The sequence below is a fragment of the Strongylocentrotus purpuratus genome, unplaced genomic scaffold (genome assembly GCF_000002235.5).
Source record: "Strongylocentrotus purpuratus isolate Spur 01 unplaced genomic scaffold, Spur_5.0 spur5_contig_815, whole genome shotgun sequence".
In the NCBI taxonomy this organism is placed as follows: Eukaryota; Metazoa; Echinodermata; class Echinoidea; order Camarodonta; family Strongylocentrotidae; genus Strongylocentrotus; species Strongylocentrotus purpuratus.
Window position 1 is genome coordinate 371,416 of NW_022145519.1, and position 72,089 is coordinate 443,504.

A 72,089-nucleotide genomic window follows, 5' to 3' on the forward strand; every position below is an offset into this window, starting at 1 on the left:
TGTAATTTTTAATTAAACTGAGATGATGCACCATACTCAATCTTTCTACATCATGATTTGATGAATACATGTACAGTATTTAAATAATGGGCAGCAGAGGCTAGATTTTGATTTTTTTTTTACTTGTGACTTTTATTTGGCTCCCCATATGAATTCTCATTTAATTATTTTTTTTTGACATGAAATTATTGAATACATTTAAGAATTTACTTCAGTTCCTGTTCATTTTATAATGTTATATCACTGTTTTTCCTGACAAAGTGAAGATACTGTATATTTGTTTATTCAATTTTTTTAAGGAAATAAATGAAAATAAAATAAATGAATTAACCGATTGGCTTCTATTCTGGTCTATCTTGTCCTTTGTAGACTTACAGTACCAGGTGTGTTGTGTGATGAATTAAATTTCATCTTTAAAGCCAGGCATTATAATTTGTAATCGTAAACATTCAGGACAGTGTGAGTTTGGGAGATATGTACTGTCTGTCTATACAATGTCATTTTGTTTGCAGAATTTCTTTTCTTACATGTACATCAAGACTCTTACCAATCACCAGAATAATTCTGATTTCAGAGATCTTCTGGTTCAGATTCTGAGCCAGAGGACTCTGATAAATTAAGAGCCTTCATAAGTTCTTTGTCTTGTGTTCAGAATTTCTTTTCTTACATGTACATCAAGACTCTTACCAATCACCAGAATAATTCTGATTTCAGAGATCTTCTGGTTCAGATTCTGAGCCAGAGGACTCTGATAAATTAAGAGCCTTCATAAGTTCTTTGTCTTGTGTTCAGAATTTCTTTTCTTACATGTACATCAAGACTCTTACCAATCACCAGAATAATTCTGATTTCAGAGATCTTCTGGTTCAGATTCTGAGCCAGAGGACTGATAAATTAAGAGCCTTCATAAGTTCTTTGTCTTGTGTTCAGAATTTCTTTTCTTACATGTACATCAAGACTCTTACCAATCACCAGAATAATTCTGATTTCAGAGATCTTCTGGTTCAGATTCTGAGCCAGAGGACTCTGATAAATTAAGAGCCTTCATAAGTTCTTTGTCTTGTGTTCAGAATTTCTTTTCTTACATGTACATCAAGACTCTTACCAATCACCAGAATAATTCTGATTTCAGAGATCTTCTGGTTCAGATTCTGAGCCAGAGGACTCTGATAAATTAAGAGCCTTCATGAGTTCTTTGTCTTGTGTTCAGAATTTCTTTTCTTACATGTACATCAAGACTCTTACCAATCACCAGAATAATTCTGATTTCAGAGATCTTCTGGTTCAGATTCTGAGCCAGAGGACTCTGATAAATTAAGAGCCTTCATGAGTTCTTTGTCTTGTGTTCAGAATTTCTTTTCTTACATGTACATCAAGACTCTTACCAATCACCAGAATAATTCTGATTTCAGAGATCTTCTGGTTCAGATTCTGAGCCAGAGGACTGATAAATTAAGAGCCTTCATGAGTTCTTTGTCTTGTGTTCAGAATTTCTTTTCTTACATGTACATCAAGACTCTTACCAATCACCAGAATAATTCTGATTTCAGAGATCTTCTGGTTCAGATTCTGAGCCAGAGGACTGATAAATTAAGAGCCTTCATAAGTTCTTTGTCTTGTGTTCAGAATTTCTTTTCTTACATGTACATCAAGACTCTTACCAATCACCAGAATAATTCTGATTTCAGAGATCTTCTGGTTCAGATTCTGAGCCAGAGGACTGATAAATTAAGAGCCTTCATAAGTTCTTTGTCTTGTGTTCAGAATTTCTTTTCTTACATGTACATCAAGACTCTTACCAATCACCAGAATAATTCTGATTTCAGAGATCTTCTGGTTCAGATTCTGAGCCAGAGGACTCTGATAAATTAAGAGCCTTCATAAGTTCTTTGTCTTGTGTTCAGAATTTCTTTTCTTACATGTACATCAAGACTCTTACCAATCACCAGAATAATTCTGATTTCAGAGATCTTCTGGTTCAGATTCTGAGCCAGAGGACTCTGATAAATTAAGAGCCTTCATAAGTTCTTTGTCTTGTGTTCAGAATTTCTTTTCTTACATGTACATCAAGACTCTTACCAATCACCAGAATAATTCTGATTTCAGAGATCTTCTGGTTCAGATTCTGAGCCAGAGGACTCTGATAAATTAAGAGCCTTCATAAGTTCTTTGTCTTGTGTTCAGAATTTCTTTTCTTACATGTACATCAAGACTCTTACCAATCACCAGAATAATTCTGATTTCAGAGATCTTCTGGTTCAGATTCTGAGCCAGAGGACTCTGATAAATTAAGAGCCTTTATAAGTTCTTTGTCTTGTGTGGAGCTTTTATCAGAGATGCCATCTCCCATTGCATCTTGGAGGCTGTTCACACCGCAATGAGATAGCGCGGTCTATCGTAGCACCCCCTTTTTTCTAGCCCGCGCTAGACCGCGCTATCTCTCGTGGACCACCCCCAAGAGGTGCTCCAGTGGCACGCCCTTTTGGCTCGCCGTGGCTCGCTGTTGGGCGGACCGAAACGACGTTGTACCTGCCACATCGCAGAGATAGCGCGGTCTAGCGCGCGCTATCTCTGTCGGTGTGAACAGCCTCATGGCCTTCAGTGATGGTATCATCGTCAGCGTATTAAGTTGGAACTTCATTTACTTGGATTGACTCACAGCCCAATACAGATGCACCATCATCAGTGTCGCCATCACCAGTTTGCACCTGTAGTGTATGAATAAAACAATATAGATAGATAATGTAAATTCAGAGCTTTCATAATCTCACTGAAAAATATTCAAAATAATAAGAAATGCTTTCTACAACAATTGCTCTCAGTTGTTTCCCAAAACAATTTCAAAAAGTGAAGAGCAAGCTATTGCAGGTGTAATGGGGTTAAATGGAAAAGAAATGTTTGGAGTGTATGAATGTTAATAATAACTATGAATGACTGTGCATTTGAACACAATAATACGTTGAGGCTGGTGTAGATTGTCATTTCAGAGTAAGAATATGTTTTACCTGAGCGTCTGCCATGACGGTGACTTGTTCACATGATGTCCTGCATTTAGGAAGCCTTCGCCGTGTTTTGACGTCTTTCCACCTCTTCACCGCCTGGCTGATGTTTTCCTTGGCTTGGGTTGAAGAAGACTGACGACAAGATAAAACGACCGAGAAACCATTATGAAATTGGTTTTCTATGATGCTTGTTATTTGGGGAAAATTTTATAAGTTATGCAGACTTACCAACAAATTTGTGATCCACTGTAACGTTAGATCTGGTGGTACCTCGCGGCCTCGAGATCGATTGCGATCGGAAGTTAGTTTTGAATATTCGCGGAGCGCGAGCCTGCATATATCATGCGAGCTAGCTGCGGGGGTCCGCCGGGGAGCGATTTTTTTTTCCGTACCACTAACGCGTCAGATTAGCTAATTTTATTCCGCGGAGCGACTTGATTTGAGACCGTCATCACTATAGTTAGACAGTACGCATGCGCGTGGACTTAGCTCGCCCCGATTTATGCGATCATAGAAATTTCTGTGTACGTACATGCGATGAGTGCATGTTGCGGTTGGGAGTTATGTGCATGCTAACTGCATTGTAAGAGTAGTCTGCACGCACAGACTCTAATTTAGCTAGATAATCCAATGTCGTGTCCTGAGTTCCAGTCTTGCACACCTTCCACTGACTGTGTAGGGCGTATAGTCACGTAGTGTGTGTAGTTTTATCATTCAGACCCTTATGATCAACAAGTTATGCAAAAAAGAAACTGATAAAAAAAATTATAAAAATTTCCGACAATTTTATGATTAAGGAATTGAAGAAGGGAAAGGAGTTAGGTCGTTTACATGTCAAGGGATGTCTTAAATTATCGTTACTCTAAATGAGAGTGTACAAATTTCCCTCCAGATTGGTGCAAATTTTTTCGGAAAACATTTCATGGTCCTTATGAATAATTGTTGAAATACACGGGGTCGTCACCTCACAATTTTCTATACATTTGTCATAATGACAAATGGGGCCTATCTCATATTTTAGCTGTGAAAATGTAAGCTGTGCTTTTAAATGATAAATAATGTTTATTGTGGTATATTTTGATACAAAAATATATTGAATCGCGATATATGACTGATGGTGAAGCAACAACATCACCAACTCACTCATTTGAATATTCATGAGCACTGATCAAGAAATGTTTACTGAAATTTCAAAAATTTGTCCCAACTTCCTTATTTCATTTCATTTTTATAATTTTTTTTTTAAATTTAAAATTCAAACTTACAAATATTGAATAAACTTAATAGAGTCTGAATCATAAACCTACACAAATTTGGAATTAACATTAATAACAGCTTTCAGTTCACAGGCCTATGAATATCATTTCGATTAAAAAAAAAATTCTCTCCTTTTCCCCCTGATGGGATGTAACCCAAAGAAAGAATTGCACTCACCACCTCCCCCTCTCTCTCATTCACACTCTCCTCAATCTTTCCTTTCTCCCACTTATTCATTTGATATCTTTTGGAATCATCCAACCATCATTATATTAAGTTGTTACAGTCACTACCATATCACTACTGTCATCAGTTCTCACAAACGCCAACTGTATTTCTTCAGTTCTCAGCACAATCATCATTCTCTAATAATACCACAGCTATTATTAATCCCACCCCTTCAATGCTCATCTTTACCACAAATCAAATAAATTCAATTCAAATTATACGAAGAGAAACGTATTAAATAACACTGAAATATTGATGTTCTTTTTTTTTTTTAATCTCATAACAACACTTTGTATCAGAAGTCTCAGAAGTCTTCTCAGATCATTTTGTTTTTCAGTTGTACTTGAATTTAGAAAATTCAGAACCTAATCTGCCGCTACACCGGCAGCTGCTGAGCAGCGCCAGATGGACGTCGCTCTATCCCCTTGTTGAACACCAAGCAGGGTAGCAGCAACTCCCATTTTTTAACGTCTTTTGGTATGACGCGGCCGGGGATCGCACCCACAACCTCCCGATTATGAGGCGGACGCTCTATACACTGAGCCAACACATGCAGGAGTTCAAAAAGGATCATACTTTAAAATGTTCAATTAGCAACAATGAAAATACAGTTCATAAATGACATGTTATTAGAGCAGGCCTTCTCAACTAGTTTATTAGAAGTGCCAAAACAAAAATGTATTGAGGTTGAAGTGCCAACCTGTATGTTTGGTGACTGTGATGCGAGGGAGCGTAGCCGATACCGGGTGGGGTACAGGGGGTGAAACCCCTGGAAGCTAGTGGATTTCAGGGCTTTTTAAAGGCCAAAATGTGGCATTTTTAACACCTTTCTATTCAATAAAATATAAATCATAATTTCATATTGAAGTGAAATAATTAGTACAATTCCTGGGTAAATGGAAGTAAATTTTTATGTAGTTAATGTGGTACAATAAAGACGGAAAATGTCAAAATCAAGTGAAAATCAAACAAACAAAATGGCTTGGTTACATTTTGGACTCTACTTCGACTTTTTGATTTTGCTGATTTTTTTTAATTTTAAAATATAGTTTTTTGATTTTTCTTTCTTTAATTTTAAATTTAAATTTTCATTAAATTTTTTTATTAATTTTTTGGAACAGCCGCGCGCCACTCCAACTGACCGCATGCGCCACAAGTGGCGCGCGCGCCGCCAGTTGAGAAGGCCTGTATTAGAGCATGCAAAACAGTCTGGCAAACATGCCACTAAAGCCAGCAATACAATGATTGAACCACAGTGAAAACTCAATATAAAGAGTTCTGAATTATCAAAACACTGGAGCTTTTTTTCCAGTCCACAGGAAATAAATTTATTTTGTTTGTATTGACTACCATACCAAAATAATAATTAGTACATACAAAACAGTCTGGCAAACATGCGACTGAAGCCAGCAATACGATGATTGAACCACATTGGAAACTCAATATAAAAGTTCTGAATTATCAAAACACCTGAGCTTTGTTTCCAGTCCACAGGAAATAAATTTTATTAATAATAATTAGTACATACAAAACAGTCTGGCAAACATGCGACTAAAGCCAGCAAAACGATGATGGGACTATTTCAAGCAAATAAGGACCATTGGTGCGGGCAGATGCTTGTGATGATCTTGTTGAGCCTCGTAAATCAAAGTGGTTCTGAGCAGCTGCCTGTGCACGGAGACTTGCAACCGCAGGATTGGGATCAGTTTGGGTTGTGGGAATAGGTTCCACCTCATCTATCACTGGTTCTTCCATTGAAATGTCATCTCCAGAGGGCTGGGTCATTAATCCATCAAAGAATCCTGATGGAACACTACAATTTCCTTTTTGGAAAATTATAGGAGAGGGACGCGGGACCATAAAAAAGTACCATATCAAAGAAAAGATTAAAATCAAGTATCTCATAATTGCATCGTGGCTAATATTTTGTAATAAAATGAACTTTAAATGGCCAGGCTGTGTACCGGTACTCATATAAAAAACATGATTTAATGGTAGGTCTATCCAATACAATAGTTTTTATTGTATTATGCTCCAATTCCAGTTAAACAAGCACGGGTAATAAAGTATTTTGTTACAGGGCCAATTTCTAAGTCCCTATCTCAAGGGTGTTTACATGTCCCTAAGTGTACGGTAAACCCTGGAGCTCGCTGTCCGCATCCAGGTTCCAACAGGTATGAGTTACATGTACTTACCCAATTGTTATGGAAATTAGGATTATGACTTTTTGGGGAGGGAGCGGCAGAATGTTTTTTTGTGAAGGGACACTTTTATTAGGGACAGTGGGTGGGTGCATTTTTTAACTTTTTTTATTATTTATTCTGTTTTGATTTTCAGAATTCATGGGGGAAAAAAGAAGAAAAAAAAAGAAAAGAAAAGAAAAGAAAAAGAATTTTAGAAGTTTTGTCTTCAGGAGGAGCTTCTTTTAATTGTAAGAATCCTAAACAAAAAATTAGTTTAAAATAATTCTGTTGGGGGGGGGGGTATTTACTATATTATCACGAGTGCCGCTCTCTGAATAATTCAGTATGGATTAGGCCAGTATAACTAATGTCTTATTGAGTAGCTCAACTATTTTATCTAATTCTTTTTTCTTAACCCTATTCTGACTGGGGGGGGGGGGGTCAATTTGACCCCCCCCCCCCCCCCCCCCCCCCCCCCCCCCTCAGTCAAAATCTCATCTCAAAAAGCCCAGTCAGAATAGGGTTAAAGTCATGTCATTTACCTGTTGCGATCTTGTAGAGAAGCAGTCTCGTCTGCGGGTCATTAACCGGAATGAAATTTGTTGATGAAACATTGAAATGTTTTATGACTGCTGCCTGATGTTTGCAGGGGCCCCCTGTTTTGCCAGCAGGACAAGAGCAATGCCCTATTTCCATATCGACATCATATTCAGTGTCCTTGGTGGTCTGGCTGGTCACTGTGAACTGGGTGGCTGACAGCTATAATCAAAACATATTTGTGTCAATCGTAAAACAATTTTCAGATCTACTAATACTACAGCTGACATTGACTTAAAAAAAATTTAAATATTTTTTTTCTCCATTGATACATACATATGTACCAGCTTTTGACTCGCAATGCTTGATTTCTCAAAGAATGATTAAGCATTTAAATATTCAACTGACTTGTCAAATGTAGATACTTTGTCATTCTTTTCTAATTATTATTTCTCTTTTCCACTGATCTGGATTTCTCTCTGCTTTGTGAACTGATATAGAATATCCAGGATCTGAAGGGTGCAGAGTGTTTGATGTAGAATTAAGGCAGATCGAGCTCTATACATATTAATTTCGGTAGCATGCTTTGCTTTACTATACTTCATTTTATTGTATTTGGTTCCTATAATTGTAGGGAATTCCTGCTTTTATTATGGAGGTCTCACACTATCATAACCTGTTTGATGTCCTGATGCCTAACAGATTTGTCTTGGGGCATATATCTGTACCCTCTTTGTACCCTCAGTGCGGCCTATACGGCGGTGCGGCCTTTACGCCGGCAAATAAGTAACGGCCTGTCCCTTTGTTTACTTTTTGGCGATGTCCCTTTGTTTACTTTTTGGCGATGCAATGGTACGGACTTAGATCTAGATCTATCGGCAGATTTTATTAGAAAAATAAGTTTTTTCGTCTTCATGTCAACTATGCAACATAAAATTGTCGGTAAGTTGTGTGGAGTTATTCTAGAATTGTCCTGTACCGTTGTCTATAGTCATGCTACCGTTCCTATAGTCCCATACGTGCAAATGGACGTGATGTTTTGACCGCTGAATTTTGTTGTTGTTGCGTATACGCCGCACCCCAACTTTTTGATTTTTTCTCACCCGAAAATACTGCGGCCTTTACGCCGGAAAATACGGTATGCGCGCTGCATTGCGATATGCTCGCTCCGTGCTTTGGTGGTCTTCATTCAAGTCGCATAATTCAACAAAACTGACGAATCTGACGCGTTAGTGGTACGAAAAAAAAAAATCGCCACCGGGGAAGTTCCGTCAAACATTACTAAAGTTATCAAATGGAAACCACATTTGTTATGGAAGTATCCCTCCAGAGGGATAATAAAGTCAGAAAAAATCTTGGACCCAGGAGGGATTCGAACCCGTAACATCTACCTCTATCCGGGAAGCGACTACACCACGTTGCCATCTCTGGTTCTGCGGAGAAGACACGATGAATTAGGAACAAATACCCCAGGGCTCTTAGTTCTGACTCATTAATATTCAGTCCCCAGTAGGACAATTAAAGATTAGGAATGTTAAAGCTGGGTTATAGTTTTGGTAGCAAAAAGAGAATTGGCATGAAACTGATCAAATATAGTCTGACATTTTCCGGAATGCCTAAATCTATTTGAGACTTCTAGTTTTAAACAATGAACGTTAGACTTAACTTAAGAGTTAAGGATTTCAAAGAAAATGATTTTCAAGTGCAAAATAGACACCCATTAATAAGCCAGGCATAAGCATATTATCATAGAGGTCCAAGTTAAACGTTAGATCTACTAGATTCCTCTAGTCTAGATCTAACGTTAGATCTATGACTATACCCACTTGACTGAGTTCGGTTACGAGGTCGATCTATCGATAGGTTGACCTGGTAGTCATACTCATACTCAGTCATAGTCGTACTCGTACTCAGTTGTACGTATGTGATATCAAGATATAGATCTAGGGTATTATTACCTAGGAATTTTTCAGAAACACAATGCATAACTTACCTGTATAGACTAATTCTGTGAGCCCATCATGTGTCACACTCAACTTGAAGTTGGCTGCTTTCTTTCGGAGCCCCCTCTTCTTGTTGTCACTCATCCCTTCCGGATAACTCCTATTCGCAAGAAACCTTTCGATGTTACTGCAATCATCAACAAATTGCTCATCTGCCATTTTTTATGACTATCGCTCATACGTACGACTACGAGGTTGACCTACGACTACGATGACAATGAATGCTGAAGGTCGATGCTGTCGAAATTCACGTTGACGTTATCGAGTTCGCGCCCAGATCAGCATGCTGTGTCGCAATATATCGTGCCGAGTATGCACGTGCGTGCATGCGTATGATATACATGTACTCTATGCGCATATACTAGTCAGTAGGTTATTTATTTATTTATTTTTCGTACCACGCGCGGGTAATTCTGTACGAGGTTATAAACCTTATTATTAAGTAATATTTCAAAAAAAATAATATTGGTTTTCATTCCAACAATAAATACAAAAGTATCAAGATAAAGCTAAAATTTATTTTTACCATGTTTATTCGACACAAGTAATAAAAATATACGCGATTATATAAGCAGAAACGTTCAGCCAATGTCGGATAAGAACGGCGGCTTTCGAACGTATCTGCGAACGAGTCGATCCAGTAGATTCGTTCCGCGGAACAAATGGCCTACCACACCGGCTTTAACTCAGCCGAGTTCAAATCTCTGTTGCCGATTTGCGCATCTCAGAATCTAAAGTACGTTGTCTCTAGACATTGCACGCACGTGTATAGGCCCCGGTTTCCGTGATCTTCAAATATCAAATCGGCAACGGATAGTTTGGTTACAGCGAGCTAGCTTCAGTTTTGTTATCAGTGTGTATATATTTTGTGCAGTGCATCGTCTTCTCGCGTGCACATCAGGATCGCAATGGGGTAGGGACGGGCGGGCTTGGCCGCCGCGCTGTGCATGTGGGGGGAGAACTGCGATGTAACGTTAGATAGATAGGTCTAGGTAAGTACAGACGACGTCGCGTTCGTGATCGTAAGGGATTTCGTCGACTGCGGCCGTGTATGTGCGGCACTAATTATATCTTGGACGAAATTAAGGAAATTTTTGATTAGCATTGATTTAGATCTACTTTCTGTGATTTTTGCAAGGTTTATTATAGGAATTATAGCCGGTAAGAAACGAGTGAATAGGCGGCAAGTTTTACCGGTTACCGGCTTTAAACGACAGCCCTGCCTCGTCGTACACTACGTCACTGCGTGACGTCATACAAACCTACAACCTCCTCGTTATTCATTTTTGTTTCTATTTTCTATTTGTTCATCGATCCATACTTTATATTTCATCATCCATAGTAGGGAGGCCAATGCCCGGGCGTAAGGCTTCTACGCCTACGATTTGTGCGCTCGTCGTCCAAGTCAGAAAATTACCAGAAGAAAAAAAAAGGGGGAAAAAAAAGAAAACAAATATCTATGGAATAAAATGTATAACAAATACACAATTACACACTCCACAACATACCTATAATCACGGATCTGTAACAGTCTTTCACCCTTTGTTGACGATCTTGCAGATTTTGACGTATTTTGATCCAATAATTGCGCTAGCAGACGAAAATAACGGACGCACAAGAGAAACTAGAAGGGTCCTAGAGGGCGATGAGGTTAGCTCACTAAAATCCTTCTCAATGACTGAAGGTAGAGCCTAAAAATATGGAACCAATTTAATATCAAAGAACTTTTGATAGAGATTAACATATCAGTTGTGCACAAATGTCACTTTTAACAACTAGAAAATATAACGAAAAACGATCATATCTTTTTAATTGCAGATTTTTACAAACTGCACATACGAAGGTAGATAGAGTACGATGTTTTTGTCAATCTTGCGTTGGTTTGAGCCCCATAGCTAGAGCCATCTCAAATTGGGGTGGAAAACTGTGAACAGAGACATGATTGTTCGAGCCCCAAATTGAAGTCTTGCGACATCATTATATGAATATGTATGAGCTCCGGTCTCATCGCGCGCAAAACAAATTTGACGTAGTCTCACACATAGTACCTTATTCTCAGCACTAGGTCAGTGTCGTGCAGTAATGTATGAGAAGTGTAAAAATTTTAAAAAAAGACATTTCAGTAAAAAAAAAAAAAGTCTACGTGAGCAGTCTATACTCCAGTTGAGAAGTGTAATGAATGCCATGATTTGAACGTGTGTGTTTAATAGTGTATGATATCATCATATGGTTAGTGAGAGAGAGAGAGAGAGAGGGAGAGAAATATCTCCGTCAGTACACGTCTATCAATGCGTGCAGTCCTATTGACTATGTTTGATTCCGTATTGTGTTCGCTGCAACTGTTGGATTTATCGATCGTATTGTGTTCGCTGCAACTGTTGGATTTTGCAGTGTCAGATTGATCTTTACTCATGAGGAAATAATTGGAATACATATCAAAACTAAGGTAGGCCTATTTATTTATTTCAATAATTTTCTTAATTTACAATGAGTGGTTTTCGAGCTTTCTCTTTTGACCCTCCATGCCGTGACATGGCTAGCATGGCTCGATTGCGGCTTGCATGCAATTACCGTACCTGGACGGCCTGCAGTACTGTGTCGGTGTGTGCGACTAATTCAAGGCTAGCCGGTGATGATGAATGTACTTTCGCGCGAAGTTTTGAACTTGTTGTCCGGGCAATGACCATGATGACACGCCCATTCCCTCGGGCCTGTCTAATTCTCGACGTAATTTTTGGGACCATGAAATTGATTGTTTCAAGGCTCTTACGTACGACATGGCGTAGAAGGAAGCTCATAGGAACTAGCTGGATATCTCCTATTTTATGGAACTTCTGGAGTCAGCAGATGGGTGAGTTTTCTTAGTGAAAGAAAATGCTTTCTTTTAATGTTTGTTTTATTATAAACAAATCAGTAATTAAAAAGTTAGATTTGGGCATTGGCCTCCCTATCCATAGTTATCGATCCATATTTGACGATCTACATTTATTGATCCATATTTCATATTTATCGATTATCGATTTTATTGATCCATAATTATTGATTTCATATTAATCGATTAATCGATAATATCATAAATCATATTTTGGGACTATACGTACATACATACTACTCACGTTCCTCACTTATCCGGTTCAGGATATCACGGCGTAGATGTAGAAGTGTTGTCCAGGCATCTAAATACATGCACATACCATTGGAGGTATTGTAACTTCTACCCTGGTGCATGTTTAAGGACCTGCCGTATGTCCACGAACTGTTTACCTCTTACGACACCGGTTTCTCCGTACAAGGATGTGTTTTCGTATTTGTTTGATAGATTTTAATGACGGTGTGGGCAGTCATCATCGAGAATATCAACTTCAATACTGCAGTTAGCCCCAGCATGGCCATCGTAGCTGTGTAGCCGGTCATCAATCTCATCTAGAGAATCCAAAAAAAGAAAACATGTCGTCTTCTCCCATGAAAAGCGAAGATCCACCGTATACAATATTTTCTCCAAATCTATTAAATGTTCTTAAATGTAAATAGAAGAGGGATATAGCAGTATTACAAGAACCTGCATACCTCTTGCAACCTCTTGCAACCGAAAGTACAGTTCGGTATATCTCCTTTGGAGCCATTACAAGATAAAAGAAACGTATTTATTAGAAGAAATACAGATGATACATGAATACACAATAATAATGAGATGAATTTATTCAATTCAATTGTTCAATTCATTAATTGTTTTATTTTTCCAAATCATTGACAAATTGACATCATATACAATGACAAATACAATTCATGTACTGTAACATAATAGATAAGGAAAAAAAGGAACCAAAAAAAAGCAGAAGCTTGTGGTTGATAAGTTCCCTCAGTACATAATCATAATAAAAATGTGTACATAAATGAAAAGTAAGAAAATGTTCAAAAATTACACTCACACTACATACAAAACTGACAAATCACCAACGATAAACTACCACACACATCCATGCATACAACACTATAAACATCACTGACAAAGAAAGCGGACAAAATATACAGTTCCTCAGGTAGACAAAGGAACATCCCTTCACTGCTATTATGTAAAAAAGTGAATACGCATGTGACACCTGTTCTACACATTTTTACATAATAGCAGTGAAGGGATGTTCTATTGTCTACATGAGGAACTGTATATTTTGTCCGCTTTCTTTGTCAGTCATGTTCATAGTGCAATCAATCACACAAGGAGGGGTGGGGCCTTGGAACGAATCTAATCTAAATAATATAAATTGTAGTAACTTAATGATTATAAATGGATAACAAGCTTGACTTATATTTGTTTTTGAATGAGCTTGAATAACTGCATGATGTGACATTAATATTCAGGGAATTCCATATATGCGAGGGCCCTCATGATGAATCAACCTCAACATGCGATCATTTCCCACTATTGAATGGTGAAGAGCAAGTCTGATAATGACTATACTCTCACTTTGAACCACAATTTATAAAAAGGCATGTAAATAATGTCATATGTATAAGAAAATATATGGTTATGACTACGGGAAGTGGTTAGGACATCTATGCTCACAATTCTCCCAAGTCTTGTTTCTAGTCAACGTCTGGAATGTCTTTTTTTCCCCCAAATATCTTGCCGCAGACCACTCAAGATGCAAAATTATACATTTCTAGTGTAATTAATGCTTCATCAACAAGAGGATAATTAGTACCTACCAGACTAGCATCAGCATCAGCATTAAAATTGCTCCCGAGCATCTGCTTCCTTAGCTGACTGGCCATTTCTTTTATTTGGGTGAAACCTTGATTACTTTTGTTTCTGTGGATAAGTACAGTAAATAATGCTATATATATATATATACTGTAAATATATACATTTATATGACTACAGGAAGTAGTTACAGATGATCTCCATCAAGCGTGGAATCCCGTAGTAGTCATCGCTCAAATGGACACCGTCCCTCGCCCACAGAGTTAGGTCCCCCTCTGGGAAGGATGACCGGGGGTCCAGCCATTCCACCTTCTCCTCCCGACAGATCCTCTCGAAAACACCGTTCCAAACATGGACGAGTTCACGTTTAGTATCGAGTCTTGGCAGGATGGCAACCGCAACAACCTGGGTGAGAGAGAGAGCTCCGGTACTTCACTCTCGCGGCACTTAGAGCCTCCTGCCAGTTGTCTCTCTTTATGTTGTTGGTCTTTACTTCCAGGACGATGACGTCCAGCCTTCTAGGAAACCTGTAGAAGCCGATCTCCTTTTCACTAGCATTGTCAAAGTGGTGGATCCGCTTCAGCTTCCGCTGAAGTCCGCTGTTGTTTCAATGTAGCAAGAGATCCATATAAACATGAGAATACATGATTTGGAAACCAAGTTACAGTGAAATTTGTATCAACCATTAGGTGTAAGAAGATGACACAAAATTTTACCTTTCCTGTATCCGACCCCAGCTATCTGGGGCAACACCAGATCCACTTCCACTTCCCTGGAACTAGCATCGTCAAAGTGGATCCACTTATCTTGTAATTGGGAAAAGATTGAATCCTATTTGTGGACAGGATATCTATGCACACACTCCTCCCATGTCTCTTTTTCCCCCAATTTTTTAACCAATTTTTTTTCTTTACCTGATGTTCTTTTTTCCCAAATTTTATCAGATTTTTGGGGCGATTTCCAATATTTCTACAGTTTCTTGCTGTATACATGTCCCTGGTCAGAAATTTGCCGGATTGCAACTCCGTCCCACATCTGACCGTTTCGTGTATGCGGTATTATGACCCGATGGTAAATAATTTTTACATTCGAATCTTGGCAGAAAGCGATCCGTTGCTTCTCAAAGGCACTTTTGATCCTTCTTTTTCATGATCATTTTCTACTTCAGCTGCGGGAATTAGACTCGTATGTTCGACAACTACAAAATGTGGTAGCCTGCTCGGTTACCAGAACCCTCTCCCTGTCTGGTCCTTATGTAAGTCTTTCATAGACCTCCTGAAGGGCCAGACGAAGGAACTCCTTGTGGAGGGCTCCGAGATCCTGGCCCCTCTCCACCATGAACTGTACCTCGAGGGGGAGACGAGGCTTGTATGAGGAAGCTGAAAATTCATCAACCATGCCAAGGAAGATGTTATAACGGGGGATATGAAGGAGACAGGTATCTCCTTGCATGGATGCATCCGAGTCTGCCATGTCTTCGGGCAAGTTCAGTCTCCTTCCGTTCAGATAGATGCTTCGAAACTGATGGATTACTTGGCCAACGTCTGTCTGCTCAGACCTGGATAAGTGGGATGAATGGTTTCATAAATAATAGATTTATATTAAAAATGAATGGGCAAATCAGCATTGTCATGTCAGATCTAAATAGAACAATATACCGCAGAACTAATAAATAACATTGTCAAAAATAAGAACAGATCAGAAAAATGATTAAAAAAAAAAATAGCTTGAATATAAATATATTAAATACACAAACTCATTAGACAATAAAGAAATGCAGAGAGATTATCTAGGATCAGTTCAATCAGTTCAGCATAGTGCTCCCTGAAGCCCCTTATGATTTCCGCAAACTTGTTGGGGCCGGTGTTCCTCCACATTAACTCGTCAATGTAGGAGGGGAACAGCACTTGCGAACTGCCATCTCGGCTTTCGCTTCGCCAAGTGCCACTTTCCTTTGATGGTGTTTGTGTGAAGCCAATCGTGCACAGGGTCCACAAAATTGTCCTCGTGGATGTGGACTCCGCCGTCCAACTGGTCGAGATGAGCGTACGCTCTCCATCCATCGCTGATGATGTGGGTTCCAGGGGAGAGCCACGCCGACAGGATACCTTCCAGGGTGGCACGGCTGCGATCCGGGACCACTTGTAGTAGGTAGGCACCTCCCAGTTGCCCTCTCTACTGCTCCAAACACTCATTGCCCCTCGCGGTAGGCGCCGCCACGGTGGTACTTTCTGTGAAAGTATTTACTCTCGTCGATCTCTACGATTATCGCCTCCCCGTTCTCATCGAATCACCCAAGCAGCATGAAGTTTGCGATGAGGTCTTGGCTGCAAACTTCCCAAATCATGTTGGTCCAGTTCTGCAGTGTATCCCTGCTTGCCTTTGGATGTATTGCAGGGGCAAACCCTCACTCCACAAATAAACAAACATCAGTTGTCTCAGGGAGATGTGGCTTTGGCTGAAGAATGACCAGTGTCGAATGCTCTTCTTGCGTTGGCACTGTGGACATTGCCATATGAACTGGTCGACTCCAGGGTGGGCAACTTTAGAACATGGCACTTGGCACTGGACGCACTGACGCGAGTTTCGACGAAGACAGCGTCTTGCCATCCAAGTTAAGGTTCCCTCGATGGTGGCCAACTTGTACAAGTACTAGGTCCTTAGCTAGCATATCTGCGACTGGCATGATTTCCTGTACAGGAACGATCTCCGTATTTGCTCTTGGTCTACCTGCCATTTTGCCACAGGCATAAATATTTCCAAAACTAAATCTTCCTAATCGCTGTCCCAGCGATAAAATATAAAAAGCATACACTTGGTACATTTTATTCTACTATTTTTTCCAGCTCAGAGACCAGACCATTTTTTCCTATCTTATATCGAATGTCATTGCCAAGTATTTCTGACAGATGATTAAACTCCAAATCGTTGGAAACCTTCAAAGAGCGACCATTTGCCAGCATCACATTAACAGGTTCACTGTATAGAGAGAATAAAAATACAAACCTATATAAATTTAATAACCTAAAAATATTAGATATTATATCCTGCATCAAATATTTGTTGGCTTTTGATTGGTTGAGAGCTTGTCACATGACCAGAAATATTTGACCTATTTTTAGTACTATATGAGAGCACTATTTGGGTTTACTATTTGGGAGTTGAAAAAAAATGTGATTTTTTTTTTTTTAATTGAATCAATTTTTTTTTCAAATCTTAATTTAATAAAAACAAAATATATTTTAAATCTTTTTAGATAAAAATTGACATTTTATTTTGTTCTAAATTTTTTTCTTCCCCAAAATTTAAAAAAAAAAAAAAAAAAAAATTAAATAAATTTTTGATGCAGGATATAAAACAAATATACCATGCCTTCTATTCGAGGTACTGGTTAAACTATGGGCCTCGGTGACTCCAAAAGTACCATTTGCTATCATCTGCTATCATTTGCTGTCATCGATTATACAAAAATATACTTATTACAAAATGCCTTTTATTTCATGAAAAGATGGAAAATTTTCCATTTCAAACAAAGAGAACAGGATTTGACACTAACTGGCCCCTGGACACATGGGTCTCTACAGGGCAATTCCACGGTAACGGAAGGACACTCAGACAAGATTTTTGAACTTCAGGTTCATACTAAAAGAACTGTTTTATTAGTATAAGATGTGAAACAGTACAGATATAATACCTATATAAGTGCCTTTAATTCTCCCCCAAAAAATTGTCATTATAGTTAAGTAGTTTAAGAATGTGCATATTAATTATCTCGGTAACGGAAGGACATAAAAATGGACATGGTTTTTCCAGTTAATTAGTGTTTATCCAAACTTTGTGAAGTTGATGAAGCTTTCCACTTGACTGAAACACATTTTGTTCCCCATAGTTTAATACATACTAATAAAACATTTCTTTTAGTATGAACCTGAAGTTCAAAAATCTTGTCTGTGTGTCCTTCTGTTACCGTGGAATTGCCCTACACTCTTTACACCTATACAAAACAATTTTTTACAGAGGGCATGCGTACATACCATAAACATTTAGCAAATTGTTATTGCTAGCCTGGGTCTGATAATTTATGAATAAATTAATTTGTTCACTTGCAGATGGCTCAGTGCATCAGATAATAAAATGATAGTTTATCTTGCGGACATCCATACAAACACCTTGACATCATAATTACATATGCTTCATCGTAACATTTTTTGCTACTTTATAGAATATCAAATACATTAAAGAAATTAAGAACCTACTACTTTTGCTGCCTTCTCATTTAGAGCACTGGCAGAATACACCTTTTGTTGTTCCGTCAAGTTTTTCTTGAAGCTCTGCTACATACTCCTCGTCTCTTTTGGCCTTCTTCCATCTTTCTCCGGCCGTTTTCATTGCTGCAATTCGCTCCTCACCTGCCAAACCATGAAGTGTCTCTCGCATGAATGCATAGTATCCACTTGATTTTGTTCCTGTTGGAGGGGCATTTCTTTTCCTCTTATCTTGCCGCCTCCTTCTGTTTGATATCCGTCTCTAGATATTTTTCAACGAACATGAAAACAAAAATCCCAACCAGGTAAATTGAACATTATTTTGGTATTTAAAAAATAATAAAACAAAAATCAAAATAAAATTGTGTTTATTTCAATTTAAAAATTGCCTCTTTAATTTTCAAATATATGACAATTAAATATAGCAAACAAATTTACCCAGACATACATCATCAATTCAATTGTAATATACAATACGAATATTATTATCACTGTTCTGTTACTACATACATAGCATTACTGAACAGGCTGAATAAGGCGTAGCATTTCTGACCTACATGTACATATAGCAAAACTGCAGGTCTAGACAAAAGGATCCGTCTTTGAGCACATATCTTTCGGGATCATTGGTCTGCAGCTCAAGTTCCATTCTGTTTAGTGCACTGGAAGGAGAATGTCCTCTCCTGAACAATTTCTAGATGTCTCTGCCTGGACGTCTCTAAAATTTAAGCGCTGCTCGGATTATAATCACATGATTGTGGTTCCATTCGATGTACACCAGAGTGGGATGTGCCATCAAATGTGGGAATGTTGATTTTCGTCATGAAATTCATCCTTGCAATTGTTGCCAGTCTATGAATCTTGTCAAAATTGTTCCTGGAGAGGAGAATCGCCGAAGAGATCATGATGTCTCCCACATGGCTCCTGCCAGTCATCTCCTTGGACCAGAATCCCCTCTGGTGGCCTTCAGGACACACCTATACATAGGGATTAAGAATATAGGTTGAAGATATATTTGGATTCAAAGTGAGGGGGAAAATTACATATTTTGTTATCATAAACAGCGAACGTTCATTCAAGACCAGGTTGCAGAAAGTTCATTGTTGAACTTTATTCATAACAAACTTACCATTTTTCGCCAATGATACTTTGATTTATCTAGGCTTTGAGATTTTGGCCTTATTCTAACAACTAATTTTGCCCAAATTTTAATGTTGACTTTCCCCAGTCATTCTAACAACTACTTGTATCAGTAAAAAACAATAGAATAGAGAACAAAATGGAACATTTTTTGAAGAAAAAAAAAACAACAACATAAGGTGTGCCCCCGATCTGTCCGACTACGCAAAGTTTGTTCTCGTGAAACATTGCTGACAACTGCCTCTAGGCTGACCCTGAGCTCCTTACTCTCTGGTAACTTTGCCCCCAGAATGCTTTGGAAAATGAGTTCATAATCCAATATATGATATACCAGCATTGGTTGGTAGGCTTCTCTGATTATATCTGGCACTTTCTTGGCCTTTGATATACTCTGCCTATTCACAAGAATATAATGCTTTGTTCTTAGTGCCCTTCGCAGCCTTAATCGTGATGTAATCATAATCATCACTTTCTTTGAAGAACGACTTTTGGTGTTGGCGGGCGATGACTTCTTTGTTCTGCCTCCAAGGTTCTTGATTTTCTCTCTAAGGTTTGCTGTGTTAACTTCAGCCCCCTACATGGAGGAACGTTCTTGTCTTCTGCTCTTACCACGACCACAGGGGTGTGAAGTACATGCTAGATGGCAAGAACCCTACTTACATACATGAAATGTACATGCGATGTGCTTTTGCAACCTCCTTCAGTAGCCCTTTGCCGCTAGGCTGTTGCCTGAACATAGCACGGATGGAATTAGATTCAAGATTCAAGATAATTTATTGTCATTTAAAAAAATACAAAAAATTTGTCTTCGAACATTTGATGGTGAATAAAAACTTCAGATTCATGTACGTGTACATAGATATATAAATACAAACAAAATATTTACATTTTAACATAACAACATTCATCACAATTAATAAAGAGAAATAAAATTTGATTTACGTGTGCGCACATCAGAGCCTTCCATGAAAAATAAGCTACATGTATATCCCATGCACAGTATTAGAAATCCAGCAATAAGTTACACAAATTGTATTATCTCACTTACCACACGCCACCATAGGAGATTCCTTATGCTTCTGCCAAATTTCAGCCTGCATCCCTGACCATGTGGCCTCCACAGTTGGAACCACATACTTCCTCTGGTGTGCATGGAAAGTAGGGTTTGAAATCATTTTGAGAGACACAAACCTGGCCAATAGACCGATCTTGCTAAAAAATTTGTTGCCAGTCGGATCATCATAAACAAAGCAAAAGAACCACAGGAAGATTCCTTATGCTTCTGCCAAATTTCAGCCTGCATCCCTGACCACGTGGCCTCCACAGTTGGAACCACATACTTCCTCTGGTGTGCATGGAAAGTAGGGTTTGAAATCATGTTGAGAAGCATGAACCTGGTCAATAGACTGACCTTGCTGAAGATTGTTGCCAGTTGGGTCGTCATAAACATAGCAATAGAACCGCAGGAGATTCCTATTAAATGCTTCTGCTGTTGGCGCCACATACTTCCTCTGGTGTGCATGGAAAGTCGGGTTTGAAATCATGTTGAGAGACACAAACCTGGCCAATAGACTGATCTTGCTAAAAAATTGTTGCCAGTCGGGTCATCATAAACATAGCAAAAGAACCACAGGAGATTCCTTGTGCTTACTCAAAATTTCAGCCTGGATCTCTTTCCATGTTGTTACTATTTCCATGTTGTTTCTATTGTTGGCACCACATACTGGTGTGCATGGAAAGTCGGTTTTGAAATCATTCTGAGAGAAACGAACCTGGCCAGTAGACTGATCTTGCTCAAAAATTGTTGCCAGTCGGGTCATCATAAACATAGTGTAACATGTTTATTAAACGGAGGGAAAATATAGCTGACCAAAATCAATCATTAAACATGCTTCATCAAATCAAACTAATCTCTCCAACTAAACTCAAGTAACTCAGGACAGTAGATAAGACAACCTCACTTGAAGAAGGACGGAACAGAACTAACTTTAATTTCCCAAATTATAACATGTGTCCAAGTACAAATCAGGCATCATAACAGAATAAACCAATCGGAGGAAAGTCATGTGATAAGAGAAACCAATGAGGTGAGCAGGCTAGATACATGTAGATCAAAGGTGAGTGGCGAAGAGATCGAATGAGAGAAGAGAAAGGGCATGTTGCTAGGGCAGGACAAGGCAAGCCACACATAGAGAATGAGAAGACAACAAAGGGAACGGGTTGGAAGGAAAATAGGGTGTGGCAGTAGTGCAACTGAAAGACTGTGCTGTAAGAAGTGTGAATGAAAAGGGAACATGAGCATGAAGAATGCAAATATATAAATAAATGCTTCTGCCAAATTTCTGTCTGAACCTCTTTCCCAGGTGGCCCCTATTGTTGGTGCCACATAATTCCTCTGGTGTGCATGGAAAGTCTGGTTTGAAATCATGTTATAGAGACACGAACCTAGTGGCTACCGGTAATGGACTGATCTTGCTAAAAAATTGTTGCCAATCGGGTCCATCATAAACATAGCAATAGAATTTCAGAAATTTCTTTCTTGTGGACCTGTTAGTTTTAATTGTGAATTGATATTGACATCAAGGTGCTAGATGTATTGTTTGGTGATTCCTACTTTGGTAATAGCTTTATAGGAGAAATAAGATTATTTGCTTTTTCGTTTGCCATGCTTTAAAGGGAGCATTTAAGAGTTTGACTCACAACAGGGACACATGGGTGCCCGCAACGCAGGTCTGGACCCGCAAAACGTCAATATCTGTACATAGGGTTCAATGCAAAATAGACCAGAAAAATTCAATCCAGACCCCCAACTATAAAATTGTTAGTGTGGAGGGAGCCCTTCCTAATCATTGGCCTTGACAGCAAACTCTTCAATAAATCGTACACTTTAGCTCCTACAAAAACAGGATTCCCATGCGTTTAAGAATGTTTTCTTTTGATGATTATATACTGCACTTTATAAGTTGACCAGTACAGTATTGGAAGTAGGAAGTTTTATGGTGGAATAAGATATTCTGTTGTATAAGATATTTTGTTAGAATAAGATATTTCATGATGTATAAGATATTTTTTGTTAAATAAGATAATTTGCTGCTGAATAAAATATTTTGTTTACATTGAATTGATAATTAGTTGTTGATTAATATTGTTAAATAGAATATTTTGCAGGAAGGGGGGGGGGGGGTGAAGAAAGTTCTTTTATCTTAATCTTTCCAAGTAATATTTTTATATAATTTTATAAGAAAGTGGATGAATGATTATTTTACTGAATTCACAACTTTTCAAGAATAGCATGATCGCAACTATTTTCTGCAAAATCAACTCGAGGGCAATTTCACTACCCTATTGCATGTCTCATGAAAATCATGTTTGGATTAAGAGATATAGCAACGCCACTGTCATGTTCGCACTTTTCATATACATGTAGGTGACGCACAAGGCTATTGAAATTGCCTTCAGTTGATTTTTCTAAATCGATTGTGATCATGTTGAATGAAACAGAAATGGTTCTTTATTGTATTATCAGTTAAACAACAGAAAATATTTGGCTCAACTTCCTTTGGATTCTACAATGAAAGGTGCATTTCACAGAGAACACTTCCATTTGATACGTGTAGTTTTTTTATAAAAATTGAAAATGAGGCTTCCAAAGAAATAGCAATGCCATAGGGGAACCTCTCAATTTACTCAATATTTAGTGTAGTGATTTACATTAGTGTTGGTAATAAAAATAATCAGGGAAAAAAATACACGGGGGCTTGGGGCGAATTAGCCCCCGAAATGCCCAAAAGAGCCCCCAAATTTTGCATAGAGTTCAATGCAAAACAATTTAAAGAGTGTTATTTTCATGCAAGCAAGCTTGAAAAGTAGCCCCCCCAAATTTTAAAGTAATTTTGTCACTGGAAATAATAATAGCATAGTAGTTTAGACAGCAAACAGTTGCTCAATCTACCCACTCCCCCCCCCCCCCCCCCCCTCCCACGATTAAAGCGTACTTGTATTTGAAGTATCTAAGAGAATCTAACTGTAAACTTGATTCATTTAGTAGGGCTTTTGTCACCGCTGTATACTATTGAAAATGAAAGTACTAATAGCAGTATTACTTGTTGAAATTGTAAGTGCTTTTCACTTTGAATTGAAGTTTAGAAGGATGCACTAACATCACTTTGAAAGTATTGAAACCTGGAATACTTGTAAATGTATATTTGAAATTTAAATTGAAGGTACTATATGTGAAGTCTTCTTTTTTTTCTTGAAAACAAAATGCTGACATATATTGTTAGGTGTGTTTGGAATGAATCGAAAAGAGATACCTTAATTTCCGTTTGTCCATTTTTGCATTTTGTGATATTCATTTTTATTCAAACTTTATTTTGTGGTTATGTATCCTTGCTGCCAGTGGGTAACAAAACTTATTTTCTGTTGTGTAATTTTCAAATGTTTCAGATGAGTTTTATTGGACAAGAACGGTACATATTTAGAATTATGACATGATTGTGCAGCTTGCTGTAGAAATTACAGGGAATGAAAAGCCATTTGAGTGTAGAATTACAGAATAATGATTTGTTATTACAGTGTCTCACTGAATCAACAGTACATGTACCGGTATATGAAACTAATCACCTTGTTTGACGTTGTGTGCCATTGCATTTATTTATTGATGTTATAGTGTTGTAATGAAATAGCTATTTTTGTCATTTAATGAACAATGTTTTTAGTACTATATTGTATTGATTTGCTTTGCAAGTTCTGTTAGTAAGTATTGTATTAGTAATAAATCATCTTTTCACTGATCAGAGAAATGGTAAAACTGTAATTTGGGAATTTTTGTGTATATTATTGAGATGTTTTATTGCATTCCATTGATGATTTCATGTGGTGTTAATTACTTTGTTGAAGTGCTTTTGAATTTTGTAGAGCATTGATTTATCTCCATTTGTGTGCTACTTTACATAATATTAGTATACATCTGTAAATAGAAATTTTATATATAGCAACTGAAATAAAATATTTGTTTCTCTTTAGACAAACATGTATTGTGTGTTTACTTTAATGATCAGGGTGCTGTGGGGTTGGTTGGTCGATTGAAATTTTGATTTTTGGCAAAAAATGATGAAATGAATCCCTTGCAGTATATGTCCAAAATTCATGTTTTTCCAATTTTCATGAAATTTACCCGGACACCCTTTTATGATAAACTGTTGCAACATTTACTTTGGATAGATGGAGAAAAAAAGGATAACAAGATTGGCCCAAAATGCTGAACATTTTTGATGAAATTCATAGTTTTTCCAATTTTCATTAGATACCCTTTTTCATTGGCAGTATTTGTCATTTCCATCTATATAAGGCTTCCAAGTAGTACAATGAATCAGTGTATTTAATATCTTTAGCGCAGTACCCGGATGACAGATCAATACTGTTTTCTTATTGCTGCGTCATCCGGAAACTTCATATTTAAAAAGTCAAATTGTGTTATTTCACTAGTCAGCCTGATATAGATAATAATAATATTGTCATAGCTTGAGCAATATATTCTTGTATCACACTCAAAGCCATCCAATACTATATTAGTATTTACACGTCTGTTGGCTAGTTGGTCAGTAGTAGGTCGATACCAGGAGAGAGATCAAAGATATAACGGGCCAGACACAAATGGATCGTGATATCCATATATATTGGTATGAAAATAATTGTTACATTTAATTGTGAAATATTGTAGTTACATAACATGCACATTTGCAATAAACATACTTTACACGTAAAGACATTTATTAGTGCACTGTATCCACGATTCATTACAATTACAAGGACAGAAATTGTGTCACCAAATTAACAAGTGGCATTTTGCATAAGAAAACAATGACTTAAGATTTACATGTTTATTGTCCGTGTTAAAATTCAAATTTCATGATTAAAAATGAGGCCAAAAAAAATGTCAATTTTTAAAAGAATATACATATCAATGATATTTACATGAACAACATACAATTTGAAAGACATATCATTGATTCACTCTCATATCAATAAGATTTCTAAAGAAACAATAGTATAGAAATTCCTGCAAAGGCTTGTTCAGACATGAAAAAACCACTGTCTAATACTTTAATGGCCGTCCAATATCACTACCGATATAATATCTACTTATTCAAATATCAAACAGCATCCAGCCTCTATCTATTTCAAGTGTACTATTTCAGTTTTGATGGTAAAAGTTTGTATTTCAAAACCATCCCTGGTCCTAACCTCTATTCACATGGGGCAGTTGTAGTTTGTGAAATTTCAAAATTCGACCAACGATCCATTGAAAGCCTATCTGCACTAGTTTGGCCAGGAGAGATTAGACCTCCCTGCATGGTCACTGACGGGTGGTTCTCTCATCAAATCAGCTCTCAATTAACAGTCAATTAAGATAAAGGGGGACAATGGTCACTGATAAGGCATTGTTTGCAGGTAGCTACAAGTAGTGTTGAGGGGCTTTAACAATCACAAAAGTCCACATTTCCGGGTTCGTACACGACATTAAATTGTAATATAAGATAAACATGATTCACAACACAGCAATTACGTAATTGTCCAAATACAATGCAATGAAAAATATATGTTCAAATAAATGGTATTTAATACTGTTTCTTCATTAAACCTTCACCTGAGAGAGCAATAAAGACATTAAATTTTAGTGATATATGTGTAGCAATTTAGCAATAATAGGCTTCTTTATGTATTCATCATAATAAGCATAGCAATTTTGGAAAATGCAATAGGTGTATTCATGTACACAATAATATCATAATTCAGTCACTTGCATAGTCTGCACATACCAAGTACCGGTAAAATTGATTCCTCATTCATCATCCACGTTTTTCTTTCCAATGTCAAAGTTCTATCATTTTCTTTGAAATCTGACAGGATATTTGACAGGATATTTCACACTGTACATCATTTTGCAAGATTCCTGTATTTCCTTTGATAGAGTGATCCCCGAGGTGACTACTAATAATATCAATTAATTTGTTCAAATGGTAGGCAGAGAATGCTCTCTCCCTATTCCATTACCCCTTCCTAAATAGACAGCATTACTGAAACTACACAATTGTTCTGGACGGTAAATATTTCATACAATGGACGACAGATACCCTCCTCCTACTTCTCTCCCTATTCCCACACCCTTTCAATGGAAAGAAAAGAGATTTAGGCCTCGAGAAATAATTCTGGATTGTAAACTCACCCACTTTTTTAAACATTCCTACAGCTCCTTTAACTTTAACATTGAGGAAATATGTCCAAAGGAGCTGTAGGAATGTTGTCCAAACAGTGCATGAAGTCCATCATGAGACCAGTGTGTGAACAAGATGACCGATTTGAAATTTGCTTAGACAGAGTGATTACCGAGTACTGGATTACCGAGTACTGATTTCAAATAATTCATAAAATGGAGAGCAGAGACCCTCCTCCCTCCAATTCCCTCCCTATTCCCACACCCCTTCCAAGGAGAAAAAAAGGGAAGATTTAGGCCTCAAGAAATGATTCTGGATGGTGAATTCATCCCCTTTTCTGAAACATCCTTAAAGCTCCTTGGGACACATTTCCACAAAGTTAAAGTCATAGACCGTAGGAAGTCCAACGTGAGACCAGCCTGTGAAGGGGGCGACCCACTTGAACGGGGGCAGGCTTCCATCTCCGCGGGTGGGCCCGTTGATGACGAAACTCGTCTGCTTGGCCGCCATTGCTAGGTTAGTCACCTGAAGGAAGACAGGGAGGAGTTTCATATAAGTTTCGAAATACTTCAAACATAAGTTTCGAAATACTTCACATAAGTTTCGAAATACTTCATATAAGTTTCGAAATGGATGAAAGAGAAAACGATACAGAATAAACTGGATAAATTTGACTGAATCGCCAAATAACATCTGCCACAACGACTCTTTTTTTTCACTGGTCTTTAATCACACATTTGCAGATAGTCCGAATAAACTTGCACAAAAGGTGTACAAAGAAGAATAAGTTGTGAAATTAAAGGTAGTTTTACAAAAGGTAATCTTCTATATTTACACTCTCGTCCTAAATTAAGACTTCCTGTGGTAGGAATTCACACAATCCATATATATATATATACATATATATATATATATATATATCAATGCCAAAAAATATAGTTGTACCTTAATGAAATGCTCTGGGAACAACACCAGTCGATTCCCTACACTTAGCAAATTCTTGACTTCATCCCCGACTTTAAACACTATACTTAATCCTAACCTTAACCCTATATTTATGACAATATCAAGCCCGGAGCAAATATTGTCAAACCAACTCCAAATAAATTTTCCAAAGCTGTATCATTTAACATTTTTCACTGATTTCTCTTAAAAAGTATAAAAACTTAAAAGCCAATATTTACCTTGGTGTCATAGCAACCATTTGGCATAGGAGAGGTCATGAGGTCACCACGCATGCAGATTGATTTGGACGGATCTCCCTCTGAGTATGGATCATTCTTGTAATCTAGGAGTGAAACATGAAATACAGGGGGGTGTTTCACAAAGATCCTAAGTCGAACTTAACTCTTAAGTTGGACTTAAACATTATGGAGAGCCATTTGTAGCCTTAAAATAAAGTATATTAAACAGCAAAAATTGAAGTATTTTAGACTTTTCATAAATTCCACATCAAGAACATGAAATATCCTTGATAATAAATAATATGAATGATTTAAATCAACATTTATGCCTTTAAAGTAGATATTCATTGATTTTAAAAATTAACTTTATTTTCATTATTGCAAAGTTGAAACTTTTATTCAACAAGGTTATCAAAATTCAATGCTTGGAAACATTTGAAGTAATGATTATCATAAATTACAAAACGCTTAAATACAGCCCCGGCATAGCACCTGAAGAGTTCTCCGAACGCTGCTGAGATGTGTGAGATCACAGCAGGGACATGATTTACACAAGCAGACGATGTCCCATGACATCTCACACATTTTCAGTGCCTGTTTTTTCATCTTCTATTGAGTTCTTTCTCTTTCTTCACTACCGTCAGGCTAAATATATAATCTATTGCCTCACTCTAAACTTACCTTTAGGACCTCCAGTCAAAACTCTTCTTTGGAGTATTTAGGAGGAAAAGAATCCAAGATCCAAGAAACACCCCCAAGTGATATAAAATCTCCATTAGAGCAAAAAAATGTACACATTCCCTTTTTCAGATTCATTTTCCAATTTTAATTTACTGTAGCAATTATAAAATGTGACTTGTCACCAAGAAAGCCTTTGCAAAATTTGCAGTTCAAGACAATAGTGAACATGGGGCTTGAATCTATGACATGTTATCTAGGTGTGGAATAGTGGTTTATTTGCTTGATTCTCAATTTTAAGTCCCAGGGTTCAAATCCGAGGCTGGCACTGAAATCCTTTGGCAAGACATTAATCCACATTTGCCACTCTGCTCCACCCACTTGTCAATGGGTACATGATTTCCTTGAAATCTATGTAATGGACCCTCAGGTATGATCAGGGTAATTACAGTGGTGGATTAATTGCAACAAACGAACATCGCACTGGACATGGGCACCACACAAGAAGCCTCCATTATGAAAATACTTAAAGCCCGTCTGTACTAGTTTTGCCAGGAGGGATTAGACCACCCAGGGTGGTCACTGACAGGTGGCTATCTCATCAACTCAGCTCTCAATCAAGATAAGAAAAAGAGGATCATGGGGGACCAATGGTCACTGATTAGGCATTGTTTTCTATATAGAGGGAGCAAGTAGCTACAAGTAGTACAGTGGGGCTTTAAACAATAATTTCAGACTAACCGTTGAACCTCATGATCTTCTTGAAGGACTCCATATCGACCACTTTTCCTTGGTCTCGCCTGAATATCTTGGCCCTAGGAGCAAGCTGATATGAAATGTCTGCTCCACCCTTATAGGCGTACTCCAGGTAACCGCTGATGTTGTAGATCTCTTCGTAGAACGGTACGTTGTAGGAGGGCCAGTAACCTGGTTATATATATAAAAGAGACAGGACAAAGATCAATAGACGAAAAGACACACAGAAAGAAAGAAGGAGAGAGAAAAGAAGAAAATGAGAGGGGAATGGCGAGATGTAAAAAGAGAGTAAGCGAGATGGAAACGGAAAATAACGAGAGAAGAAAAATGGAAGAGAAAAAATGAGTTATGGCGGGTGAGATATGAAAGAGAGAGAGTGAGAGAGAGAGAGAGATGGGGGTAGGGGTTGGGAGAAGGATGGAAAGGAGGAAATAGACATGGAAAGAAAGATATGAAGAAAGGGAGAGACAGAAACAGTGAGAAATAAAGAGACAGAGAGAGTCATAGAGAGAGTGGAAGATAGGGAGAGAGTAAAGGGGGAGGGGAGAGAAAGAGAGTGAAATGGGAGACAGCGAGAGCCAGGGAGAGGGTGAAAGGGGAGAGACAGAGAGAGAGAGACAGAGAGAGAGAGAGGAAGAAAGAGTGAAAGGGAGAAGAGAAGCAGAAGAGAGAGAGTGAAAGGGGTGAAGAGGAGAAGAAAAATATGAGATGGAGACAAGAGAGGAAGTGGTGGCTAGGTATTGATTTACTCTTTCAACTGCCTATCATTCTTTGACCACTACGCCAAGGCTATCATCCAAGACAAGTACTGTTTGTAAGAGGGAAGGAGGGGTTGACGGATATTCTGGGGGGGGGGGGGGTAGGTAATCCATGATGTAGGCGACCATAAACAGTATTTATCTCTATGGTTGAAACAAATATGACTACAACAATGACTACAACAATTATGACTACAACAATTATGACTACAACAATTATGTCTAGCAATTGACATCTCTTTAAGACGGCTTTATATCATCTGTTCAGAGCTAGAAGGATGTGTTTATTAAACACATCCTTCTAGCTCTAAAGTATCAAATTGTTAAATTATCTGAGTTAACGCCCTTCTGGCTCCAAACAAACTATGTAATGATACTCTATTCAAATTTAAACATTCAATTCCTCAGTGAAAACAAAAAATCTTGTGTAAAACTTCAATGCATCTAAAAATCTATAATGCTTCATATCTGCAAAATTTTACAATATCAGAGGTTCACAAAAAAAAACAAAAAAAAAAAAAATTGTCCATCAAAACACAATTTCTTTGCACAGACAACACTAAATAAATGTCAATTATGAAACCTGTTCACATGTACCTGCTCTCAAAATGTTGGTTTGGTCTCCTGAAGCTACAAGTGTTGGTACCTGTTCAACCACCCACAATGCATCATCCAAGATGGCCACGTTGGGTTTGATCTTGGTTCTGTCGATGACCATGTACTGATTGTTGTAGGTTCCTGAAATAAATGGTAAGTCAAGACAAAATTAGTTGAAATAGAAATCGTTTTGTATACAACAGACTAATATGGATATTTATATAATGCCAGTATCCGCCAGGCTCTGACTCTTATGGCGTTTTAAACATATTACCCTGTTTATACATGTAGCTGAGCTGCCAAAGTAATAATAATAAATAATAATAAAGACATTTTTATAGCGCGACATATCCACCCAGAGGGTGCTCAAGGCGCTTACAATGATCGAGCTACATAATATACTTAAATACAATTTTACTTACAATACATTACACATTACACATAAAAAAGGAAGAAGATGATATTAGTTAAAGTTGGCCATTAGATATGTTTTCAGGCTGGCCTTGAAAGTAACTAGTGCTCAAGCATATCAGGTATCCATTTACACCTGGGTGGAGAGTGGCAAATGTACATTAACGTCTTGCCAAAGGACATAAGTGCAGCGGCAGGACTTGAACCCTGTACCTTGTGATCTGCAGTCGGGTGACTTATTCACTAGACCACAACACCTCTACAGTACGTCTATATTGAAATCTCCGAACTAGAAGTATGCTTTCCTAAGAATTTCCACTTTTATTATAAAAAAGGAAATTGTTTTCCCCTCTCTTGTCTCTTATATAACTCGTTATCAAGCTGATATTTACATGCACCTTCAAGCAAAACATCAGCGGGGTACAAAAGTGTTTACATAAAATTAAAAACGTTAAATGTTTGAAAGAAAGAAAACATTTTCAAATTTAACATACAGTGTAATTAGAGATAACAACAACTTTCCTTATACAGGTTGCTTGCGGCACTATGTTTGTAGATATACATTACATAGGTTTTAACAGGCAATTAAACCGTTCCTTATCTTCAAAATTAGGAAGAAAAATTCACCAGAAATTAGATCTAGGAGGTTTTATCGCCCTTCTGACATCACTCTTACTATCATCTAAATTTCAAAATCTTTTTCCTTTAAACAGGGAAAAACTGAAAAAGCATGAGATTATTCTTAAAAGAGGTTCTCCATGGTGTCTGGTGCAGGCAAAGACTTTTTACAAATTGAACAAACATAGTACCTCGAAAAAAGAGAGAGATAAAAAGAATATCACATAAACCTTGATAGATTTTTAGACAATGCTGAAAAGTTTTACTCTTTCCGCCTATTTAATGATATTTACATTCCAATAAATGGAGTCTCCAATGTCTATTCCGTTTTTCTTCAATGACATTTATATACACTCTCTTTTATCACATATGTAGATTAAAATGTTAAAAAAACCTAGGGACTCTTTTTAACACTTCATAGTATATATGTAAAGATCTTAGAGACATTTGTATTAGGCGCTATATAAAAGCAGAATATTGTTATTTATTATTATTATTATTGGCCATTACCTGAGTTGTATCTGGCTACGATGCGAGCCCAATCCTTGCCGCTTCTGGCCATCATGTTGGCAACGCGGACCCGTTGCCATGCCAACAGGGACTGGGGCTTGACGTACTTGTAGAGTGTCTTGTTGAAGATGTTGTTGGTGGTCTGCAGCATGGAGAGGCCGCTGCTCATGATGTAGAAATCATCCAGAGATTCCAGGAACCCTGCAAAAGGAAAGCGATGTAAATGAAAACAAACTAGATGGACCTTTGACCTCGTGACCCCAAAATCTAATCAGTTCATCAGCTCTGCAAGATACATACATGACCAAAGTTTGGGAGGAATCCATCGAATGGTTCTTGAGATAACGCGATCACGACAACAGAACGTACAGAAAACCTGAAAACATAACTTCAGCTACTTTGTAATGGAGGCATTAAAACCTTGACAACTGTCTTCTAGATCAGACCTTCTACAAAATATCCTGACTTTTTATTTTTTCGCTAAAGCATTGACAATAACTGCTAGCTTTGATGATTATTAATCATGAAATTATTAATCATGAAATTTATAATAATGACAAGTTTTGTGAAACGCCCCCCTGATGTAGGAATTTGGTCCAGGACATTTCCAGCAAACGAATAATTAAACATATTATCAAGGGTGTTCATGAGAAGACATATCTACCTGGGTAGCTGGAGAACGAAGTCACTTCGGCGGCGTTTCCTTCAAAGTCGAGCTTGAAATGATAATGCTTGTAGATCCTGAGGGTGGCGCTGTAGGTGAACCAGCTCGAGTGAGACATGAAGACGTCTTCAAAGGCTGGCAGTACCTGCAACAATCAAAGGGCAACATCATGCAACTATAAGTTTAAGTATAATAATTTATCATCCATATCAGGAAAATTGGTTTCCACTGGTTACAAAGTAATACAATACAAACATATAAATAACGTATTACAGGACAGTGATAAACATACATAATAAATGAGGTAATAATAATAATAATAGAGTATCTTATTATTTTGGGCAAACTTAATATTATTTATCATTTTATTATTTTTTTGCCATTTTTACATAAGTAATGTGCTCAAGGTGCAAAAGAAAAGTAGGAACTATAGGCATAAGAATTGCAATAGTATATATTAGAAAATACAAGTAGATCTACTGGAAAGCAATTTTGAAAAGAGGAGTTTTGAGGGCATTTTTAAAACAATCTAAACTTGAAATGTTACAATGATCTCACAGATTCCACAGGTAAGGTTTAGCATGTGCAAATGACCGACCCCCCCCCCCCCCCCCCACTATTTCTTATTTCTAGGAACAACGAGTCAGTTAGAATTTGATGATCTTAGGCATCTGGGAGGAAAATAAGAATTATTATAACTGGACATTTAACAGTAACAAAATATTATTATATGATTGTAGTCTACATTTGCAGACTACCATCAGTTTAATATTCCAATCATTTCTCCTTGAAATCACTAAAGATACTGCTAAGTATGTCAGAAAAACATTTACGAGAATGATTTAACAAGAGTTTTGATACAGAGAAAACATAAAATAGGAGAGGGAGGGAAAAAAGGAGGGGAAAGTAATACAACAGTACAACTGTGTAGAAACAAATATAAGGAAGAAAAAAAAGTGGGTGCAAATCTACCAACTTTGACAAGTGCTGAACAATGACCAGAAGCGGAAATCTACCTGTAGACGTGACCTGAGCAAAGGGCAAAGGTACAAATCTACACCTATCATGAACCTTTATTAAAATCTAGTTCCTCATCCATGGTCTGAGTCGCAAAAAATCTATACCCGCAAGAGCCTTCATAAGTGCTGATTAATGATCAAAGAAGCAAGTTAACCTACCTTGACAAGCGCTGAACAATGTCCGGAGGTGCGGATGAACTTGAGGAACTCTTTCTTGGTGAGCTTGTCCCAGTCAGGGATCAGGGACGGCATGACGGCGCTCTTGAGGTCTAGGAGATCCCCACAAGAATTCAAGACTTGCATGGCCAAGAAACCATTTGACTGCAGAGGATAAAGGAATGACATTAACCATTTTGGAGGCTATCAAATGTTGATACAGTCAAACCTGTCTATAGCGATCGCCCAAGGGAAACACAAAAAGTGGTCTTTATAGACAGGTGGTCTTTGTAGACAGGTTCCTTTAGTACATATTTCAATGATTAACCATTTTCAAGGGAAACAAGAAATGTGGTCTTTGTAGACAGGTGGTCCTTGTAGACAGGTGGTCACTAAAGCAGGTTTGACTGTCGTATGAAAGGCAGTCTTGAATTCTTTTAACAGATGTTCATTTGATGAGGTACTGTCAAAATGTCATTCAGAGTTCTTAAATGTAGGAAAACTTTCTGAAAATTATATACCGGTACACTTTAAACAAAAATAACATACAAAATTGGGCCTACAAAGTCCAACGATGGCTTGATTGACCTGAGTTTTGCCACCTTGTCATGCTTATTAATGAGGGAAAATTATTTTCTATGGAAGTTGTAGGGAGTATCTCACAGTAGTCTTTTACATGCAACTTGATTTCTATGGAATAATTAGCATTACTGTCTAGTTTTAAGAATATATTTAAAGAATAAATAGACCTATAATCTTGCCACTTGACTGAATTAGATCAGGGCTCCAGAATCATCAACTTGTTTCGTTTTTAGGACACAAAGATTGTAATTATGAAATGATGAATCTATAAAAAAAAAAGATAGGGAGAAAATGACAACAGTTCAATACTGTGGTGCTCTTTGTGACATACAATGACTTATTATATCTGCAATATGAATGTGTTTCAAACATATGGGTGGTGTTTCACAAAGGCTAAGATTGACTTTAAGTTGGACTTAACTATGGCAGGCCTTTTATGCCACTAGTTGCACTCACCATTGGTCTCTCAATTAGGATCTTTAGATAATATTTTTTCCTTCAATAATGTACTATCAAAAAATGTAAAATTCTGTAGATTTGTGACCATGATTTTATACGTCCCTTGACTCCCTTGAGAAACCAATGCAAGGAACGGTCAGAGGAACTAGTGGCATTAACGGCCTGTCATAGTTAAGTCTAACTTAAAGTCGATCTTAGTCTTAGTGAAACACACCCCTGCAGAGCAAACAATCATATATGGATCTTCAAACAGAACAAAGTGTCCCTGAAGATCGATAGGAGACTGAAACCTACCGTAGACGCGTTGGAGAATTGGCTCATCTCGTACCCCTTTATCAGGCCCTCAAACTGGGCGAGAACCAGTGCCACGCCCTCCCAGAAGGGGTCCTCGGTGGCCCTCTCTTTAATCATTCCCTTCATCCAGGCGTCTTGGGTCTCGAAGAAGTCTACGACCCTCCTCCAGATCTCTGGGTCGCCTTCGGCGCTGAAGAAGGTCACGTTGATGTTCTGCAGGGTCTGGGAAATCTGCCTTGAAAGACCAAGCATGTCCAAATGACGAGAAATGTACATTTAGACATGTTTCAAGCATACACGTACGTGTACCAATAATTGCCAAATAGAGTTCAGGTATTGCAAAAAAGCCGGAAATAATCAATTCAGTAATGGCGAAGAGCAATGTCAATCAATGGACATTTAAAGTAGTCATTGTTTCAAAGTGAAATAAATGCAGATTAGGGTTATTGTCATACAGGGCATCTGTACATAGCATAGCAGTATCCCATACAACATGTGCCTACATGTACCTTATTTCATCTATAAAGGAAAAATCTTTTTTTATAACTCTTGACTGACATTTTTTTCTGGTAAGACTGGTATCATTATAATGAACACAAACAAATATTTCATAAATGATTTGTATACCCGTGGAAGTCAGTAGACTAATACTATTAGCAACAAAAAATGAAAATGGACAATCTATATAACCAATATTTTCTCAAATAAATATTTGATACAAATTTATCTTTCATAATATATCAAATTAATCATTAATTACTCCTCAAAGATCATATGCAATTGGAATCGTACAATTCATGAGTGAGCATATGAAGTCATTTTTACAATGTGTGAGTCTCTGAATAAAAATGGGGCATCTGGCCATTCCAATGTTGATTAGCATTTCCATCATGTAGACACGTCAAATCGAAACAATTAAAACGAAAGGCAATCGCAAGACATGCAAAAGGAAGGCATTTTGATTCTTGACTGTGCTTGTCAAAACAATGCAGTCCTGAGAGTGGCTGAGACTACACAGTTGACATCCAGAGCTCAATCCTCCTCATTCTTTTTTTTAATGTTGAACAAGAATATCTCACGGCTGCACATGTACATTACCAATGTGAATGGCGCTACTTTCTCTATTTTGAAATTATCTGTAGTCAGATCTTCTAATGGTAAAATAAATGTGCCCATGCATCCAAGCATGAAAGTTCAAAGCTTGATCTAAATTGATGTTGGTAGAATATTAATTTTCCTTTAATTTGATAAATTTTATTACATTTCATTGAGGGTTTACATGCATACTTTGAACAATAAAGAGTTTCCAATTAATTACTCATTGAAACTAGAATAAGCTTGCACAGATCAATGGAGGCACTCTTATCTTGCAGCTTTCAAAACTGTATGAACAATTAACTAATGCCAAAACAAGGTGTTTTCAACAGTAGTTTTAATTACCAATTAAAACCTATTACAAGAGCAAGTGCTTTTGTGCCACTTCATTAAAGTGACTTACCACTTCACAAACATTATACAAACTGGTCATTCTTCTGTCTTTCTGTGTTCCCCTTGGAGTATGAGACTAAACAAGGCACGGCATCATAAAAATACAAAAAGGAAAATAAACTGCTACTTTCTACATTACCGGTGCATCCTACATGTAGCTTTAAAGGGATTGGGTAACTTTGTCTCAGATTCTGAAACAAAATCCTGGATTTAGCTCATGTTGCAATGATAATTATAAACCTTCAGGTCAGTCAGGAACCCATAAATTTTACAAGCCGATCGCCTGTCTGATTATTAAGATATTTATGATTAGAAATCTAACGGTTTTCAAAACATTACAGTCTATTGTGGAAAACGAGTATGGTAAAACCAGTCACTCAAAGATTTTTACTGTTTTGAGGCACTTCTTGATCAATTTGAAGTGCAATTTATTTAGGGGTTCAAACACCATATCACAGACACTGATAACACATGGGGCCGTGCATCTCAGATTTAACATTGTTAAATGATGCCTTTAAATAAATTAACAACAGACAAAAAACAAACTGCTCCAAAGAGACATTTAATCACTTACTTGGCCGTCAAAGCTCCTTCCAAGATGCCTGCTGCGTACATTCTGTCAGCGTCCGAGAGGGCGACATTGTCCGCCGTTGAGTACCCGGCGAACAGGTGCAGCTCTCCCCATCCCGTCTGGAAGAGGGTGTTGTTGTAGGAGCCGTACGCGACCCCTTGTTTGTCGATGATGCCGGAACTGACCGTGAAAGTTCCATCTTCTTGCTTGTAAACGGTACCTTGCAGTAGCTCACCTGCAAGTGGAAAAATTATCATTACAATGAAAACAATCAAACAAGCAGACATACACACAAAGTAGAATAAAATATAAAATCCAGTAGGAAAGGGGTCACTTGTTGTTTTGCCTAACTTTGATTAGTCCACTTGACATTGTGTACTGTGCACGTTCATTCATATTTTTTTCTTTCCATGTGGTATAATTCCAATTGCAAAGTTACGTGCCTATCAGGTGATATCCATTTGGTCTAATATGGATTAAGAAATGAAAGGAAAATTTGTCTGAATAATATTTGGATAGTTTACCGACTTGAGTGTGAGAAATGAGATCTCTGAAATATTCCAGTGAAATAAAATACAAACTAATCTTTATATTTTAATAATAATCAGGGAATTAAACATTCTTAAACCAAAACATATCTCTAGAGGAAGAATTAATTTCAAAGGAAAATTTAATTCCATTGTCACCATCCACATTAACCTAGCTTCGCTAGATCGACTTTATAACAATGATTTTGAACATATTGGTTTAAAAGTTAGAAGACACAAAATATGGCAGTTTACCTGTGGAAAGGTTGACAAGGACCAAAACAAGGAAAGCTGTTAATATCTTGAACATTCTGAATTTATTCGCCATCTTTCATTCTTTGTGCTCCGGCTGAATCCACTGCAACCTTGACACAGTTTGTGCTGTATACTGTATATTGAAAAGGAAAGGAAATATAAGATATTGGTTGTGAGCTGAGTGAAGTGAGTGAAGTGAGTGAAGTAGAACAAAAAAAGTGTATCAGAGGCGCGATAGCACAGTCGGTAGAGCAGTGGTCTCGTAATTCGGTGACCCGGTTTCGAAACCAAGTCGATGCGCTAGTGCCCTTTGGTAAGACATTAATCCTCATTACCAGGTCCCTCAGAGAGGACCTAAAGCCGTCGGTCTTCGGGTTGCTTACTAACAAGCATTTATTGCTTTCTTAGCAATCAGGTAAAATAACCACCACTATCAGCATCTTGAACATAATATATTACCTTCACCATTTCTTTATTTAGTAAGCAGGTAAAGCTTGCTGGCAAATATTTTACACTATAGACCTAGTGTCAGTGACAATGTTACGTAATTTTATTATCAGAACACACAGTATGAGATACAAAACTACAAAATGAACACCTCTTGTTGCTGAATATGAGGTGGCCTATAAATTTATTGATCAGTATTGAGTTGATATATCAATTGTCAAACTCAAAGTAGATTATTTTGTTTTCTCTCATTTATTTCATACACATGCAATACCTTTTCCTAATGCACTGTGAGCTCCCAGCCTACATGTCGACCAATATAGAGTAGACTATAATGTGCGAAAAATAAAGTTTGGCCTTTCCTTTTGTTTTACTTTGTAGTTTGTAAGGACAAAGACTAAACTTCTTTCTTTTTTGTTTAAAAGTTAGTTAGTGACATGGCATGCAGAGTGAATCAATTAAATGTAGACCTAGCTATGCCTACCTAAAAGTAACAAGCTGGACTTAAATGCGCAATACTTCTACATCTACTTACAAAGTTCTTGGCCAGTGCAGCTAGTGCAGTGCAGTATGGTATAGCCAGTGTATGTTCACTCAAATTCAAAAGATCATTTCAGAATTCAGGTTACACAAGTCCTCTAGATCACGGGTTTGCAATCTTTGCATCAATCATATCACCTGACAAAAAAACAATGGTAAGTCTCATAGTCTTATTGTCAGACGTCAACTTTTTCACAAAGTAAAATCACTTTTGTTCGTTTTGAAACGCCTGTGCAACTTATCTAAAGCCCTAAAGTCCAGGGGCGGATCCAGTGTTTTCTAGCAGGGGAGGGGGGGGGGGGGGTAAAGACCAAAAATTCTATGACAATTAAATAAAACTTTGGTTTTATGGATCACTAAAAGTCTAAACACAGCTGCATGTGCTCTAAAAAATGGGGGGGGGGGGGGGGGATCTGATAAACATTAACTAGACTATTATCTAGCAGGCCTAGATATATATCAAGGCCTAAGGTTAGATATAGGAAATGTTAATCAGAACCTTTTTTTTTCATTTTTTAGAGCACAGCTGTGTATAGACTTTTCTATTTTTTCTTGAAAGATAATCATGATTATAAAACAAATATTTAGACTATTTCTTTTTGTGGGGGGGGGGGGCATCTCCAACAATGTATTGTTTTTAACTTGTAACTGAAGCCGCTAGCATTTGCCAACTAATGAAGGTGCACCGTGCAGGTGCTAATTAGTTAAAGGTATTGACCAGTTCTGGTCGGTCATGCGATTTATGGTTTAGACATTTTTTGTTCTTGTTTTTGTGATTTTAAGAATCACATAAAAATGATATGACTTTAACAAAGACTATTTAAGCTTGCGCGTGCGAAATCCTGCAGATCTCCGCCCCTATGTTGTTGTGTACACAAATAAAATGCAGCCGCTGGGAGCGCGAGCAGCGCAGCATGCATACAGCCAACATTGCATCATATTCGATATAATCGATTCCGTGACGTGAAACGAAAGTTCATGTGCAAATTAGGTCAAGTGTCAGGCCTCTTATTTTGACGAGGATTTACAACTACGATCGAACGCAGCTCAGGTTCTAACTTTCTTAGTGACTAGTCACCATGCTAGTCACGCACTGATTGTTGTTCTTTACTGTAGATTTGAAGCATCCTTCGGATTGGAGTGTGAAGACCGAATCTCGTACACACGTAGGCCTAGATCTACTCGTAGTCGTAGTCGTACTTTCGCACGTCTCTTGACTTGTGTCTTGGCTATTGAGACTTAATTGTCTCGTGTCTCGAGTCTCCTGTAGCGAACTGAAAGTAAGTGAATGTGACTGTGTGAGTGAGCCTTGTGAAGTACATAGACTACATGTAGTTACCTTAAATGTTGGCTGCTTATCAAATAGGGTTAGGGTTAGGGTTAGGGTTAGGTTTAGGTTTAGGGTTAGGGTTAGGGTTAGGGTTAGGGTTAGGGTTAAACTGAAGTTAGTAACCCAAAATAATAAAACACACTAAAGTATTGGATAACCCATATTTGATAAGCAGCCAACATTTAAGGTAACTTCATGATACTTATGATGGGGTGTGCAAAGTTGGCAGACATTCAAAAATAATATTTGATTCATGATTTCTCATATTTACACAAATGTATAGTCCAGATCTAAACTCTAGGCCCTACCGGTAGTAGATCTACCGGTATAATGTCCAAACGAACAGCAAAATTCTAGACTACAAAATAGTGCAACTTGAAAATTTCCTGCAATTTTGATGACATCTTCTTTCGAAATGAAGATTTCCAGACCCTTTGTTGGTAAGTTCATATATTTTACGAATGGACGCAAAACGCTGCAAAAACCGCTGATTCTGTTGTTGATATTTTCAGAATTCTCACCCAATTTCAAAGAAAATTGGGTTGCTGGGTAATCTTAATTTGTTAGGTCCCTCTTTCCATTGTTGTAGACTATCAGATTTTCTAAACCTTATCACTTTTTTTAGGTATGAAACTATCAGCGAATCAAGGTCACGTGCAAACTTTAGTCACACAATCATACTTGTTACTAGTTTTAATTGCTTAAACTTCAGTTAGAGGTCTACCATGACGTTTTTTTAAAACCCATTAAAAAAAGTGTTAACAACTTTAGAGAGATGAAACACAATGAGTAGAGAAACCAAATACCATAATGATCTTCAAATATGAACATGTTCTTTTTGTGCAGGTGTAGCAGTTCTCGATGGCTTTTAACAACAGAGGGAGACATAACGCCCCGGAGAGAGATTCCTGGTGGACAATGGGGCTTAAGGCTGCAGCCGGACTAGGTGTTCTCTCAGCCAGTGCCATCATTGCTGCAGAGGCTTACAAAGCATCGCTGCAGAGGGAAAAAGATAATGCCCGAGCGCTCCAGCGTCATGGTCAGCAAGAGAGGATGGCAGCATCTTCCTCCGCTCAGGGAGAGAGCTCCAATGACGAGGGGGAAGGAGAGGAGAAGGAACCCTGCGTGTCTGGTTGCCGACCCTGTGATTGGTCGGATTACGAGGAGGTGGATTCCGATGATTACGAAGAAGCTGCTGCTCAGGAACATGCAAATGTTCGACGAGCAGCACCCGTCACCTCGGATACTCCAAATACGAATGGAGTGCCTCTCAAGACAAGGTTGGAGAACTACTACACCAGCTATGTCCTTCCAAATGAAGAGAGGCAGCAAGCGGAAAGAGAGGAACTGAAACCATTTAAAACATTCTTCATGAAGTTTGTGAGACAACACGGAAAAAACCTCCCCATTCAGAATGCCTTCTTCGCTGGGGACCGGTCGCAGGTGACCATCGTCAAAGCCTACGATGCGTCCACCAAGTTACTCGTCCTCCCCATTGAGATGAACCCCCACACATGGGAGTATGAGGATGCTCGACACTCTGTTATGAAGGCACCCGGGTACTTCCTGGTGAGGCGAATAAATCTAGACTTCATCCCAAAAGGCCAGGATCCTTGGGACCAGTTCTTGGTAGGAAACTACCTCTGCCCGGCATACGTCCTTCGACATCTGCAGAGACTTCTAGGTAGCAGTATCAACAAATTCTGCAAGCAGTCTCCTGGAGAAGAACCAAGTGTGACCGTCGAGGCCAAAATCGATGCCAAAATCGGTCCCATGCTGGTGACCCTGACATCTTCGCCGTTCTCTCCCCGTACTTCCTGCACGATGGAGGACGATGAATATGATGAGGTGGAAAGTATGGAGCTTAATCTTCGTCCGGATACTAATCTGTGGATGTGGTGCTTCAACGAGTTTGTGCTTGAGATGTTGCATGAGCTTGACGGCTCAGACGGAGGATGCAGGATGAAGTGCCTAGCCATCTTGGAGGTCCTGAGAGTGAACAACTCCAAGCTGCAGGTGCTCTCCAACGCCCACCTTTTAGCCATCATGTACATCGCCTGTGTCGAGGAGACGGAGTGGGACGAACAGATGCTGGCGGAACGCTTCTTTGACATCCTGGTGACCCTGACGCGATGTCTGTCCGACCATGATCTCCCGCATCCCAGGGATCAGAGCGTGAACTGCTTCCTTGATCTTCCATCGTGGGCACTCCAGAGAATGCGGAAGTGGCTCAAGAGCATAATCAAGAACCCCAGGAAGATAAGTGGTATGCTAAAACATAAGTACTGACAGCTGTCAAATTGTCAAACTGCAATCTACATCTAATTTCCAAAGACTTTTTGGTGGAGGAATGTTGTTATTTTATTCAAAACATTGGATAACTAAATGCAATTGATCTTACAATTTCACTTCATGAGAGCATAATCAAGAACCCCAGGAAGATAAGTGGTATGCTAAAACATAAGTTCTGACAGCTGTCAGATTGTTCTGAAACTGCGCTCTCATATCTGAATACTGTTTGGTGGAGGAATGTCCTTATTTTATTCAAAACATTGGTTAACTGGATGCAATTGATCTTAAAATTGCACTACATGATCCCAACCTGCTTGAAAACTGTCTATATATTATTAGATCTAATATCCCTTCTCCTTGATGCACATGGGGTAATGTTGGAGCCATTGTTTTGGAAATGTTGTCTTTACAATGATATCATTTGCTATGTTCATGGGTGTGTGAGGCAACAAGCAACATTTTTACAAACAGACCTTACAATGGTGTCAAAATTTTACATTTTCAAACAAGTTTTGGATATAGAGGTGTTGTGGTCGAGTGGATACGTCGCCGGACTGTCGATCACAAGGCCCGCGGTTCGAGTCCCACCGCCGCACTAATGTCCTTTGGCAAGACATTGATCTACATTTGCCACACTCCACCCAGGTGAATAAAATGGGTACCTGGTAGGAATTTATTCCTTGAAACGCAGCGCGCGTAACAGCTGCACTGCTAAAGCCAGGGTAATTATGCTGCATTATTGTAGAGCGCTTAGAGACTACTGATAAAGTAAGTGTTAGGCGCTATATAAGCAAATATAATTATTAATCTCTGTGTTGTAACAATCAGGATAGTGAGGATATGATAAACATGATCTGAGGGCGATTTGACCACCAACAAAAATTAAAAGAGCCCCTAAATGTAGAAAAGGAAATGGCATCACCGTTACATTCACTGTACATGTATATATTTTTAGTACAAGTAGCTGTCAAAAATGTCACCTCATGTACAAGTCACCATAGTGTGGTAGGGACATAGTTTATTCATTACCCGTTCATTTTGATGCTAAAATGAACGTTTGTTTCTATGCATGCCGTGTATTCGGTGCTGAGCTTTACAGCTTGTGTGCATGTCCATGAATTATGCTTCTTGTATTTGCTGCAAAGTTGCTGGTATACGAAAAAGTATCATTGGTTCTAGTTAATTGAATTTTGTACTGATCTGCATGTAGTATGTACTATGTACATGTACATGTACAATGTACATGTATGTACCTGCTTAACCGGAGCGTGTTTTGCATATTTTCTTCAGTTATTGTATTAAGCAGATGAGCGGTAATAACAACTTCTTGGGGCTATATTAATCTGAATTACGGTAGAAAGTGTTCTTTCACATGCACACATTTTTTTGCAAACTATTTCATATCAAAATCTGACAAAAATCTCTTGCATTTTGAGGGTATTCCATGAATTTATTTGGTTTCATTTTACTTGTTTTCATGAATAAGAAATAGTACAATGCGTGTGGAATGTCATAGGAGGATTGTCAATGTATTCAAGTGATGTGCATATATTTGCACAGGTTATGTGATTTTGATTATTAATTAGTGCAGATTTTTCATGTGTTTCGCTTGGGAAATTCAAAGAAAATTGCATTCAAAATTTGATTGAAATTTGCATGAAAGTATGTATTACACCTCTTGAATAGAAGTATCTTTCTTTTACAGTGATTGTGATAATAGCTTCATGTAATAGCTCTTTAATCTTCAAATCACCTACACATACAAAACATGTATACAAAGTACAAAGTATCACTATTATTGCAGCATAGCAAAGCTTCCCTGAGAATTTCTACGTAGTAAGGTACTACCTGTTAACAAGATTTGGGATGAGAGTAGCCAGGCCTTAAAGATACTATGGGTTTGCAGCCAACCTCAAATTCTGTAGAACTTTGCAGGAATTATGAATATATCATGTATGTCCTATCTGTGAAATTTAAATGTTTATAGCAGTGTCCTCATATTCAAAATATGCAAGGAAACCCGTTTACTTGCTAGACTTCACTGTCAGACACTATTGAGTGACTGACTGGCTTTTTTTCTTCTTTGGTTATAACATACATGAAAAGAGTTGTAAAGAGTACATGAGCATTTGTCTACATCAATAACCCACTTCTTGTGATGGCCAAGATTAAACTGATTGAATCATCGCGCAGCATAAAACGTATGACCATTCGGTACAATTGTCTGAAAATCAAGACTATAACTTTTGGGCTCTATAGCCCTAAAGTCGATTTGATAACTAAAAGTCGTTTTTTTCCACTTGTAAACATTTTCAAGCCCCACCTTTTTTAGGGAAGTTCTAAATTAGTATTATCTTTCCAATTCAGTTGGAATTTAACTTTTTCATTTTTTGGCCTGCAAATGGGACATACATGTACATGTAGTACCTTTAAATTTCAATATTTTTAGGGCAAGGCCACTTTTCTGTAGATATTACAGCACAAATAGGAAGAATTGGAAAGGGCACAACAAATTTACTCACTCTGTACCAAAAGCTATTACTGTCACGCAAACCATTTGCATAAATATACAATTTTCAAAATACACTGCATGTACATGTATGTAATTTGTTAAAGGTAAAGACCAGTTATGGTCATGGGATTGCATTGTGAAAGAAACGTTGTGGAATCGATCAGAAAAGGTTGATCGTCTAGCATCTAGCATCTGCAAGGTTCTGGAATCATCAAAATGATAAGAAATTTGGCCCATTCTTCGTAAAGTTACAAGCACTATACACAGAAAGATGTATATGGGACTACCCTATATCTCTCACAGACCATGAGAGAAACAAATTTACCAAATATATGAATTAGTAGGCGGTTTCCCGGCAAATTTGTTATCATCATCATGTATTAGTCAAAACATATTCTTTCACATGATTGGTAATGAGAGCTTCCATTTCATTTTTTGAGAGGGGGGCGTTTCTAATACTGGTCTTTACCTTTAAAGCAGTCACCTGTAGAAGAATTCATGAAAATAGTTTAGTGAGAGGTCTTCTTTCATTCACTGTATTTTTTTTTTTACTCATAATAATATTCGTTGGTGCTTGTGCAAATATCTCTTTGTGTGTTATATATTATTCTTAACTGCCATTTTGCAGTTTCAAACCAGTAACTCATCTTAAATGTACATGTACATGTAGTTTATTTGTTAGGAAATCACAACTCATGTACCATTTAGTAGGCCTACTGCTTAAATCAAATGCAAAGTCATCCCTGTTTTACAATGACATGCATATTGATAACAAGCAATCCTTATTTGTTTTTTTATTTTGGCGATGTTGTGTAACTGATATACATGTAATACAAGGAAGTTCATTAATGTACATTTAAACCAACATACATGTATTGTACTCCTACATATTTTATACATAATAATAGGGTTATTTATATAGCGCCGGTATCCGTCAGGCTCTGACGCTCATGGCGCATTACACATATTACCCTGGTTGTAGCTGAGCTGCCAAAGTAACTAGCGCTCAAGCATATCAGGTACCCATTTACTCCTGTAGGTAAGCATTATATGCATGGCTTATTTTTACGATGCCAAATTTTGCTGGAGTACTACAAACGAAACAGAGTTGCCTTCTTTTTCAAAGTATAATGCATCTCTGTTGGGATTATTTATTCAGTTCATGCGAAAAGGTATGCAGTGCATTGTACACAATGGCCTGGCCTGGGATGTGTTGTTGCTTATAAATTGTGTAATCTTGGTTTGTAGATTTAGGTGGTAATTTCTATTTGGTCTTCCATTTCATTGTGCAATGCAGTTAAGTATTACGTATGATTATATAGTAGGATATATACGGTGTATATAAAGCTCTGCCTACCCCCCCCCCCCCCTATAATATTTATAAAAAGTACACATAGAGGTAATGTAAATCACAGTGTTGTTTAAAGGTCTCAGGAGTAGAGTTGCCCCATACAACATGATTTCTATTGTTTTGTGCTAGTCTACAAGCACAGACTATAATTTGATACTTCAACGATAATTCTTAAAGACTTGAGCAGAGCCTAGTTCAATCGGTCTCTGGCTGTGTCCAGAAAAGCTAAAGTACAGAGCCTATGCAGTATGCAGTCAGCCTAGTCTCACAGTAAAGACACTGTTGCACACAGTGACAGACTTAGGGTTTGTGCCTGCAATGTAGTTGTACCACCATGCCATGTCATGCCACTGTTGGTGTTGTTGCTGTTGCTTTGACTGACATAGCAGCTCTGATTGTAAATGACACGCATCCAGATCCCAAGCCACAACAACAGTGCATGCTGGTACACTGCCCTGCAGAAATCATGTTACATACCACCTTGGATAAATTCAAGTAAAAGATTATCCCCTCCTTTTTCATATTATTGTGACATACACTGTACCTGCAATTTTTAGACTGTGATTATGTATTCATGTTTATGATGGAGGCGCGATAGCTCATTGGTAGAGCATTGGTCTCGTAACCAGGAGGTCCTGCATTAGGAACCAAGTCAATGCCCCCATGCCCTTTGGTAAGGCATCAACTGTCATTACCAAGTCCCTTGGAGAGGACTTTAAGCCATCATTACCCTGGTTATTAGTTACTTACTTGCAAGCATAAAAATGCTTTCTTAGCAGTCAGGTAAAACAACAAACATCAAAAATGTTTTAATACCTTTTGAAATACAGTGCTAGTCATAAATAGAAAATGAAAAAAAAAATCACTTTCAAATTGCCTATTATTTTAAGGCGGAGCTGTAAATATATTGAATTGGATAATTTGTTAACTATTCCGGCTTCATTTGGTACGACCTTTGTCTGGCAACTCTTCACAGTTGACTTCAGGAGTTTATTAAAGCGATGATGTAATAAACAAAAAGAATAAACATTTGTGCCAACTCCAGCTTTTTCCTGGTATTGTTACATAACTATCTTAAATGTGATATTACGTAACCATCTTAATTACATCACTGTCAATTCAAATCTCATTGGAAGGCAGAAGACTGAAATGTTTTATTTACAAACACAATCAATCAATCAGGAGTACTTTATTTCTGTTTTGTATTGAAATAGATATTTATGTAGTTTGAAAATTAATTTTGAGTGTTGATTTCTCTTTTATGATTCATCAATGGCAAGTTGGACACATTTGCAGAAATTAGGATAAAATATCCTGCGGTAACTCATTTCTCCATGACCGAGTTGCCAATTTGACTCTCATAGAACATAAAATCATTATCATTAAACAATTAGTATTCCTTTTTTCCAGGATTTTTCATGGAATTTAAGTTTTTGGCATCTTTAAAATCAAATCGGCGTCATCATAATGTTGAGGGCTGGATATGAATTTAAAGGAGCTAATATTTCAGATTTAAATTTAGATTTGTGCATTATTTTTTACTGGATTAGCCTACTGTCAAAATTGATACTTTTGCAAATGACATATATTTTATATTGCTTCTTGTGTGACATATTTTCTTATACTTGTACATATCTAAGTATCGCTTATAAAATTGTAAACAGTATTTTCATTTGCTTATATTTTGTTTGTTGATATTAAGAAATAGTATATTCAATATTTGTTCTTCAAATTTTCTAAATTATAGCAATATCTATCATATTTTTTGATTCATTATATTATTGCTTTGGTAATTCAACGTGAAAATGATTTCCCTGTATGCTACCTTTTTTCAGTTTGGAGTATGTAAACAATTTACAATGTGCACATATTGTGTTGTCATTTTCAATGACTTCCTTCTCTCTCTCTCTCTCTCTCTCTCTCTCTCTCTCTCTCTCTCTCTCTCTCTCTCTCTCTCTCTCTCATTCTCACTATCTAATTCATTCTCGATATGCCCCTCTCACTCTCTTTTGCCATTCTTTCTTTCTCTTTCCATATAATCGGGAGCGCCCGGAGGGTCAAATCTAACTGACATGAGCGCTATACAAGAACCCATTATAATTATGATATATTTGTTGTGTCTTTCAAGCAATACTATTTCATGTACACACATCAGATCTCCGATATATTTTTCCTGATACTTTACTTTCATTATTTTGATAGCATTTTATGCTGGTAATAAATACTTGGGTAAAGGAAATGCTCTTTCTGGTGTACTTTATGTTTGATTATCTCGTAGTGTAACTGTTACTGTATCTTTATAACTCTGTTGGGGAGGGGGGGGGGGAGCTACAACAAACATGTATTTAGCATAAAAATCTCTCATGAAGGGAAAGATTAGCACATTTTCCGGATGTCACTTTGGGTCTAAATTCGATACGGGGATTTGTCACATTTTATCGGGTTAGGGGGGGGGGGGACTTCTTGGAGAGTTAAATCGAAAGTGTTGTGCACTCGAGATATCTTAGGGGATTTTTCTTAAAATTATGGATAAAGTAAGAAAATAAATATATTCAACTTGGTGACTGTCAGAGGTGCTCAGGAAGTGGAGGGCCCGCCCCCCCCCCCCCCCCACTCTTCTTCGGAGTATTAGGAAAAGAATCCAAGATCGGAGGGATACCGTGCGTGTTGCCAAAATGTCCAGTAAAGGGGTACTTTTCACGCACCAAAGTCCGGCTCGTAGTACACAAAAGCCCGTTTTACACACCGGGCTTAATAGGGGGTGTTTTAAAAAAGGACGGAACTTGCATATGCGTACCCTAACTGATGCACATTTTTCTATAAATCCTTAAGCAAAAGTGACGGCTTTATTTTTATTAAGCGTCCGGAAACATAACCCCCATCATATTAAACTTTTTTTTCTTCAAATCCTTTACTAAAGCAATGCTGGTTAGTGCCCCATTTTCCCCTTCTCAAAATAATGCCATACAGCTAGTAAACATTTCATGTGATTGAAGAATTTATCGGCACAACATTCTGCCCGAAATTGATTGCTCAGTTTTATTTCGTCGACGTGTTTGCTTGGAGCCTTGGACTATTCCCATTAGGCCCTTGCCTAAACCCATATCCCATTAAAGGGAAAGTCCACCCCCAAAATAAGTTAGTTTCGATAGAGGCAGAATAATAAGAAAATCAGGTGAGTGAAAGTTTGAGCAAATTCGGAATGAAAATAAGAAAGTTATGAATTATTGAAGTTGTGATCAATCAAATACAAATTGGCAACTCTGTGACTTATTATACGAGCTCTCCTTCATTTGCTTTGTGCATAATGTTTCATAAAATCATGTTTTCTTCGTTATTGATGACGGAATATATATTTGTTCCTTGCAGGGGGAGTATAGAAACATATTTGCAATTATTATATTTAGGGTGCATGTATGGTTGAAATTTTTCTTGAGGGAAAATGAAAATTTTAGATTTTTTTAGTACTGAGCAAATGGAAGTTGAGCTCGCATGATACGTCATAGAGTTGCCAATTTGTGTTTGATTGATCACAACTTCAATAATTCATAACTTTCTTATTTTCATTCAGAATTTGCTCAAACTTTCACTCACCTGATTTTCTTATTATTCTGCCTCTATCGAAACAAACTTATTTTGGGGTGGACTTTCCCTTTAAAAACAAAGCTACACGCCATGTAAAGGCCGGGCCACACCATAGGCACTTGTAAAGTGGGGCGCGTGGCGCTTGGCAAAAAAGGTCATTAGAAATAACGCGCCCTTGTCGCGTATATTATAATGAAGGAAAAGCGCATCGTTGTAGAAATGCTCCCATGAACGTACCTAGCAAGAATTAAAAACGGGCACATGAAAATTAACGAAATGTCGAGCTGATTGTGGCAACCGGTACCCGGAATAGTCAGAAGCTATCAAATTAGGAGAACGGAGTCAGTCATGACCAGTGAGGTGAGGGTGTGTTCTGATATTTACAAATTGAAATGAGGGGGGGGGGTGCGTTATGTTATAGGCCTATTTATTCCGTTGATTTATATAGAATCTGGGAGTTAAACATTTTATGATTGTGGATGGGGTGTCACTTAACAAAACTAAATAATTCGCTTTTACATTCGGATTGATGAGTAAAGAGTTTAGGGCCTCGGCCTACTAGACTGACTAATAAAGATGAGAAGATATAAACTTCATGATCAAGAATAGTTCACGTTGTCACAATCGTTTGAGGGAAAGAGGTGGGCCGTAGAACAACTTATTCGAACAACGGTGTTTCGGGTCTAGGCCTACCCACAAGTTGTGTGTCCGGACCGGTTGGTTATCCGGACAGTTGATTCCACTAAACTTCAAGAAGTTTACAAGCGATTAATCATATATCTTATAAGACTTATTTCTTGGACAACATTATATAGTACAAAAACGTACGATGGTCAGTGATATTGGGTGATACTTATTTTTCCTAAAAATCCATCGGCAAACGAGATAGCTTTAGACTTCGTGAACTGTCCAGACACACGACCCCGCCCTACTTTTCGAAATTCTTTTTTTTTTCCCCTCTCATCTTTTGTTCAGTGTCCCGTTAAATTTAGCTGTCCGCCCTATTTCTCGAAATTCTTTTTCTTCCTCCCATCTTTTGTTCAGTGGTCCTTGGTTATATGCCCCGTAAAATTAGGTCCAAATGGCAAACACACGTGTATGTACGTAATTGGTAGTGGGCATTTGCTCCTCTCGACCTAAATCATTAAACCATGAGAGATAAAGAAAATGTTGCCATCGTAATAATAGACAAAATTGTAATAAAACAATTTATATTTCAGTTTATTGGACATTGTTACCATTTTATCACCAGGAACTTTGCAGCGACTTAGTGTGGTCTGCACTGTCTAACATGAAACTGAGACAGGACGCTTTGGAAAATCTTGTTAAAGTAAGGACACATACATTTGTTATTTTCATTCATCAATGTTAGAATAATGTTATTTTATAAACCCAACATTCACTAAAAAATTTTACTGCTGAGGCTTTGATGACTAGTTTTAGCTAAACGGATCTTGCATGAAATGCAACGATATATTATATATATTAAGTAGCCTACCCTCTTACCATGCTTACTGTTTTGAATTTGGGTGACTATTCTTTTACGGATTCCTTAAAGGCAGACGCGTAGCCAGAGTTTGATTGTTGTGTGTGTGGGGGGGGGGGGGGGGGGGCACATACATGTAATCGATCGGGTTGAAAAAAGGGGTCTAAAAAATGCAACCTATTCTGGAAATTTAGGGGGGCACGTGCCCCCCCCCCCCCCCCCCCCCCCCCCCCCCCCCGTGGCTACGCGCCTGCTTAAAGGGATAGTTGAGTTCTGTTGCAGAGGGCGCTACACAAAATAATTGTTTGGGAGATAATGAAAATCTGAGTGTCAAATTTGAAAGAACATACAATTTAAATAACAAAATCATCTTTCTTTGATAAAAATCGGTTCAGAGACGGCTGTAATATCCATAAATATAACGATTTCTAATACTTGTGTACCACCACAAATATTAGATAATTTGAAAAAAAAACCCGTTGAAAAAACGAAATAGTGCCTTTTACGTCGTAATTAAGCCAATGCCGATGTTGGCTTTTTTTTTCGTGTCGTTATAATACGCACAACCAGCCGGCCCATGTATTGTTATTTTTAATTCAATAATTAATTAACGGTCACCGTTTTTTTTTTTAAGTGGAGCTGAATTGGTATGATCGTTTTGGCTAAATTTCACACATTTTGGGGTCAAAAATTATCTTCATAGCAATTTTAGGTTCTAAAAGGGCACTAGAAATGTCATAGATAATAATAAGAGCAATAACCATGCACTTTGAAGACATTTGCGGTCTGAAAACAGAACTCAACTATCCCTTTAAAGCTGTTTTGATGCTTTTAGTATTTCGGTAATCAAGCGTACAGATAAATACCTCCGATTCAATACGAGTTACCTGCGTCATTGTCCAGATGCATCTCGGCATCAAATTGGACAAAATATTGGAGGGGCTTAAAGTGATCGATGTTTGTCAACCAAATACAATCAAATTCTGATTTGAATACAATATTCATAATAACTTTTCGGTAAAAATTGTACCCCTACCCATCCCCCCCCCCCCCGGGCTACTGAGGAGCCAATTGTCATTATCTTCTTTTTTATAATAATTATTGTTATTAATATTTTATCGATTTACAATGTCATGATCTTTATTGACGAAGCATTTCATTCATAATCATCATGAATACAGGCTTTGCAGGAGAAAGTACAGATTTTAACTGATGTAGTACTGGCGACGGGTGGTGAACATAAGAAACGCACACCTTCGGAAGACACGTCGAAATCTGTCGAAAGTTGCCGAGAAAATCCGAACTTTGTCGAGCTCTTTCGTCTCCGCGAAGAAAACTTCGAGCTGAAAAGAGAAATTCAGAGACTGGATCACGCTCTGCAGATTGCGAAAGACCTCGAATTAGATTTGGTAGGTGCATGGATGCAGCGCAGGCCTGATGAAATATGGGTGCTTACAGATATCGACAGATATAGGAAGGGAATAAACTGATTTAATATTCATAAAAAGGCATAGGCCCATTAATTATTATTATTATTATTATTTATTTGACCAATCGGAAAACATACAATGAGTATAACAATCAGATAATACATAGACATTTCATAATACATGCAAACAGCTTTAGAAAGTGGAAAGGAAAGAGAGAGAAGGATACAATCTGCTGGTCAGGGGTGACAAAAGCAATTGAAATTGCTATTAGTATTACTCGAAAACATGTCACCCCCACAGTCTGCATACTGGAAAATTAAGAGTAAAGAACAGAATAAGAATTCACAATATGAGATAATAAATAAAATATAATGATAATAATGGACTGAGTATAAATGGTATACATCCAGCAAGATGATGAAAGTTTCTTGGCAATTGCATTCTCTGTAGGGAGGTGATCGATGCTTCGTGAACTCGATTAAATCAAACTTTAACCAGAATCCTGACATGGAAAAGGATCATAATCAATAAAAACATAAATTTATCAAATTATGTTAAAGTAAAGCATAATTACGTGAAGCATATCAATACAAAATTACAGGTCATGTGATATGAATTAAAAGTAATTGATCTCAATAATGGCTACTACTGCTAGAGGGCGTGCGCAAATTCATCATGCCTGTTGTACATTTAGTACGTGGGCAAATTTAGAAAGTTAATTAGTGGGCCTACATTACAATGTCACCCATCTCAGCCATCTGTAAGACAGATTTTCGACATAGTGTATTGGTGTTGCACCGTTTTACCCCACTTTCTCTTCAAGCATCTTAACCTGTCATCATTAAACTTACATTTATGTTTTGGTTTGGAAAACATTTCTTCGTTTTAGACATTAATTTAGTATTCATGCAATGTATATTTGATGTCTTAAATTCTTAAATTAATTTAATTAAATCTATGTATATTTTATACACGTTCATCATGATTTATATAATTTGATTTTTTTTTCTTCAATCGGCTATACCAATATAATGAATGTAATGTTAAATTTCTCAATTCAGCCACTGGCTGCAACAACAAAAGAGAATAAAACCCTCAATTCAATTCCATTCATCCCTGATTCTCAATACCACAGTGTAATCTTCCATTTTATAGATTAAAATCTTCTTTTTTTTTGACAGGATCCTTCGTTACCCTTTGTGCGGAACACAAAAACACCGGTAAATTTTCACCCCAACTCAGGTGAAAAACCGAAAACTTCTTGTGACTCCTGCACGAAATATGTCCAGTTTGAAAGTGAGGTATCACAGACCAGCAGAATGGACAATGAAAACCCATACACTAATGGCTGCGGAATGTCATTCCATGAAGAAAGGCATGGGTATAGTGGAAGTGCGCCCTCGGACTCGCATCCCAAAACGGCATCCCGTGCAAGTTGCCAAGGAGAAAGACACGCTTACGCCCAGCTCCCAGACCGATCCTTCACCTTGGCTCGCCACGAACGTGAACATTTTTCGGCCATTCAGGAGCAAGAAGCGCCCGTCACATGTAAAGAAGCCCCGCCCACCGAGAAAACGGGGCGAAGTGATAGGGTGAAATATGTGCACAGACACGCCCAGGTAATGCTTCAGGATAACCCAGAATCGTATTTACCGAAGCGAACCCGTGAGGACATTCGGCAACAGCTTCTTGAAGATGCCTTCCTTGTGTTGCAGAAATCGGGTGGACGTTACATCAAAGGGTAGCATTGAAAGTTCCTTCCTAATGAATGAATTGCAACCTATCTGCACGAGTTTGGCCAGGAGGGATTATACTCATCAAATCAGCTCTCAATTAACCTAAGGAAAAGGGAACCATGGGGGACAAAACGGGTACCACTGAGGCATTGTTTGCTATATACACTGTAGAGGGCGCAAGTAGCTACAATTAGAGCAGTCACGCTTTAAAACAGACGTGGAATGCTAATGTATGCAAGAGTAAGCCTACTCTTAAACCGATAAAAATCATTCTAATTCGTCCGGGGATATTAATCTGCTGGGACTACGTCTGGCTTCACCGAATCCCTCTCCTACAGATAGTCTTAAAGGACAAAATAGTTTGTTGTTTTTTTAAACTCCTCCAAGTAGACGGGTTTTCTGTCCAGCCTACCACGAACAAAATGTTAAGTTGCCGGCAGTTCTGAGTATCTTTCACACTTTCACATTGAGCCCCCTCCCCTTCTTTTAGGTATTTGAAGGGCCGACGCGTACTTGGTGAACCCCCCCCCCCCCCCAAGTCTATGTACTGTTCCACATGGTTTGTGGTTCCACTCAGCCCCCCCCCCCCCCCCACCCCCAAGCTACTAAGCCATCCCCTTTCGAACTCCTTGGCCCGAATTCACGAAGGAGGTTTGTCGACAAACCGAGGTTTATGTACGTCATAATTATAACGCGTTTTGACCCGTTTTTTTTTACAAACCTGGTTTGTAAAAACGCGTCGAAACGCGTCATAATGACGCACGAAAACCAAGGTTTGTCGACAAACCTCCTTTGTGAATTCGGGCCCTTACCTTTGTGTCGGATAAAGGGATGGGGAGATCGTTTGCTTTATTTTGTGGATCCGCCCCTCTTGATAATTTTAGTCAAAGGAATAATAATATGGTTTCGATACATAATATCATCGACTATACGGGGGTGGATAACACGCTGATTATTATATACTAGCAGGACCCGCGGAAATCCGCGGGATTCTAGAGGGGGCGGGGGGTGTTAATAGATATATAGAGAATGTCTAAATTAAAACCACCAAGAACGTTATTTGCCATTCAGGCCATTAAAAAATATACATGTTTAGCGTCCCCGCCCGCTTCCTTTTTGGGGGCCGCCTCCTATTTTTTTTTTTTTTTTTTTGATTTTTTTTTTTTTTTTAAATTTATTTATTTATTTTTTTTAAGAAAAAAAACATCGTCCCCGCCTGCTTCCTTTTTGGGGGCCGCCTCCTATTTTTTTTTTTTTTTTTTTTTTTTTTATTTTATTTTTTTTTGAAAGAAAAAAAACATGAAAAGCACTGCTAAAATGTATTTCTGATTTTAAAAAAGAAAACAAAAAAAATTGTCGGTCGCCATCTTGAAAAATAGCCCGAATGCCAGGGAAAATGTACGGAGCGGCCATTTTGAAAGAAAAAAAAAAAAAAAAGCGCCTCCTCCTTCCCATTTTTCGAAAAAACAGGACGCTATAAGCATGTTTTTTTTTAAATTTGGCCTTATATTAAATTTAAAAAAACAATCCAACTGTACCGGTAGTTATTCTTTAAGCCACTGGAACTGTGTAGAGTTCCGTAGTGTGGCGTACCGACTACGCAGAAATTAGGCTGCGATTAATGGGAAAATAGTCCCTGCGTAGGTTATGCGTAGGCTGGCGTACAGGTTTGCTTATGGTTGCTTACTGTGTGGAAAGCTTTTACTGCTTAGTCGATCTGGCGTAGGGTAGCGTACTGTTGCGTAAAAAGGCGGACTTTCTGCGTAAAAAGGCGTAATTTCTGCGTCAAGTTTCTACGCCGAAAGTACGCAAAAAAGATTAAACATGTTGAATTGTTTTTGTTCACCTTGCGTACCCCTTTTCGTCCCTCAGCATATAGTAACGTAGGCCAGCGTAGTTGGTACGCAACACTACGCAACTCTACGTATTGACCCCACGCCAATTAGTGACCCGCAAGTGTCACAAATAAAGTATTAAAAATATGCTCATCTGACCCTAATTAAACGCCTAAAACCCCCGAGCTTTCGGGGGTTTATGGCCCCTTGAAACCCGTGGACCTCACGCCTATATTATATATACACTCAACTTGCTGCGATCTGATCTCTCCCCCCCCCCCCAACTTTGAAGAACGTAACCTCCGAGCTTTTGGGGGTTTATGGCCCCTTAAAACCTGTGGACCCCACACCTATATTATATATACACGCAACTCAGGACCCGTGGAAATCCGCGGGATTCTAGAGGGGGGTGCAGGCAAAAAATTAAGTTTTTCATTTCGGGGGCTCCATTTCAAATTTTTGGGAAATTTTCGGGGGCTACTTTTTCAACTGTCGGGGGCTCTTTTTTCTGGGGCTACTTTTTCATTAATTCATAAAAAACGATAGGCCTACACTTTGTTGAGATTTGTTCAGTAGGCTAAGGTTTCAGGCTTCCTTATTCATAATTGCCTATTTAAAAAAACAAAACATTTTTCTAGTTCAATAACTAAGTTTTCATGCATTGATTTGATGCAAGAACTGTAACATAATAGACCCTAGATTGTGATTATTTCTGACCATTAATTTCGATAATCATTTTTCAAAGTAAAATTTTCACAAGAAAATCAGACAGTCGTTTAAAAACGTAGACATTAGTAATACTTTTAATAATTCTAAGCTCAGGTTTCGTAAATCTATTCACGAAACTATATTAAAATCGCGGCAATAATGATGCAAACCAACAGATAACAATTTCAAAGTGTCAAATCTCTTCAACTCAAGCTTAGGTGAACTCACACACACTGCAGCGTAACTCCACCAATCTCAACACCAGCGCCGCAGGCGTCGGACGCCTACGGTGCGCGGTGTTGGAGCTTCCTGCAAGCTCATCGCAACTCACACACACTACACATCAGCACTGCACTTTGTGTTGACTGAAGGCAGCTTGCGACTTAACTGTCAGTCCAATGGTTTTCTTGTGAAAACTTTCCTTTAGAAAATGATAATCAAATTTTAGTATACATTGCCGTAATAATCACAAAATAAGCTTTCATTTCATACCTCCATTCACGAAAACTATATCAAAATCGCGGCAATCATGATAGAAATAGGTCTGTAAGTTTGGACGTCGACGGGAATTAGCCCCGTGTATCTCGGGCTTTTGCAGCTAGTACAAAGCACACCCTATAGCACGATGGCTTACTCGTGGGTAATCCCGCCCTCTGCATAGAGCATTTAATACGCAACATAATGTGAGTTGCTCGTCGTCTGTCGAGTGTCTCTTTGATACAATGTTGAATATCCATGAGGTATCTCTGTCGTCACGCATATCGTGCATTATGCATATCGCGTCTGTTTTCACCCTGGACGTCGACACGGAGGAGGACCTCGGGCGGAGTATAGCCAATTCCACAGAGCAGACTCTCCCGCGGACGATGGCACCGGGCACGGGTACCCCGAGGGCAGGGTTCAGGAGGAGATAGCCGCACCAACTTCGGTCGGCGATCTCATTAAAAAACAATAGAATACAAAGGCTCGCGGAGACGTCGCGCCCCCCGCGGAGCCTTAGCGTATTATTATTATAGACTAGCAGGACCCGCGGAAATCCGCGGGATCCTAGGGGGGCGGGGGGTGTAAATAGATATATAGAGACTGTCTAAATTAAAACCACCAAAAACTTCATTTGCCATTCAGGCCATTAAGAAATATACATGTTAAGCGTCCCCGTCCGCTTCCTTTTTGGGGGCCGCCTCCTATTTTTTTTTTGAAATTTTTTGAAAAGTTTTTTTTTTTTTTTTTTTTTTGAAAGAAAAAAAAAAACAGCGTTCCCGCCTGCTTCCTTTTTGGGGGCCGCCTCCTATTTTTTTTTTTTTTTTTTTTTTTTATTTATTTTTTTTTTTTTGAAAGAAAAAAACATGAAAAGCACTGCTAAAATGTATTTCTGATTTTAAAAAAGAAAAAAAAAATTGTCGGCCGCCATCTTGAAAAATAGCCTGAATGTCAGGAAAAATGTACGGAGCGGCCATTTTGAAAGAAAATAAAAAGAAAAAAAAAGGGCCTCCTCCTTCCCATTTTTTGGAAAAAAAGGAAGCTAAACATGTTTTTTTTTTCTAGAGGGGGGCGGGGGGTGTAAATAGATATATAGAGACTGTCTAAATTAAAACCACCAAGAACTTTATTTGCCATTCAGGCCATTAAAAAAATATACATGTTTAGCGTCCCCGCCCGCTTCCTTTTTGGGGGCCACCTCCTATATTTTTTTTTTGTTGAAATTTTTTTGAATTTTTTTTATTTTTTTAAATTTTTTTATAGAAAAAAAACAGCGTCCCCACCCGCTTCCTTTCTGGGGGCCGCCTCTCCTATTTTTTTTTTTTTTTTGAATTTTTTTGAATTTTTTTTATTTTTTAAAATTTTTTTATAGAAAAAAACAGCGTCCCCACCCGCTTCCTTTCTGGGGGCCGTCTCTCCTATTTGTTTTTTTTTTTTGAATTTTTTTTTTGATTTTTTTTTTTTTTTAAGAAAAAAAACATGAAAAGCACTGCTAAAATGTATTTCTGATCTTAAAAAAGAAAAGAAAAAATTTTTCGGCTGCCATCTTGAAAAATAGCCTGAATGTCAGGGGAAAATGTACGGAGCAGCCATTTGAAAGAAAAAAAAAAAAAAAAAAAAAAAGGGCCTCGATCCTCCTTCCCATTTTTCAGAAAAAACAGGACGCTAAACATGTTTTTTTTTTAATTTGGCCTTATATAAAAAAAAAAAAAAAAACGATCCAACTGTACCGGTAGTTATTCTTTAAGCCACTGGAACTGCGTAGAGTTCCGTAGTGTGGCGTACCGACTACGCAGAAATTAGGCTGCGTATTAATGGGAAAATAGTCCCTGCGTAGGTTATGCGTAGGCTGGCGTACAGGTTTGCTTATATGGTTGCTTACTGTGTGGAAAGCTTTTACTGCTTTGACGATCTGGCGTAGGGTAGCATAGTGTTGCGTAAAAAGGCGTACTTTCTGCGTCAAGTTTCTACGCTGAAAGTACGCGAAAAAAATTAAACATGTTGACTTGTTTTCGTTCATCTTGCGTACCCCTTTCTGTCCCTCAGCATATAGTAACGTAGGCCAGCGTAGTTGGTAGCAACACTACGCAACTCTACGTATTGACCCCACGCCAATTAGTGACCCGCAAGTGTCACAAATAAAGTATTAAAAATATGCTCATCTGACCCTAATTAAACGCCTAAAACCCCGAGCTTTCGGGGGTTTATGGCCCCTTGAAACCCGTGGACCCCACGCCTATATTGTATATACACTCAACTCGCTGCGATCTGATCTCTCCCCCCCCCCCCCCCCAACTTTGAAGAACGTAACCCCCGAGCTTTTGGGGGTTTATGGCCCCTTGAAACAAATATACACTCAACTCAGGGTTTCAGGTTTCCTTCTTCATAATTGCCTTTTTAAAAAAAAAAAACATTTTTCTAGTTCAATAACTAAGTTTTCATGCATTGATTTGATGTAAGAACTGTAACATAATAGACCCTAGATTGTGATTATTTCTGACCATAAATTTCGATAATTATTTTTCAAAGTAAAATTTTCACAAGAAAATCAGACAGTCGTTTAAAAACGTAGACATTAGTAATACTTTTACTAATTCTAAGCTCAGGTTTCGTAAATCTATTCACGAAACTATATTGAAATCGCGGCAATAATGATGCAAACCAACAGATAACAATTTCAAAGTGTCAAATCTCTTCGACTCGAGCTCAGCTCAGCTCTACTCACACACATAACACTCCAGCGTAACTCCACGAAGCTCAAACACAGGCGCCGCAGGCCTCGGACGCCTGCGGTGCCCGGTGCCGGTGTTGGAGATTCCTCGAGTTACTGCACTGTGATGTGTGGTGACTGAAGTTAGCTTGCGACTGAATTGTCAGTCCAATGGTTTTCTTGTCAAAACTTTCCCTTTAGAAAATGATAATCAAAATTGAGTATACATGGCCGTAATAATCATAAAATAAGCTTTGATTTCATACCTCCATTCACGAAAACTATATAAAAATCGCGGCAATCATGATGGAAATAGGTCTCTAAGTTTGGACGTCGACGGGAAGCCCCGTGTACCTCTTGTGCAGCTACTACATGCAAATCCATGCAAAGCACATCCTAGCTACAACAAAGCACATCCTATAGAAAGATGCTTTACTCGGGTAATCCCGACCCTGTGCGTCGTGCATTTAATACGCAACTTAATGTGAGTGGATAGTCATCGGTCGTGTGTCTACGGATGTAATGTTGAATATCCATGAGGTATCTCTGTCGTCACGCATATCCTGCATTATGCATGTCGCGTCTGTTTTCGCCCTGGACGTCGACACGGAGGAGGACCTCGGGCGGAGTATAGCCAATTCCACAGAGTAGACTCTCCCGCGGACGATGGCACCGGGCACGGGTACCCCGAGGGCAGGGTTCAGGAGGAGATAGCCGCACCAACTTCGGTCGGCGATCTCATTAAAAAACAATAGAATACAAAGGCTCGCCGAGACGTCGCGCCCCCCGCGGAGCCTTAGCGTATTATTATTATAGATTCCATGGACACACGTCGTCATCATGCATGGTTCGTTTCGGAGTCTACATCACAAGTATTATACATTGTATTCTGAATTTGTGACTCACGGGTGAATGATTCCCAGCTGGAGCGAATCTCGAAATGAAATATTCACAGGACAAAATTTGCTACTTTACACAATTAAATCTAACTTGTTATTAAAGAGTAGCGTTCATTTTGTCTAGCCCTGCAGCTCCGCAAACAGGCCCCGAACGTGCAACTCGAAAAAAATCAGACACCGGTTGTGATTGGTTGACGTAAACATTTATGCCTTATTACAAATTCTGTTTCATGCAAGAGATAGTCACTATGAATATGACTGACAAAGAAAGTGGACAAAAAATACAGTTCCTCAGGGAGACAAAGGAACATCCCTTCACTGCTATTATGTAAACATCACCTTTTTACATAATAGCAGTGAAGGGATGTTCCTTTGTCTACCTGAGGAACTGTATATTTTGTCCGCTTTCTTTGTCTGTCGTATTCATAGTGAGTCACTATGTAGTGACTATACCTTTGGGAGTTTAAAGTGTCATTGCTTTCCAGTTTCTGAATTAAATTTCTGTATTGGTCATTCCTGTTCCAAGCCTTTGATTTGTTGCGGTGATCTACTTGGCATGTTTGAGTGCTTAAATACAAGCTCTCTGAAAATAAGAAATCTGCATTTTTTTTCACCTGGCTTTATTCCTTCCTTTGACAAAGCTAGAATGGCTACCACACCCATTCCCCTCTCTTGTTATGCCTTTTTGAACATTCCTTTCCCTCTCAATACAATAACATTCACCTGCCTAAGTTATTCAACCCACCCCCCCCCCCCCCCCCCCCCCCCCCTCCTCCTCGCGGGATCGTGGCGTCTCGCCAATATTACGTAATTATTAAAAGGATCCGCATAATATGTACATTTTCCTGCTATACGGTGTACCGCAGGAATATACAAATCGACTCTCAATCTGAATCTCCATCACCAACCCATCTCCTCTCTTTCTTTCTTTCTCTCTTTCTCCCTCCTTTCTCTCTCTTTCTATCTCATTATTTGTTCCTCTCTTCTTTCTCTGTACTCTCTAAAAAAATCGAGTGATCACGGACGTCACTCCTCTGGAGAGTAAAAATGAAGTGAAAATAGAGTGAACATTCACTCTTTTCTTCTTAGAGAGCACTCTAAAATCAATCGATTTTAACTCCTAAACAAGTGATCACGCGGACGTCACTCCCAAGAAAGTGAAAATAGAGTGAAAATTCACACTTTGTTTTAAGAGAGTAATGCTAAGGCCTAAAAAAAAGATTAAAAAGACGTTGTCTTACCCTTTAGGTGCAAAAACATGGGTCGGTCGGTCGGAAATCTTCTTTTCTTTTTTGTTACTTTTTTTTTTTAAACTTCCTCTTTGGGCTGATATTTCTCAGTTTTTGAATATACTTTATACATTTTTTTTCCTCTAAAAATCGGTAAAAAAAAAAAGAAGCCTTTTTTAAAAAGCCGGCCGTGGATTTCAAGATTTGTGGGTCGGTCGCAAAGGGCAATTAATACAACAGTTTTTTTTGTAGGCCTAATGAAAGCTCGCCCCTCTCTCACCACCAACTTACAGGCCCGAATTCACAAGGAGGTTTGTCGACAAACCTGGGTTTTCGTGCGTCATATGACGTACATAAACCTCGGTTTGTCGACAAACCTCCTTTGTGAATTCGGGCCGTAATGTACATGTACCATCCATCTATCATTCCGTATCTGCTTCTCTCTGTCTTTCTCTCTACACTTCTGTCCCCTAAATTCAAACTGACAAAGAAGGTTCAACGCAACGATTGCGGTAAATTATGCAAATATTATGGAAGTTTTTATTTTGTATTATTTATGTTCATTATCTTGTTCCTGCTTGTTACAGGACCCCGATCTCAAGCAGAATTCTGCTTCCTTTATTTGTTAACCATTGCATATTGTCACTATCAGATAAATTGTTTTATAAATGTTGAATAAAGATTTGAATTGAATACGAATAATATTGATCATTACCTTTGTTTGATTTCACCAACGTTATATAAACAAGCAATTAAGGCTTTATTAACGTGATTGATAGGACTCAATAATTATGGTAGGTTGCCGATATGAACTGTCACTTAATAATAGTCTGATCTTTATAATTATGACTCCGCATTTCTAAAGTATGGTTCCTCTGTTTGTGAAGAAAAGGAATGCATCCATATTGAAGCTGGTTGTACATTGGTGGTTGTTATCGAGGGTGGGTTTATTCCATATTCCACGATCATTCCGACAAGGCCACCATCGTCACCATCAGTCCCCATTCTTTAGTCTTTCCTCTCCTTGGTCTGTAATGAAGGAGTGAAAAGGGGTACAAGAGTGAATGTTACTAATGTTTAATAGATCATGGGTCTGTATATCTTTTTAATTTTTTATTTCAACAAACCAGAAAAGAATTCAGTGAAAATTGTTGCCCTCCTCCACTTTTGATGATCCCTCCTTCAACGAAATGAAATAAGACCAAAATGATAATGTGTAGCTATAGCGGACGGTGTATGGTTCGTCACCACGCTCCCTCCGATCTTCGCTCCTTTATATTTCTTGATTTATAATTATTAGCGTCTTTTCATCTTGGATTGCATAATGAAGGTTATACATAGAAAGTTTAATGATAATAATGATAATAATGATAATAATAAAGTAATAACATTATACTCATCAAAGTCCCTATATATTATGCGCATAACAGTGTCATGATAGTTAGTTTAGAACTATAATAAAAACACTCACCTGGGCGACGCAGTCCTTGTGGCGAGGTTCGACATCGGACTCATTCTTCCGTCCGTGATCGCTCCCGGTGCTGACGGTGGTCAGAATGCCGAGAGCCAGGATCAGGTAGATGATCACGATGTGGTACATCTGGAGGTCTACGTTTCTTTCCAGGCAAGACGAAACTCGGCTCAACGACGAGGACACGAAATCGATGCCGTGCAACAGACAGAGGTACGTCCCGCACATCGTGGTAGAGTTCGCAGGTCGATATTCACAGCAAAATGGGCGAGGTCTATGTTGACCAATTATTCAAATCCAAACTTGGATGGAGTCTGTATACGGGCACGCAAGCAAGATGGAGTGTGCAGGAGAGAGTATAGGCCCTACAGGGAAATAGTTTGGATGTAGCTTTGGGCTATTTTGTAAGGGCGTCACGCACTTATGAGCAATTTTTATATAATTGTTTATTCGATTTCTTCAATTGAAAGGACAAGAATGGAGGTAATCAAGCGCAAAGAAAGGACGGCCTTAGTGAGAGGGAGAGAAAGAAAGGCTGAGAGAGAGAGAGAGAGAGAGAGAGAGAGAGAGAGAGAGAGAGAGAGGGCTGAGAGAAATGAAGTGAGAGATAGATATGGGAGAGGAGATCGGTCTACACTAAGACTAAGAATTTTGCATCTTTTGTGATATCCCCCTCCCCTGATAGTAATTACGGAGAAAAAATAAACTTGATACACAGAACTATTATTACATTCTAAAAGGTCTGTTTTTCATTTATTTCCTGGAACGAAAGACTGTAAAGTCTGATTTAATAGCAATGGCAATAGAACGTTTCTCGTCTTCTCTTTCGACTTATCCATTCCAATGCGTATAATCTGAGCTTAATTTGCTCCGGGAAAATCCTGGGGGGTGTTTCACAAAGATCCTAAGTAGAACTTAACACTAAGTTGGACTTAAAAATTATGGACAGCCATTGGAGCCTTAAAATGAAATATATTCAAAAGCAAAAATTCAAGTATTTTAGACTTTTTTTTTATAAATTCCACATCAAGAACATGAAATCTCCCATGATAATAGAAAATATGAATGATTTCAATAAACAATGAATGCCTTTCAAAATAACTTTTACAAAATATTTTCAAAGATGCTAATGGCTTTCCATATTTTTTAAGTCCAACTTAGAGATAAGTTCAACTTAGGATCTTTGTGAAACACCCCCCAGGTCTTTAAAGAAAAGAAAGCATTTCTGTTTGCACACGGGATATGTCGGATATGCTCTGGTGAGTGAGAACTACAGCTTCAAACCTTGAGCAAATCAGACGAAGAGCTGAAAATATTTATTGTTACGTAACTTTAGAGGAATACACCCCTTTTATTTTGGTGTAATGCGAGTATTGGCACAGAAGGACAGAGCGCAGCTGAGATAAACACCCTGTTTGGAAACAAAACTTTTACGCCACTTTATCTGCCATTTTCTTCGTGAACTTCTTATTCTCTATCTCGGAGAAGACTCGAATCTCAAGATGCGTCAGACCCTCATCATCCTTCTCGTCCTCGCAGTTATCGGGGCTGCCTTGGTCGATGCCGGGTCTGATTTTAAACGTCGTCGCATGACGCAGGCTACACGTCGTCGCATGACGCAGGCTACACGTCGTCGCATGTCGCAGGGTACCGTTGGGAAAGGAGGTGAGTAGAGAGAATGACACGTCATGTTTCTGGGGGAAAATTTCAATATTTAATCGTGATTGTGCAACTCGAGTCATAAATGTGCATAATTCTTGCAGTATATACAAATTCTCCTATCACAAACAAAATGTATACTAACATTTAGCGAGTTTTGTTATTACAGCCAGAAAATGGTCATGATAGTCACAATCATACTTTTGTGTAATATATCCCGCATGACAGCCATGTTTTATTACGTTTTGCAGTTGGCACAAACCCAATTGGTATAGGACTTCTTAATTTCTCTAAATTTTTATCTGAAAAAAAGGAGTGTCCTGTATTAAGCCCCATTCTCTCTTCCCGTTATATACATTTTGTGTGTGTGTGTGTTTTGTAGCTGTATACTTGTCATGGGTTAGGCAATATATTCCACCCACATCAATATAACCTCCTTTGTATTTATGCGTCTGATCCTCTTATCATATTAGAATGGAGGACTATTATGTTCTAATGAAACTTCAATGCTTTTTTGTATTTTGATCGAAGAGTATAGGGATCAGAGAGATTTTAAATCAGATTTTCAGATGAGAATAGCAAACTCAGTTGAGACATTTCAGAAAATGGAGATTTCTGGGTGTGGTCTCATGTCAAGGTTTTTACTAAAAATTTCCGTAACAGAACTAGATATGTTGTACACAGGGGTTGTTTAGAGTCATAAGTGTTTTATTTTGGGGATAATCATAAACTAGTTGATAAATAGAGTTACCGTCTCTTCCAAACGTTTAATCTGAAACTTTTGTTTCTTTTCTTTCCCGATTTCTTTTCTATCTTTTGTTTTCCTTTCTTTTCGTTTTCTTTACATTTTCTTTACATTTCTTTTCCCTTCTTTTCCCTTTTTTCCTTCTCGTTTCTTTTCGTTTCATTTCTTTTGTTTCTTTTCTTTTCCATTCATTTAATTTCCATTCTTTTCTTTTCCTTCTGCTTTCCTTTCTTAATTTTTTTTAAAAACCCCACAGAGAATGAAATCCCTCAACAACAGAAGCCGAATGGATATCTAGAGGGTCCAGGAAAAAACACAAAGAACGCGACAAGCTGGAAAGGAGAAGCTTTGAGAGTGAAAGAAGGTCGACAGACTCCAGAGGCCTAGCGTTGATCAGATGGTCAAGCTTCGGACCAAGATGGCCGTTGACCAAGCCAACTTGGGCTCCCAAATTAATTCCCATAATGACCGAGAGATGAAGTTCAACATAAAGAGGGCGTTTAAGAAGCTATCATAAACCTGTCTAGGAGTTACATTTGTTCCGCGGCTCTGTAAAAAAAAAAAAAAAAAAAAAAAAAAAATCAATTTATGACATTGAGAAGGTACGTTAAAAAAATAACAAACAAACATTCGTATTAGGGAAGACTGAGTAAAAATTGAATTTCTGGATATCATCATACATTTTGTTCCGATTTAAAGTTCAAGTTTATAATGTGAATGTAGGCAATGATATTATTATGTATAGTGTAGAACTTGGAATCAACCTGGAAAACTCGAAACCCGATGCTATTAAGAGCAGTACTAAATAGTTATTTGTAATAATACATTTTCGATGATACTTCAATAAATGTTCTCATTTTGAACACGATCTGAAGATCTGAGCGCTGTCTCCCCCCCCCCCCCCCCCCATTTTTTTAATTTTTTTTATTGTATCAAGAATGATCATTTTTCAGTGGATATGGATGGAAGGCGCAAGGGGGAACATTCATTTAGTTTGAGTAATTAGTTACCGTATGTATGTCTTTCGGCTGAAATGTTATTATCTGTAATGTGCTTCATTGCAGATAAGGGGGGGGGGTGGGTGTGGCTCAAAATTTCACCACAAGTTTTGCACATGTTTTTTCTTGTGCATGTATCGATTCAGCTCTTATACTTCAGTAGTTTTTTATTAAAATATTTGTTGGGATAATGTATTTTTATTGGAATGTAAACGTAAATCTCAAATAAAAATAAGTCAAATCTTGATCATCTTGTAATCGTGCCTTTGGTGATATGTTGATTGATGAGATAGACGAAGTAGAGCAGATAAACCAGGACAAAGAGATATGGAGGGGTAAGCAATTGCAAAATTAGTGACAGGGGAATAGAGAGAGGGGGAGAGAGAGAGGGGAGAGAGAGGGAGAGAGAGGGAGAGAGGGAGAGAGAGAGAGCGAGAGAGAGAGAGAGAGAGAGAGAATTATATAATATACATAAAACATGACTTTTTTTTTTGTAAGGGCGTCACGCACTTATGAGCAGTTTTTATATAATTATTATTTTTTTTCGATTTCTTCAATTGAAAGGACAAGAATGGAGGTAATCGAGCGCAAAGAATTAGGCACGACCCTATAGTCAGAGATAGGGATAGAAAGAGTGTTACAGAGAGAGGGGAAAGAGAGAGAAAAGGAGAGAGAGAAAAGGGGCAGAGAGAAAAAAGTGAGAGACATGAATGGGGGAGGAGATCGGTCTATACATTGACAGAGAGACTCTTTATGAAACACTCCCCTGGGCTTGGAAGAAAAAGCAGAGAGACTATAGACTATAGAGGCTCTGTCAAACTGAAGAAAAAAAATTCAGCACATATCATAAAGATCACATAATATACGGCCATGTACGGGCATGTCCCATGTACGTCCCACACGCTACCAATACATGTTATTGTAGAAATAAATTAGGATTAAAAATATATAATTTCATTGGATGTGGAGTCTGATTCAAGCTCAAGTATAGGGCCATCAGCTTGATACCTTTTCTCAGGTATTGGCTCACTGAAATCTTAGGTGTCGTCGGTAACGAACATCGGGGACAAAACAGCTTGGACTTGCCCTAGATTTGAAATGCAGAATAAAAATTTATTCAAATTCCTGTCCCTTTGAAAGATCAGTCGCCCCTTCCCAAATCATCCAAATTTGATTGATTTTCATATAACGCTGAACTCAACAACAGCAACAACAACCAAAAATCGTCTGAGAATATATGCAGCCTCACACGTTCCTGATTGGCTGAAAGTTCTTGACGTCATCATCACGCGCAAAGCCTGAAATACGTGCTAACCAATTTCCAGTAATATAGGGACAATTCACGTCAAGTGAACTTATTCTGATTATATCAGTGTACAGTGCGTCCCAGAAAAAACGAAACCGAGAATTATCAATGTTTTATCATGACTTAATCACATTTATAATTAGTAAATGATACATATTTAGAAAGCTTAGATCCTCTTCTTTCTTTTGATGCAACTCATATGATGCATATTTCACGCATATCTGAATTTCAAAAAGAAAATCACATTTCTAGAAAGTTGGGTTTCTGCCCTTTCATATGACACCTCAATCAGGAAAAATGAGCAAGGAACGACAAAGTTCTGTTTTTTTTAAGTAGCCCTTACATTTTCATAATTTTAGCAAAAATTTAATCAAAATAATGGAAATGCAAGCACTACTTTAAACAAACAGAACTTTGTTATTCCTAGCTCATTTTTCCTGATTAAGGTGTCATATGAAAGGGCAGAAACTCAACTTTCTAGAAATGTGATTTACTCATTGAAATTCAGATATCCACCAAACGACTTTTTGTTTTCCTCTCTTCAAATTGATTTTAATCACTCATGCGTGATATGCATTATGCAATATGGATTATATGAGTTGCATCAAATGAAAGAGGAGGGTGTAAGCTTTACAAATACGTGTCATTTATCAATTATAATTGTGATTAAGTTATGATAAAACATCGATAATTCTCGGTTTCGTTTTTTCTGGGACGCACTGTATAATTACGTTCAACATAGAGTTGCTATACCAAGGAGTATTTTTATCAAATGCGAAACTATAAAGTCTGATTCAAAAGCAATGGCAATACAATGGGTCTCGTCTTCTCTTTCAATGTTTACATTCCAATGCGTACTCTGAAATTTGCTCATTGGAAAAAATACGTGTACCGTAAAGCACACTCTGGGAGGTGTTTCACAAAGATCCTAAGTCGAACTTATCTCTAAGTTGGACTTAAAAGTTATGGAAAGCCATTAGCATCCTTGAAAATATTTTGTAAAAGTTATTTTAAAAGGCATAAAATGTTGATTCAAATCAATCGTATTTTCTATTATCATGGGAGATTTCATGTTCTTGATGTGGAATTTGTGGAAATTCTAAAATACTTGATTTTTTGCTTTTGAATATATTATATTTTAAGGCTACAAATGGCTCTCCATAATTGTTAAGTTCAACTTAGAGTTAAGTTCAACTTAGGATCTTTGTGAAACACCCCCCTGGTCTTTATAAAAAGGAAACATTTATGTTTGCAGACGCGGAACTGTGGGATAGGCTCTGGTGAGCTTCAAAACCTGGAACAAAAACGACGAAGAATCGAAAAGAGAAAAACACCCCTTTTGAGTAATGCGAGTATTCAATTTGGCACAGAAAGACAGGCCATTTGCAAAGCGAAGTTGAGATAAACAACGCGAAGCTTTTACGCCACTTTATCAGCCATTTTCTTCGTGAATTTCTTATTCTCTATCTCGGAGGAGACTCGAATCTCAAGATGCGTCAGACCCTCATCATCCTTCTCGTCCTCGCAGTCGTCGGGGCTGCCTTGGTCGATGCAAGCAAGGCTGATTTTCAACGTCGAGGCATGGAACAGTGGAAGGGGATTAGGGGCGGAATGGAGGTGAGTAGAGAATGACACGTCATTATTATGAGTGTGCAACTTGAGTCATGAGTATAGTGTGGTACGGTATGTCACTGAAACAGCTCTCGTAGGATTTTTGTGCCAAAGTTGATTTTTTTTGTTGTTGCTGTTTTGGCTCCAAAAGGGTCCCAATTGGCCAAAAATGATAGGGTGCAAATTTTCAAACCCCTCCTTCCTTTCCTGGGGTACCTAGACCGGGAGCCAGGGGGGGGGGGGGGGTCTACCTAGCTGGGAAGGAAACCAATTTTCATGTGCACAGATGTAAAGATCGCATAGCTCCACATAACAAATTGACCGTCTGGCATGTTCTAAGTGGTGGGTGTGGCCAGGGGGACGCCCCCACCCAAAAAGTGGCCCTTTTGACGACAAAATAGTATTATGTAAATAATATTTTAAGGAAACCTTGAACCACCATGAGTTTGGTGTCATATAAAAGAGAGTTAAATTAACTAAATTTTGATACCAATTTCAAAGAATTTGGGATTAATTAACATCGCAAATTTAAGTAAAAAGGCATGATTTTTGTGATTTTTTTCAAAAAATTGAATTTTATCGAAAAACATTATTTTCGATATATCAAAATCGGAGATTTGCATTTTTGCATAACTTTCCAGGAATTTGCTTATGTACAACGACAATATCCTGTGCGAGGGAGAGGTTTATATATCGTTTCAATAAAAAGTTATAGCAATCCAACGTTATTGATTTGATTTCCACAAAAACAACATTTTTGCCCACATGTATATTAACTGTAATGCATATACGTGCATTCGTGTATTAAGGACCTGTTTGGTGTGTTAACATCGAGCTTTTAAGATAACTTTGAACTAAAACCTCTAATCACCATGTATTTGGTGTCAAAAGATGGATATTTAGAATACCTGCATTCTGATATCAATTTCAATGAGTGATGTAGTGTGTGAAATATAAATTTTGAGCCAAAAAGGTGCTTTATTGTAGATATTCCTCTGATTTTTGCCTGTATATCGGTATATTAACTGGGCAAACATGATTAGACATTTAGTAGTGCAGAAAGTTCAAAGGATTTGGAGCGCTGAGTGCAATTCATCAGTTTCTTCTTCTGTACTCTGGGATGTTTTAGGCACTGGTTTTTTAACATATACCAAATGTGTCCACAATAGGGGCTGAAATGAAATCATGTTTACTCACTTCAAACATGTATTTTTAGGATCAGGACTATTCATATTTTTGAGAAATGCAAATTTTGGACCTTAATCTATCTTCTTATTTATTCACCAGATATGAATACTTTGAGTTTTTACAATTTTATTGTGAACTATAGCATATCTAATAGCTGTGATATAAAACTCATTTGCTATTAACTTTACCAACAAATATGTTGGTCTTTAAGAATATGTTTCAGAGATTATTCTTGCAAATTTTTGAGTTTCTATCTTGAAAAATACAGATTTTGTGTCCCTTGAAAGTGAAAAATAGCTCAGAACTAGGGTCTTGACAATAACAAGTTTTTATTTCAATAGGTAAAATGCTTTTTTCTTAGGTCAAACTTATTTTATTATAACAACTGATAATATAAGTTAAATACATCCCAAAAAATTGGGGAACCAGTGCATTGCCTAATAATTTTCATATGTCACACCACTGGTGTTTCGGACGTTA

At 38.0% G+C, this 72,089-nt stretch overlaps 3 protein-coding genes across 4 annotated transcripts in view; 2 read left to right on the forward strand and 1 right to left on the reverse strand.

Annotated features, from left to right (window-relative positions):
• Positions 1-24,991: 24,991 nt before the first annotated feature.
• LOC589177 (phospholipase B-like 1) lies at positions 24,992-39,285 on the reverse strand. Of its 2 annotated transcripts, none has more exons than XM_030978843.1 (11): positions 39,044-39,285; positions 38,062-38,194; positions 37,283-37,514; positions 35,221-35,455; positions 33,889-34,050; positions 32,711-32,855; positions 32,047-32,247; positions 30,508-30,648; positions 29,138-29,323; positions 27,719-27,822; positions 24,992-27,059 (listed from the first exon to the last, which is right to left on the reverse strand). In XM_030978843.1, exons 2-11 carry the CDS (start codon positions 38,132-38,134, stop codon positions 26,883-26,885), a joined length of 1,656 nt encoding a protein of 551 aa, XP_030834703.1. In that variant the 5' UTR covers positions 38,135-38,194; positions 39,044-39,285; the 3' UTR covers positions 24,992-26,882. The 2 variants fall into 2 exon arrangements, with proteins under 2 accessions (XP_030834703.1, XP_030834697.1); XM_030978837.1 differs by having other exon boundaries at positions 38,062-38,201; positions 39,044-39,284.
• Positions 39,286-39,999: 714 nt separating this feature from the next.
• Positions 40,000-43,255, forward strand: LOC115921395 (mitochondrial dynamics protein MID49-like). The gene is made up of 2 exons (XM_030978854.1): positions 40,000-40,328; positions 41,225-43,255. Exon 2 carries the CDS (start codon positions 41,240-41,242, stop codon positions 42,665-42,667), a length of 1,428 nt encoding a protein of 475 aa, XP_030834714.1. The 5' UTR covers positions 40,000-40,328; positions 41,225-41,239; the 3' UTR covers positions 42,668-43,255.
• A 26,815-nt stretch (positions 43,256-70,070) lies between these two features.
• The window catches only part of LOC115921414, a 10,390-nt gene continuing 8,371 nt past the window's right edge, over positions 70,071-72,089 (forward strand). The window contains exon 1 of the mRNA XM_030978884.1: positions 70,071-70,427. Coding sequence (XP_030834744.1) covers positions 70,302-70,427 — 126 coding nt within the window. The 5' untranslated portion in view covers positions 70,071-70,301. The remainder of the gene's footprint in view (positions 70,428-72,089) is intronic.

What these genes read in the sequence shown, in the direction of transcription:
- LOC115921395 (XM_030978854.1), top strand. Translation starts at nt 41,240, where the DNA reads ATGGCTTTTAACAACAGAGGGAGACATAACGCCCCGGAGAGAGATTCC.
- LOC589177 (XM_030978843.1), bottom strand. Translation starts at nt 38,134, where the DNA reads ATGGCGAATAAATTCAGAATGTTCAAGATATTAACAGCTTTCCTTGTT. An exon ending in AATTCTCCAACGCGTCTACG is followed by an intron (nt 34,051 to 35,220) that starts GTAGGTTTCAGT and finishes TATCCTCTGCAG; the next exon opens with TCAAATGGTTTCTTGGCCAT. An exon ending in TTCGTTCTCCAGCTACCCAG is followed by an intron (nt 32,248 to 32,710) that starts GTAGATATGTCT and finishes TTCCTTTTGCAG; the next exon opens with GGTTCCTGGAATCTCTGGAT.